This window comes from Triticum aestivum, chromosome 7B (assembly GCF_018294505.1).
Source record: "Triticum aestivum cultivar Chinese Spring chromosome 7B, IWGSC CS RefSeq v2.1, whole genome shotgun sequence".
Lineage (NCBI taxonomy): Eukaryota > Viridiplantae > Streptophyta > Magnoliopsida > Poales > Poaceae > Triticum > Triticum aestivum.
In genome coordinates, this window is record NC_057813.1 from 552,398,956 (window position 1) to 552,471,044 (window position 72,089).

Genomic DNA, 72,089 nt, shown 5'->3' on the forward strand with positions numbered 1-72,089 from the left:
CCACCAGTGCGGGGGGGCAGGGAAGAGATCCGTCGACATAGCCGAGCAGATAGTGGCTCCCCAAGAGCGGAAGAACCTGCGCATGCCAGAAGATGTAGTTGTCGGCGGAGAGCTTGATGGTGATGAGATGACCGAAGTGAAACGGCGGCGGTGATGACAGTCCCATCGAGGAGGCTGCCTGGGGTGCAAGCACCATGGAGGCAGCCGGAGGCACCGGAGTCGGTGCGGGGGTAGGCAGCACCGCGGCCGGGGCGGACGCCGCAAACCCCGCCATCGGGGCGGTGTCGGGCGCTGCCGGCAGAAGCGGCAGGGCAACGCCCGCAGGATCGGTGGCGGACGGCGGCGCCGCGGTGTAGACCGCGAGGTCGTGCCCGAGCGAGGGCACCAGCGGTGTCGAGTAGACAGAGCCAATGCTCCGGGTCCCGAGCGGGGCCGGGAGGGCGACGGCGTCCAACGGGAGGTTCAGTAGAGCCGCAAGGGAGGCCGGGAGGAGTCCCGCGGCGGTGAAACCAGTCGTGGCGGCGCTCGACATGGCGGCGGGGCGATCGGTGGCGCGGCGGCGAAAGCGGCGGCGGCGGCGGTGCGGGTATTAGGGTTTTGAGTGGAAGCGATCGCAACCTAGAGTGATACCATGTAAGACAATAAGTTTTGGGGGAACCAGCACAACCCTCTAGGGATGGCTTATCTCATATATATAATGGGTGTGTTACAATAGGTACAATATACGTACACAAATACAGAAGCTATACATAGTCTAACACTTGTTGACGCGCGGCCTCCTCGGCTGCAGCTCGCTGGCTGCTTGCTGCTCTGTTCACCGGCTTGCACGCACGCAAATCAGCAGAAGAACACACGGGAGCACACACACATGCATAGCAACTTGTGGGAGTTCATGGCCGGCCTGCAGCCCTGCACGACCCCTCCACCCGGAAAAATCCAAGTTCCCGCGCGGCCCTGCATTCTCCGATCAACAAAGGAAAGCAGAGAGCGCATGCTTGCTTGCTTCGTGGGCGCCCACACATAGATGACGTCCTCCAGCGGGAGCGGGAGCACGGGCAACGGCGGCGGCCATGGCGGCTGTGTCGGGCATGGAGGAGATGCGGGCGCTCATGGATCAGCACCGGACCAAGCGGATGCTCTCCAACCGGGAGTCGGCGCGCCGCTCGCGGATGCACAAGCAGAACCACCTCGATGACTTCGCCGCGCAGGCGATGCACCTCCGCCGCGAGAACGTGCCCGAGCGCGCCACCCCATGGCTTCGTCGCCGGCATGGGGCGCGCACCTTGGCCTCGTCCTCGAGCAGGGCAGGACTGCCGGGTGCGGGGAGGGCTGCGGCACAGGAGCTCAGGGCGGCGGCGCGGAAGCTCGGGGCAATTCAAGGAAGGACTTCCACTAGATGTTCGATTGAATGAGCGGACGGGCAACCCAACCAACAAAAAATAGGCAAAACGCGCGTCCGTTTAAATATGCGTGTTGAAGTTACTCTAACCGTTTATTCTTACTCATGTTCTCCCTACGCGCCCTCCCACCATGCGCAAATGTGGAAAAGAAACAACATGGCCCAACGTCTCCTGTTTTGCAGCGCCGCGCCAACCTCCGCTCTAGACACGCAGTATCAAAATAGGTGTTGTGTCCATAATTGTATGCTCCGTTGCAATGCATGTGGTCTTTCGTTTCTCCCGTTGCAACTTGCAAGTGCGGTGGTGAGCCGGACTGGTCCACCGGCTCCACGCGCGGTAAGGAACCAGTCAGCCAAACCCTCTTGCTGCTGTGCCAAGAACGAACTGCGCATGGATCTGCCCTTTTGGAGAATTGTTTGCCTCTGGGTCTTTAGATGCAAGCATGAAAAACCTCCTGCAGCCAACTCAACTTTGCATGCAAGTCTCCCATCACCTTCATGCTTCCCTGCTTCTCTTCTACTCCCTCCGTCCCAAAATTCTTGTCTTAGAGTTTTGGGACGGAGAGAGTCGTAGAAAAAATAATGAAAATATGGGATGCGCGGAAGAAGAGATATGCATAACACGTACCATCTAGACTTGGTTACAATTAGCTGTAACTTTTCTTTATGTTATTTCAAAAAAGTTTTGCAGCTCAGCTAAGACTGTTAAATTTTGGAACCTTGCAGACACTCCTGGCGTGTGGTGGCAGAGGCGATCTGGCGTGTGCTGGTGTTGGGCCATTTTGTTGCACGTGAGAACGAAATGCAGTTTTTCCATTAGTTTTTCTTTTGAGGATTTTTTTAGTTAGAATTTGGTGTAATGTTTTGTTCTTTGTTCAGAATTTCAAGGTATGTATGAATTTCAATCAAGAATACTTTTAGGGATTGAATCTAGATGATTTGCTCTAACGACTACTTTAAAACTATGTGATAACTTCATGCTTGCCCAGTGTACGGCTCGGCGCCTTCACGCCTTGAAGCAGCCGGCGGTGATGATGAAATTAGACATATTGAAAGCCTTTGACACGGTGCAGTGGACCTTTCTTCTCGAAGTTCTTCAGTGCATGGGTTCTGGCGCACGGTGGCTATCACGGATTGTAGGGCTCCTCTCTACTTCGACTACCCGTATCATGGTAAATGGGGTGCCTGGGGCCCCGATTTACAATTGTTGCGGTCTTCACCAGGGTGGACCGTTATCTCGCCAATGCTATTCATTCTCATTATGGAGCCATTGCAACGCCTCTTCAAGATGGCCTCAGAGTTCGGCATACTCACCCCGTTGGCGCGGATAGGATTTGAGCACCGCATGTCAATTTTTGCAGATGACGTGATCGTCTTTCTCAAGCTGGTGGACCTCGAGCTGACAACTACAGTAAGGATCTTGGAGATGTATGGGGTGGTGTCTGGCCTACGTGTTAGTATGCAGAAAACCTCGGCTACGCCAATACGGTGCTCGGAGGAACAGGTGGCGATAGTTGAGGGTATATTGGGATGCCGTATTGGGTCCTTTCCATGCAAGTATGAAGTATCTAGGCCTTCCCCTATGTCTGAAGAAACCCTCTGCGCCACAACTAAGTGGATTGGTGGAGCAATTGGCTTGCCTCTTGCCCACCTGGAAGGCAGCGACCTTGCCAAATAGTGGGAGACTAGTGTTGGTTCTTTTGGTGCTTTGTTCGATCCCTCTTCATGCGATGCTTGCTTTGGGCCTCCCCATGAAGACGATAGCGGCTATGAACAAAATAATCAGAGGTGTTCTTTGGTGCGGCAAAGCTCAAGCTAATGGAGGGCACTGCTCTGTGGCTTGGAAGGAAGTATGCATGCCACGTTGGGCAGGAGGCTTAGGGATTCTGTGTCTCAGGTGGCTCAATGTTGCTATGCAAGCTCGTTGGGCTTGGTTATATCGGGTGGATAAGGACCGACCTTGGGCGGAGTTTAAGTTTGCTCTTCCTAAGGAATCTCTAGCGATAGTTGCAGCAGCTACCAAGGTGACAGTAGGAAATGGGAAGGAGATCCTCTTTTGGGAAGATCGTTGGCTACAAGGGCTGCGGATACAGGAGTTTGCACCCAGAATCTACGAGAGGGTCTCTCAGTGAGCTAAGGCCACACGTACGGTCCATGAGGCCATCTCGCTCGGTTCCTTGGACACGAGACATTAGCCCTGATATGGCATATGAAGCTCTGATGGATTATTTGGAGGTGTGGCAGCGACTGCAAGGGGTTCAGCTACAGGACCATGTCCCCGACTCCATATCTTGGGCGTGCAAACCGAACGGCCAGTTCTCGGTTCGATCCGTCTACACTGCATTGTTCGCTGGCAGGGAGGTGGCACCGGCGGCAGATTTCTGTTGGAGATCTCGGGCCCCTCTGAAGTGCCGCTTCTTCACCTGGTTGGTTATGATAAACAGATGTTGGACTTCGTACTGGCTTGCCAGGCGTGGTCTCCAGCACCAGGATGCATGCCCGTTCTGCGACCAAGAGGAGGAAACCATTGACCACCACCTACTGACATGTGTGTTTGCTAGAACAGTGTGGAGGACTCTGTGCTCAACCTTAGGAAAACTGCAGTGGTCCCCTACGACTCAAGACACCCTGAAGGGGTGGTGTGTGGCGACAACAACAGGAGTGCACAAGCCGAAGGAGTTGAAGGCGCTCCTTACCCTCGGGCTATGGGAGCTTTGGAAGCATAGGAATGTAATTGTCTTTGACAACGCTTCTCCATTGCTGGAGGTGGTAGTCAGGCGTGTCGTCGCGAAGGGTCAAGCTTGGCAGCAGGTGAGTTTGTTAAAGGGCGAAGTAGATAGCATGCTTGAATTGCTGCTAGGGTGGGCGGGCAGTGAGTAATACTGTACCTCATGTTCTGGCGGTGGAGTGGTGGGTTGTATGCGTTGTTGATGTTGTTGTAGCGTTTAACTCTCTGTAACATCAAAGGTGGTTGGGATTCTCTCCCCCCTTCTTCTATACAAGATGATACGCACACTCGTGCGTATTCTAGAAAAAAAGTATGTGATAACGAAAATAGTAAGCTTCGTAGCTGAAAAACAGCGAGACAGCAACGGCGCAACAGAGTCCCCTCCCCTCCCCGCGTCGCTCCCGTGTGCCAACCGGGGGGGGGGGGGGGGACCCTAGCCACCGGCTTCGGGCCTCCCCTCGTCCCTTCCCTCCCTCGCCGCCGCCGGACCACGCTGTCGGGCAAAGCCCGCCGGCGCTGGTGGCGGCGGGGCTCTTCTTCTTCCCGCTCGGAGGCTGTTGGCGCGGGGTGACGACGCTCGACGGTGCTTCGCGCTGGTGAGGGGTGCGGAGGCGCAGTGGCGGGCCCTGGCGGCGGGGTAGCGAGGGCTTGGTGGCGGCGCTGTGGACTTCATGGGGCGGCTCGCGCTCGTGGCTGCGGTGGCGGCCAGGTCTGGGCTCGGCCAGCTCTAGCGGTTCGGCGGGCGCAGGCGGCGCGCGCGGCCTCGCTGACGGGCGCGGGAGCTTCTACCGCTGCATGCGGCGCGGTGGTCGGGCTCACAATGGGTGTGCGTGCTGGTGTTGCGTGTTGGCTGAGCTCCAATCGAGCCTCCCCTGTTCCGTCCCCTGGACGACGGCGAGTGGCACGGGATGTCTGTCCAGTGAGCGCTCTTGGCTGCGGGTGAGGGGTGGCGTCGTGCTCCTTGTCGATGGCTGGGCAGGCTGTCGTTGGTGACCTCACGTCGAGCTGCGTCGGCCGCCACGGTGAGGCGACGCGAGGGTGTATCCGGTGGGGAGTTCTCAGGAGGGATGGGAGGCCCGAATGTCGGGCCACCCGTCGCCGGTGCGGCCGTGCACCGGTCCGTACGTGTCCGCTCCTCCCCCCCTTTCCTCGGTCGCGTGCCCTCTCACGATGGCGAGGTTCTGGCGATGCTCAAGGCAGTACCGCTGCTGGCTGCTCCATCGGCGGGTGCTGCGAGTCAGGCCATAGCCAAGGCCTTTGGGCGTTCACTGAGTTGCTTGGATGCAGGGCGGTGGCCCTGGCGGCGGGAGACGCGCTGTTCGTGGGCGGAGCGCGCATCTTGGTGCGGTCGGGCAGCCATGGTCACGCGCGTGGCATGGTTGGTGATGTTTGGCGTGGCATGGTGGTTTGGCGGAGGGTTAACACCAAAGTGCATAACTTGCACGGTCTTCTCCGGCCGACGGTGGCGGTGGCCACGGGTGTCGTTTCCTTCATGAAGTCTCCGTCGTGGTGTTGTCTTCTCTTCACGCTGCTCCGGGTGAAAACTTGATCCTCGGGGTCGGGTGTCACATCCCTAGCTTCTGGTGTTGCCTGGTGTTTGCATCATGTTTAAATTTTTGAAACTTGAACTGAGGAAATTTGGAAGCCTCAAAACCCTAAATAAAAGAAGGGCAAAAACCCTAAAATCTCATTCATTGTTCCAAAATGCTCTCCTTAGATGTTTAATATTTTTGGCAAGGGTTTTTGATCCAAACCAAAAATAATGAACATTTTAAAAGGATTCATGTTTGGGACTTTGAATTTAAATCATTAGCTATTTGAATTTGAATTATATTCATATAATTAGAATATAATTTCAAATACCCCTGAAATATTTTATGAGCTTTTGGAAAAGTCCATCTAGCAAAACAAAAATATTCAGAGGAGTTTTTGGCATTGTTTGAATTATTTTTAAATTCAAAACAGTGGCAAAACAAATTTAAAAAAAAATAGAAAACAGAACAGAAATATAAAACAGAGCATCTTACCTGGCGCTTACCTGGTGGCCCAACAGGACCGGCCCAGCTAGGCCCAGCCCACCTCCTCCTCACTCCTACTGTCTTCAACCTCCTGCCAGTGGGCAGGAGGGCGTGTGCCCGCGGCGCGCCAGCACGCGCACGGCCACCGACGGCCACCTCCTGCTTGCCGCTTCACCCTGGACTTTTCTGGCATCGCGACGCACCCCCCCGGGCCCCTCTCGCTCTCCCTCGCCCTCATCCTCTCCCCTGGACCCCTCTCTCTCGCCACCGAACACGCCCATCGCCGCCGTTCGCCGTTGCCGCGACCACCGCCGTTCCGACGATGCCCCAAGCTGCTCCCGAGCTCCTGCACCTCATCGCCAACCCCCTCACCGAGCCACGTGACCGGAAGAGACCCGAAGCGCCGCCCCGACGCTTTTCCCCTCCTCGGCCGCCGGAGATCGGCCTCGCCACCCCGCTCAGCTCCGACCTTCCCCGAGCCCGCTTCGAAGCCTACTGGAACCGCTGTGAGCTCCTGATCATCCTCCCCTTCTCCGTTTGCTCCCTAGTATGCCGTAGCCGCCGTGCCTTTCTCACCCGACAGCGCCGCCGCCAAAGCTCGCCGGCGATGACGCTCCGGTGACCATTCGGTCCCGGGCATGCGTCCAACGTTCTCGCCGCACCGCGTAGACGCCGTAGGTGTTAACCCCGCATCGCCAAGACCGCTGTGGCCTCGACCCCGAGCTCGCCCGAGCTCCGGCCGCCGCTTCTGTGCTCGCCGTCATCATCTCCGGCGACTCCGAGGCCTTCCGATCGCTCAGCTAGACGCGGTCGAGCGCGGGCTACCCCCTGGTGGCCTTCGCGCATCCATCCGTCGCCCGCAGCTCAAGTCCGGCGAGTTGCCGCCGCAGTTTAGGTCGTCGCCGGCGAAACTCCGGCGGGAGCTGACGTGGCTCCGTCATTAGGAGCTAACCCAGCTAGTTAAACAACCTACAGCCACTGACAGTGGGCCCCACCCCTGGTCAAACCCCAGTCAGCGCTGGGTTTGACCGGGATTAGTTCCTGTGTCACTGACGTGTGGACCCCGCACATCAGGTTTGACCTCGACCTGGCCGTTGACTCGCTGACATCATGCTGGCGTCAGGCTGTCGCAATTAATTCTTTCTGGATTTAAAATAATTCAGAAAATCCAGAAAATATCCCAAACTTCAAAAAAATCATAGAAATTCAACCGTAACTCCAAATTAAATAAATTATATATGAAAAATTATCAGAAAAATCCAATCTATCCATCTGTACCATTTTCATGCATGTTAGAACAACTTATAGCTGCTGTTTAGCACAATTCAGTTAAATGGCATTTAAATAACCACATGTGGAGTTTGAATTTGAATCTTGGATTCAAACCAACTTCATTTAACCTGTTGCTAGTTGCATTAGCCCAAAACACACTCATATTGCCATGTCATAGCATGCATCATATTGTGCATTGCATTGATCGTGTTTCTTCTGTGTTTGCCGATGTTGTTCCCCCTCGGTAGACGCTGTACCGATGATGTGATCGTTGATACTGATGAAGACTCAATGTTATCTTCAGAAGTGCCAGGCAAGCAAAACCCCCTTGTTCATTCCGATACAATCCTACTCTCTCGCTCCTGCTCTCTTTTACTGCATTAGGACAACAATGATTCAACTGTTACTTGGTGTGGTAGCTGAACCCCTTTATCCTTTGCATGACCTGTCATTGCCACAGTAAATAGATGAAACCCACTAGCATGAGTAGGAGTTGTTTGAGCCCTGTTGTGCCTACTCATTCTTGCTTGTTTGTCATGCCTGCTACTGCTTAGAGTTGAGTCAGGTCTGATTCATCGGGAATGAATCAGAGGTGTATGAACATGTCCTACTGTGTGTGAGCTAAGTGTGTGAACACGATTTGGTAAAAGATATCGGTGAGAGGCCATGTAGGAGTACATGGTGGGTTGTCTCATTGAAGCTGTCCTTAGGAACTGAGTTCTGTGTTTGTGATCCATGATTCAGCTACTACCATGCATTGGGCCCTGAAATATGACCCCGCTCGACTTCTTATTCACCCTAGTCCTTTGTCTAGGAGTTGCAAGTAGTTTCTGGTGTTTGTAGCTTACTGGAGGCCATGGACAGCGCTGACCGTAGGGGTGGGCTGTGATGCGGTAGGTACGTGGCACGGTGTACCGGATACCCGTTAGGTATCTCGGGAACCCTGCACACATCGTTTGGGGCTGTGAGCGAAACTCCGGCCGGATCTCCTCATGGATGGAACCCGAATAGGCGATAAACCTGGACTAGAGACTTGAGTGTTTAGGTAGGTCGTGGTCTACACCCACGTCGGCGTTCGCTTGAAGTCTGCCGAGCACATGTCGTGTGCAGACGCTAAGTGGTGGAAACATGTATGAAGAGGTACACCCCTGCAGGGTTAACATCATCTATTCGAATAGCCGTGTCCGTGGTAAAGGACTTCTGGGTTGCTTATATCAGTTCATAGACAAGTGAAAGTGGATACTCTAAAATACGCAAGATAAGCGTGAGTGCTATGGATGGCGTTCTCGTAGGGAGACTGGAGCGGATCCATAGTGGTGTATTGATATGGTGAATATGTGGACTCGTGTGCGCCATCTCAAAAGAGTTACTTGCAGTCGTAGTTCAGGATAGCCACCGTGTCAAAGCTGGCTTGCTGCAGTTAAACCCCACCACCCCCTTTGTTGATAATGATGCATATGTAGATAGTTCTGATGTAAGTCTTGCTAGGTACATTTGTACTCACGTTTGCCTATTTTATGTTTTTGCAGAGAGACTTCGGTCTCGCTAGTAGTTCCACGTGGACTTCGACGTTTAGCTTGTTACCTCAGCTACGATCTTGTGCCTCGGCAGGATTTGGTGGATAGTCAGGCTCCTCAGCCTTTTTCATTTATAGATGTCTGTACTCAGACATGATAGCCTCCGCTTGTGTTTTGACTTGTATGCTCTGAATGTTGGGTCGTAGGACCCATGTTTGTAATATCTCGCTCCTCGGAGCCTAATGAATAAATACTTGATGTCGTAGAGTCATGTTGTGATGCCATGTTGTATTTGCACATATCGGGCATACTGTGTGTATGTTATTGAAATGCTTGGTATGTGTGGGATCTGACTATCTAGTTGTTTATCGTTAGTAGCCCCTCTTACCTGGAAATGTCTCCTAGTGTTTCCACCGAGCCATGGTAGCTTGCTACTGCTCCGGAACACTTAGGCTGGCCGGCATGTGTCCTTCTTCGTTCCTGTGTCTGTCCCCTCGGGGAAATGTCACGCGATGAATACCGGAGTCCTGTTAGCCCGCTACAGCCCGGTTCACCGGAGTCCTGCTAGCCCAGTGCTACAGCCTGGATTCACTCGCTGATGACCGACACGTTTGATGCTGGGTCATGGATGCCTGTCCCTGTAAGTCTGTGCCACTTTGGGTTTACGACTAGCCATGTCAGCCCGGGCTCCTTATCATATGGATGCTAGCGACACTGTCATATACGTGTGCCAAAAGGCGCAAACGATCCCGGGCAAAGGTAAGGCGACACCCATGGGGATACCGTGCGTGAGGCCGCAAAGTGATATGAGGTGTTACATGCTAGATCGATGTGGCATTGAGTCGGGGTCCTGACAGATTTGGTATCAGAGCTTGACTGCCTGTAGGATTACCAAGCCAAACTGGTCGAAGTTGAGTCTAGAAATTCTTTAGTTATATAAGGGAATTGATTGTGGGATGGAACGTAAGGCTCTTTTTACTCCTTATACCGTATGCCCTTCCGATCTGAGTCATCTTATCTTCCTACGGGGTTAAGGAACTAGGTTTTTTTTTCTTTCTATCAGGATCACGTGTTACTAATCCGTAGACCTATAGAATTGTTGGACTTAAGCCTCGTTTCAGTTCCTATTACTTCCGTATGTTAATTGTTGATCTCGAAACCTTGATATTGTGTTTCTGAGTGGTCATGTCACCATTTTTGTGAATGTCTCAAATCTTTTCTGAGCATTTACAGCCGTTATGCTGTCCGAGTCATTCCAGGTTTCTAAATAGTCTGATGCATTTGCAAATCCTTTCCCTCTGGTTTTGATGTTCCCTTGGGCCAAGTTAATCACACTAATTGCTGAGTTGAGGTATTCTTTTACCTCGACATATATGTTGGAATTATCATTATGACCCTAGGTGTCCTAGGGGATCATCTAGTAATCTAGCCATGATTTGTGTCCCAGTGTGGTGATTCTGGCCATCATTCTCGTAAGCATCCCGTGATGCCACTTAGTTAGTAGGCATTTCACTTCTGGGTTTTGAACCCGAGATTCACCCTACTTACTTCATGTTGATAGTGTTTGCTAGTCCCTTTAGGATACTAGTAACCTTTGCGATAGTCCTTGAAGTCCGTGGTATCTTCTTCTTCCAAATACCATGAACTACTTATGGCAGAAGTTCCTCGTTGAACTGAACGATTACAACCAGAGTGCTCTTGATGGGTTCTCCATTATATATTGTGGCTCTGCCAGTTCTACCTTTCTGCATGGGTTATCCGGAAGAAATATGTTGAACTTTGTTCGACATACTAATCTATGCATCCACAACTCAGAAAATTATATGTTCCTTTGAGTTGTTCGCTTTAGTTGTCTTCCGACCCTCGTCTATCAATTGATAGTCAAGAATATGCGTGCGTTCATTCATCGATGCCTATTACTCTTGTGGTCCGTCAAGCCATTCTATTCGGAATGACTTGGAGAAACAAACTCCAGTACCTTGTCCATATCCAGGATTGGGTCAAGTAGTTGTATCTCACAGATCAAAATGCCAACCTAGCTTTTGTTCTGTTCTACCCTGAAGTATTACCTACTTTATGTCAGGAATGTCATGAGGGTTGCACCTTCTCTTATGGATTCTTGATGTAGTGATACTTCTCACCATCGTTATTCATTTCTCGGTCCCCGTGTTGTTGCAACCGGAACGCCGACAAGTGAATCGTGATGTGTGAAATCAATACTCCTAGCAATGCTATTGCTTGGTAGTTAAAGGATAATAATTTCATTCCTAGCGTGTTGGTTTTGAATCATCCTTCTAAGACTGATCGTGCTACCTAGTCCTTATTTCGGTGCACCCTTCGATTGATGAGTTAGGATCTTGTCAAGTCCTCACTCATTTGATCATATCGTCTTGCCCTCAAAAGCGAGATTGTTCTCGAGCTTAGTAACATATCGGTGGTTTGTAATTTTCCGAATATCTTCTCGGAAGTATTATCAGGTTGTCCCCTGACTGTTATGTTGAGCTCGTGATCAAGTTGGTTCTTGTGAACCACCTTCTCTTCAAGAATCCGTGTTGGATACCCTGAGCTAGTTGGATAAGCTAAACAACAACTTGGAGAGTTGGAAGATAAAAGCTTGTCCGACTTAATTCATGTTAAGGGATATCTTTTTGTGTGTGTGTGTTGAAGAAAGATGGTGTTTTCATCCATTGACCCTCGTGATCAGTTAATGGATCTATCATTTTATCCAACCTTTGATTTGAGTATGGGATATCATCAAATCAGACCAGAACCAACGATATTCGTAATGTTATCTTACTCGTGGTTGATCCCTCGAGCATACACCATTATATTTTTTGGGTCTGGCCAATGCTATCACTTGTTCACATAGTCATGGAATTCCATCTCCATGGGAACCTGGATGAATTGTTGTTGAGCCCATTGACAACATCCTTATCTTCTTCATGATCTGTGTTGAACATCCATCTGGTATTGGAAACTTTTATAAGCGTTATCTTCATGACCCGTTCATGAAGCATATGTTTGGACGAAAGAAGTGAGTCCCTCTAATTCATGTGCATTTGATGCAAGTTGCCGCCATGAGTTTGAGAAGTCTTATTTTACCTCCTCCGGAATCATCCCAAGTCAGTCATGCACGTGCAAAGTATTCTGTGGTCTGTTAGACTGATCATCTTCGTTCCATATGAACTCCGTAGCACATCAAGCCACTGATTGATTTGTTCAAGGAGAAGAAGCTCCTTCCTAAGAGTATACCTTATGCAAGGACTTCGATATCCTCGATGATGGTTCCCCACCGGAACTCGGTAGTGTTTTATTGTAAGACTACCATGTGATCTTGCTTGTCTGGGACAACGTGTTCACATGTTTGTAGCAGAACCAGCTCATGTTTTGGAGCTTACTATCGTAATTCATTCCCCGAGAATCTCGCAACGTCATCTCGTCGATTTATGTTGCAAACTTTCATTTTTCTTCCTAGCCTCGATGAGTCTGGAATATCCTGACACCAACCAGATCTGAATCTCAGGCAGATATGATGGTTTGGAACATTTTCCAAGAACTATAATATTGGTCCCTCGGAAACCGGTAAAGTGGATGTCGTGGCCAACACACCCCGCCGGGAGACCTAATATTGTAGTATCTTGATTGAAGAAGTTGGCCACCTCCCCATAAGGATTTCATAGGATTTACCTCCGTAACTGTTCCTTATGGATTCTATTGCTCTTGAAGTCCGACCTTTTACTTGATGTTCTAGTTATCAAACCATATCTATGAATGGGATACACTAGCACGTCAAGGAGAACATTAGAAGCGGAGTGCTAAATGTCTCTCGGTCGATCATCTAGATTTTGATCCCTTGGCCTCCCTAAGGTGAAATCTGAGACGGTGTTATCTTCCTTTGCATCTGCATCCTCCATCACCATTTATCATGGTAGTAAGTTGTGTTGCCAGGACCCTTGACACGGATGTTGATAAAACCTTGATGATTGTGGAAATGCTCAAGTTCTTGAGAGCACGCACAAGCGCTAGGTGTTATCATCGACACTAACTGGGATGCTCTCAGTTTCCTCGGCAATGCTATGACTTTTTCAAACAGTGAATTCACTCTCTATTGTTGGGTTCTTCCCCAGTTACCAGAATCATTCCCAGCATTTGCATTTTGTTCCCAGCTTGCACCGCCAATGTGCCATTCTACCTTGGGTCCCTTCCATTTCCGGTGGTAAGCAAATTCATCCATTACGTTGTCTTCAACAAGGTAATCCACATCATCCAAGTCCGAGTATGCCATTCTACCGAACCCCTCCAAACGATCGCTTGAGAATTGCCTTAGGCTGATATAGAGAGTCTCAATGATCTCTATATCAAAGGTAATTCTTTTTGCCACTTAAGGTAATAATCTACGAATCACCCTCCTCCAGGATGTTTCGTCGTGGTATCATGGCAGCTCAACTCCTCATTACGTTGACAACCGATCACCACATTCTTAAGTCTGGAATTGTTGTCTACTTAGCGAGCCCTCGTCATCTGTCACACTCCATTTCTTCAGATGTATGCTTCGTGTCTCAGCTCAAGAGATGTTGCTATGACTCACTTTGTGAGCTGATCCTAAGTTGATTGATCTTCGAGAAGATCGATTCTTCCGGAGTTGTCCTTCTCCTCTTGCTGTCATGCTAGTTGGAGTTCTCAGAGCAAGACGACGGGACAAAGATGGTGATCGAATCAACGCTTTTATGAAGTGCACCCTGGATCGTGAAGATTATACTAGTTTGCGTTTCCCCTTCATCTTACCCTACGCTTGAATCTCGAGACGAGATTCTTGTTTAGTGGGGGGTGAGTTGTCACATCCCTAGCTTCTGGTGCTGCCTGGTGTTTGCATCATGTTTAAATTTTTGAAGCTTGAACTGAGGAAATTTGGAAGCCTCAAAACCCTAAATAAGAGAAGGGCAAAAACCCTAAAATCTCATTCATTGTTCCAAAATGCTCTCCTTTGATGTTTAATATTTTTGGCAAGGGTTTTTGATCCAAACCAAAAATAATGAACATTTGAAAAGGATTTATTTTTGGGACTTTAAATTTAAATCATTAGCTATTTGAATTTGAATTATATTCATATAATTAGAATATAATTTCAAATACCCCTGAAATATTTTATGAGCTTTTGGAAAAGTCCATCTAGCAAAACAAAAATATTCAAAGGAGTTTTTGGCATTGTTTGAATTATTTTTAAATTCAAAACAGTGGCAAAACAAATTTAAAAAAAAATAGAAAACAGAACAGAAATATAAAACAGAGCATCTTACCTGGCGCTTACCTGGTGGCCCAACAGAACCGGCCCAGCTAGGCCCAGCCCACCTCCTCCTCACTCCTACTGTCTTCAACCTCCTGCCAGTGGGCAAGAGGGCGTGTGCCCGCGGCGCGCCAGCACGCGCACGGCCACCGACGGCCACCTCCTGCTTGCCGCTTCGCCCTGGACTTTTCTGGCATCGCCACGCACCCCCCCGGGCCCCTCTCGCTCTCCCTCGCCCTCATCCTCTCCCCTGGACCCCTCTCTCTCGCCACCGAACACGCCCATCGCCGCCGTTCGCCGTTGCCGCAACCACCGCCGTTCCGACGATGCCCCGAGCTGCTCCCGAGCTCCTGCACCTCGTCGCCAACCCCCTCACTGAGCCACGTGACCGGAAGAGACCCGAAGCGCCGCCCCGACGCTTTTCCCCTCCTCGGCCGCCGGAGATCGGCCTCGCCGCCCCGCTCAGCTCCGACCTTCCCCGAGCCCGCTTCGAAGCCTACTGGAACCGCTGTGAGCTCCTGATCATCCTCCCCTTCTCCGTTTTCTCCCTAGTATGCCGTAGCCGCGGTGCCTTTCTCACCCGACAGCGCCGCCGCCAAAGCTCGCCGGCGATGACGCTCCGGTGACCATTCGGTCTCGGGCATGCGTCCAACGTTCTCGCCGCACCGCATAGACGCCGTAGGTGTTAACCCCGCATCGCCAAGACCGCTGTGGCCTCGACCCCGAGCTCGCCCGAGCTCCGGCCGCCGCTTCTGTGCTCGCCGTCATCATCTTCGGCGACTCCGAGGCCTTCCGATCGCTCAGCTAGACGCGGTCGAGCGCGGGCTACCCCCTGGTGGCCTTCGCGCATCCATCCGTCGCCCGCAGCTCAAGTCCGGCGAGTTGCCGCCGCAGTTTAGGTCGTCGCCGGCGAAACTCCGGCGGGAGCTGACGTGGCTCCGTCATTAGGAGCTAACCCAGCTAGTTAAACAACCTACAGCCACTGACAGTGGGCCCCACCCCTGGTCAAACCCCAGTCAGTGCTGGGTTTGACCGGGATTAGTTCCTGTGTCACTAACGTGTGGACCCCGCACGTCAGGTTTGACCTCGACCTGGCCGTTGACTCGCTGACATCATGCTGGCGTCAGGCTGACGCAATTAATTCTTTCTGGATTTAAAATAATTCAGAAAATCCAGAAAATATACCAAACTTCAAAAAAATCATAGAAATTCAACCGTAACTCCAAATTAAATAAATTATATATGAAAAATTATCAGAAAAATCCAATCTATCCATCTGTACCATTTTCATGCATGTTAGAACAACTTATAGCTGCTGTTTAGCACAATTCAATTAAATGGCATTTAAATAACCACATGTGGAGTTTGAATTTGAATCTTGGATTCAAACAAACTTCATTTAACCTGTTGCTAGTTGCATTAGCCCAAAACACACTCATATTGCCATGTCATAGCATGCATCATATTGTGCATTGCATTGATCGTGTTTCTTCTGTGTTTGCCGGTGTTGTTCCCCCTCGGTAGACGCTGTACCGATGATGTGATCGTTGACACTGATGAAGACTCAATGTTATCTTCAGAAGTGCCAGGCAAGCAAAACCCCCTTGTTCATTCCGATACAATCCTACTCTCTCGCTCCTGCTCTCTTTTACTGCATTAGGACAACAACGATTCAACTGTTACTTGCTGCGGTAGATGAACCCCTTTATCCTTTGCATGACCTGTCATTGCCACAGTAAATAGATGAAACCCACTAGCATGAGTAGGAGTTGTTTGAGCCCTGTTGTGCCTACTCATTCTTGCTTGTTTGTCATGCCTGCTACTGCTTAGAGTTGAGTCAGGTCTGATTCATCGGGAATGAATCAGGGGTGTATGAACATGTCCTACTGTGTGTGAGCTAAGTGTGTGAACACGATTTGGTAAAAGGTATCGGTGAGAGGCCATGTAGGAGTACATGGTGGGTTGTCTCATTGAAGCTGTCCTTAGGAACTGAGTTCTGTGTTTGTGATCCATGATTCAGCTACTACCATGCATTGGGCCCTGAAATATGACTCCGCTCGACTTCTTATTCACCCTAGTCCTTTGTCTAGGAGTTGCAAGTAGTTTCTGGTGTTTGTAGCTTACTGGAGGCCATGGACAGCGCTGACCGTAGGGGTGGGCTGTGATGCGGTAGGTACGTGGCACGGTGTACCGGATACCCGTTAGGTATCTCGGGAACCCTGCACACATCGTTTGGGGCCGTGAGCGAAACTCCGGCCGGATCTCCTCATGGATGGAACCCGAATAGGCGATAAACCTGGAGTAGAGACTTGAGTGTTTAGGTAGGTCGTGGTCTACACCCACGTCGGCTTTCGCTTGAAGTCTGCCGAGCACATGTCGTGTGCAGACGCTAAGTGGTGGAAACATGTATGAAGAGGTACACCCCTGCAGGGTTAACATCATCTATTCGAATAGCCGTGTCCGCGGTAAAGGACTTCTGGGTTGCTTATATCAGTTCATAGACAAGTGAAAGTGGATACTCTAAAATACGCAAGATAAGCGTGAGTGCTATGGATGGCGTTCTCGTAGGGAGACGGGAGCGGATCCATAGTGGTGTGTTGATATGGTGAATATGTGGACTCGTGTGCGCCATCTCAAAAGAGTTACTTGCAGTCGTAGTTCAGGATAGCCACCGTGTCAAAGATGGCTTGCTGCAGTTAAACCCCACCACCCCCTTTGTTGATAATGATGCATATGTAGATAGTTCTGATGTAAGTCTTGCTGGGTACATTTGTACTCACGTTTGCCTATTTTATGTTTTTGCAGAGAGACTTCGGTCTCGCTAGTAGTTCCACGTGGACTTCGACGTTTAGCTTGTTACCTCAGCTACGATCTTGTGCCTCGGCAGGATTTGGTGGATAGTCAGGCTCCTCAGCCTTTTTCATTTATAGATGTCTGTACTCAGACATGATAGCCTCCGCTTGTGTTTTGACTTGTATGCTCTGAATGTTGGGTCGTAGGACCCATGTTTGTAATATCTCGCTCCTCGGAGCCTAATGAATAAATACTTGATGTCGTAGAGTCATGTTGTGATGCCATGTTGTATTTGCACATATCGGGCATACTGTGTGTATGTTATTGAAATGCTTGGTATGTGTGGGATCTGACTATCTAGTTGTTTATCCTTAATAGCCCTTCTTACCGGGAAATGTCTCCTAGTGTTTCCACCGAGCCATGGTAGCTTGCTACTGCTCCGGAACACTTAGGCTGGCCGGCATGTGTCCTTCTTCGTTCCTGTGTCTGTCCCCTCGGGGAAATGTCACGCGATGAATACCGGAGTCCTGTTAGCCCGCTACAGCCCGGTTCACCGGAGTCCTGCTAGCCCAGTGCTACAGCCTGGATTCACTCACTGATGACCGACACGTTTGATGCTGGGTCATGGATGCCTGTCCCTGTAAGTCTGTGCCCGGGCTCCTTATCATATGAATGCTAGCGACACTGTCATATACGTGTGCCAAAAGACGCAAACGATCCCGGGCAAAGGTAAGGCGACACCCGTGGAGATACCGTGCGTGAGGCCGCAAAGTGATATGAGGTGTTACATGCTAGATCGATGTGGCATTGAGTCGGGGTCCTGACATCGGGCAGTGGCGATTATTGGTGTTGTGCCCTTTGACGGTGTCCTGGACTAGGGGGTACTCACCACGTCGTCTCCCGATCAGTTGGATTGGGCCGAGGATCCCCATGGCCGTATACTCATGGGCCAGTCCGGACAGTTACGCATACAAGGAAGATTCCAGAAGACTTGGCGATCAAGACAAGGACTCCTCCCCCACCGGCGTATTCGGCTAGGACTCTTGTTATCCTAGGCCTCTGGTGCATTATATAAACCGAGGCCAGGCTAGTCGATAGAGATATATACAACAATAATCATACCATAGGCTAGCTTCTAGGGTTTAGCCTCTCTGATCTCGTGGTAGATCAACTCTTGTAATACCCACATCATCAATATCAATCAAGCAGGACGTAGGGTTTTACCTCCATCAAGAGGGTCCGAACTTGGGTAAACATTGTGTCCCTTGCCTCCTGTTACCATTGATCCTAAGACGCACTGCTTGGGACCCCCTACCCGAGATCCGCCGATTTTGACACCAACATTGGTGCTTTGATTGAGAGTTCCGCTGTGTGATCAGCGAAAGGATCAATGGCTCGACTGCAGGTCAACTGCGACGTCGGCTTCTTCGTCACCAGCTCGACTGGTCCCCTTGGCTTGACCGAGGACTGCGCCCTACCTCCGATCGTCATGTTCGGATGAAGGCCTTCATTAAAACCAACTCCGATCTCTATCGAGATCATGGAGGAGTCATCCATGGAGCTCGAGGGCTCAACGTTAACATTGCCCTCAGGCGACCGTGCTGTTTTTCTGGACAGCAAACTTGTATCCGCAGCCACTGCCTCCTCGAGTGTCGCTTAAACAATTACTTCGGTGGAATTATGCGGAATTAAGTCTACAACAACCCTGCAAAAATTTCGTCGAGTTCCGATGGAGGAATCTCCGGCAATCTCCGATATACTAGAGCCCTGTTGAATCTAGAGGAGAATCCGGACGAGTTTAGGGCGTGGTATCCAGCATCTAGCTCGGATGTCCTTTGGAGGATCCAACCATTGATTTGCTGCGGAATTCCCATATCTACCACCTGCCAAAAATTCAGCTCGATCCGATCGTCCAAACTCCGGAAAACTTCCGATAAGTGCATCACTTTTTGGATCTGTTTTCTGCGCGAGAACGAATCCGACCCGAATTCATCTTCTTTATGAACGGGATCTCGGACATCCTTTTTGAAGGAAGTTTTCGTATGGGGTGTTGTGTTTTATTCTCACACACATCCCAGTAGTATTAAAAGTATTCTTGCAATACGAACTTCACCGTCGCGCCGGTGTCAAACCAGCCCGACAACATCACTCCACGACGGTCGACCTACATTAGACATGTCGTCGCTTTGTTGAGCCGAGCTCAATTTCTTCGGATCATCATCTCGGCCAGCCGAACAATAGTTCGGCATCGTGAAGGATAAATCGTCACCAACATCGCCGCCCCACGGATTACACGGAGCGGGCACACCTGCATCGCCACATTGTCACTTCATCAAGCCGGCATCGACCACGTCACAACCTGCATCACTGGACCGAGGGCTTCATCATCTCTTCATCAACCTACTCCGGAGACTTCGACGTCGCTGGCCGACTAGCTCCGTCACGTTAGCTGGACCGAGGGCTTTGCCTCGGCGAGCCAACATTTGCCAGCATTGCCATGCCGTTGCTTTATCACCCATCAGGCGATAGGTGTGCGGATCGAGTCCCAATTTTGGAAATCACCTTTCTTCGGATTGCTACAACAAATAAGCCAGGTGCTATTAATCCTAGTATTTTTTTGCTTGCTTGGGTTCATTTTTCCCAACGAATTATTACTCTGGTTTGTCCATCATATGCACGCAGGTCTATCAAACGGTGGCCGCATTAACGATGGTCGCATGGTGGTTCGGTCAGTTTCGGTACATAGTCCGGCGAACGCCGCATCCGGAACTCGAACCGACCTGTGAATTCAGGCCTTGCCATACCTTTACCGCATCACGCCGCCGCCCTACATCGACATTGACTTCGGCGCCATGCCATATTTCTTTTATTACTCACTCTGCATAAATTATTTGTGTTGCAACGAATATTTTTTTATTACTATTATCTCCGGTTTGCACTATTTTTTGTGCACAGGAAAATGATCCAGCCAGACTATATCCTTTGGCGTCACCTCGGCTGGACGGGGGGCTTCGTCAACACTTCATTACCCCATGCCAGGGACTTCGGCATCATCCTGCCGTCCTGCATTGACCGTGCTATGTCACCACTTCGAAGTGCCGAGGTCTTTGCTCCGCCACCTCGGTACCGGCTTGGGGGATGGAACCTTGTCCCGCATCAAGCTCGGACCGCGTCATCAATACCGAACACATTAACTAGCTAAGTGCCTTCATGCTCAAACTTTTAAATTTTTAACTTGTGTTCGGCTCGACCAAGCATTATACTTTTTTGGAAAAAAGTTGCTTGTAAAAATTTCCTTGTCCAAACTTTGTTTGTGACGCGCAAATTCAAATACCCCGTTTACTTGGGGGCTTCCTTCATGAAGCTTTTTCCTCTTGCATATGGTTATACTTGTACGGCTTCGTTCCTTGTTCGTGTATTACGCCACAATATGCACCATATTGACTTAAGCGATTTGCAAGCTGGGTTGCCTGGCTCCTATGCTTACCCCTACGTTCCCGATTGTTCGGCTAGGGAGTAAAGGGATCACCTCTGCGATTGTCACGATCGGGTCAACCGAGCCGGACCTCAGACTGGGTGAAGCCGAAAGCTAGCGCTCTTATTGTTTTCAATCATGGTCGGCACACAACGGAACTCATGAGTACAAAAAATCTATTGCACAAGTCTCATAATAACAATGAGCACCGAAGAAAGGTATCGGTGGGGGTACTATTTTCTTCGGAGATGCTTCTTACTCTTCGCAGTAATATAGCATAAGTTCCCTGAGCGCGCTTTGTCTGTTACAGCCTTATGGCCTGATTGCCTGGTTATTGGAAACACCGTCGATATTCTCGACAGATGGAGTACATAACACTTTTCGGTCCTTGACCGAAGAGGGAGAAGCCGATGGTCGGTTAAGACGCGTTTAAAGTTCGGTTGAACATAGATATGATATAAGTACTTCGGTACATGTAATCATTCTTTTACCCAAGTCACTTGGGAGCTCTTAAATTTATATGAGCCGTTTTATGATAAGTGTTTTTCTTCTTAGTCATTGCAAAGTTTTTATTATTATTTATCACTCCTTTTTTCAACACAAGTGTGCGGTCACTAGCGGGGAGCCTAATTTCTCTCTCAAAGCCGCTAGAGTTTAGTTTGCTAAACTGGCCTAGTAAGAAGTACTCCGCCTTCACGATAGGAGGTTGAAGCCGTAGGCTGACCCGCTTGAAGTTTTGAGATAGGATGTGTCATGTTAAAGCACGGCAGAAGCACCTTTTTTTTTCTAAAGTCCAATTTTCGAATTGGCGCCAAACACTTGATCTAGTTCGGACATTAACCTTTTTGAATAAGTTTTTTGGCTTTTCGAGACCATGGCACTTTTAAACTATTTGTGTGTTTTCAGCACAAGTCTCGCAGTGCAACGCTGGACACCTTTAGAGATTCGGAAAAAACATTCTCGGATATTGCTATATATGCATCGGTTTCGAATTGTGTCTTCGGTCAATAGTTGGGTTGCCCGGCTCCTGCGCTTGCCTCCTATGTTCCGCTTTGTTCGGCTAGGTGTGCAAAGGGAGAACCACTGCGATTGTGCTTCCAGCTCACATGGTTAAGCACCTCAGTGGAGAAAGCCGAAAACTGACTGTCACAATAAGCGTAAACTGGTCGGCGATCCGATGACGGTGTTAAACAACGGGCCATTCATAACAATGGCCGAAGTGTTTACGGCTTGACCTCGACTGTCGCCGAACACTACCGGGGGCTATTAACTGGCCTCCCAAACTAAATCCTCGATATTTTGCTCTTAAATTGGAGCTGAGGTTTCATGATCATGCTTAGCATGACAACCCAAAGAAAGAAACAGATAGCGGGACTATTTTCTTTGGAAGACATTTCTTCTGTTAAACAGTAATATAACATGTCTCTCCGCGTATCTTTGTTTATAAAACCGTATGGCCAGATTGCCTTATTCGTTGTAAATCTTTGCCCTCATAAAGGCTTTATAAAATAAGGACAAACACTCCTCGGCTATTGGCCGAGGAGGTGGAAGCCGATGGTCGGTCAACAAAGTTTTGTACAATGCGGATCCGAGCATTAATGACGTAAAGTACTTGGATACATAGAGTCATTACACATAATTTGTGATTTTACTATGGATATCGATCCTTAATTCGGCCTCCCATGCCCGCATTAAGGCTCGGGTGCTACTGGGCTTCGGGCTTATTATTTACAAATATTAAAGGGGCACATCGATCCCCTGATCTGGTGTTGCCACCCGACCAGTGTCTCGGGGGCTACTGCATTGCCTGTTCTATGCAGAAAATTTTAAGTGCAATACAGTTTCCGAGGAGATTTTGATCCTCAGGTTGGTCGGCCGCACCCAACCTGAGTCTCGAGGACTGAGCACACCGCTTTTTGTGTCCCGAAGTATTCTGCCGAGCTAGGACTTGATCCTCAGACCAATTTTGCAAATCAACATGAGTCTCAGCGGCTACGGGGATCAGCGGTCTTATGTCATCCTTCATGTGCATCTTGGGTTTTAGACCGATACCCACCTTGAGGGCTACTGGCACCAATCAAAAATATTGACAAAAATCGGCCCACATTCGGGGTGGTGCACCACCTCAGAAGCAATCCGGCGTAAATCTCGGGCGCTAGTGGCTGGCTCCATAGAGGGCACTTCCGGCATTAAGCTCGGCTAAACTCCTTCAAACTTCTTTGAACCAAGGTGATTTACGACACCTCGGATACATAGTCCGGCGTTGGAGCTCGGATACCGTCTGGCGTTGGAGCTCGGATAGATAGTCCGGCGTTAGAGCTGGGAAGCAGTCTGGCATTGGTGCTCGGATGCAAAACATACCTCGAATGCAGTCCGGCGTTGGAGCTCGGAGGCAAGAGGACGTTGCCGCCAGGGAACAACTTCAAACCCGAGGTGTGGCATAAAAATAACAAGGCATTGATAAAGGCCAGAAACTTAAAGGGTCTCCTCGGATACCCGACGTGTAAACTCGTCGAATGCATCTCGGCGATCCTCAAGATCGAAGATGAGAAGATTTGTTGAACCAGTTTTCAAGACCGACGACCGAAGATGAAGAACAGTTCGGAAGAATCAAGGAGCGTCCCCAACTTGAAGGCCGGTTCAGGGGGCTACTGACGGTGTCCTGGACTAGGGGGTACTCACCACATCGTCTCCGATCAGTTGGATTGGGCCGAGGATCCCCATGGCCGTATACTCATGGGCCAGTCCGGACAGTTGCCGCATACAAGGAAGATTCCACAAGACTTGGCGATCAAGACAAGGACTCCTCCCCCACCGGCGTATTCGGCTAGGACTCTTGTTATCCTAGGCCTTTGGTGCATTATATAAACCGAGGCCAGGCTAGTCGATAGAGATATATACAACAACAATCATACCATAGGCTAGCTTCTAGGGTTTAGCCTCTCTGATCTCGTAGTAGATCAACTCTTGTAATACCCACATCATCAATATCAATCAAGCAGGACGTAGGGTTTTACCTCCATCAAGAGGGCCCGAATCTGGGTAAACATTGTGTCCCTTGCCTCCTGTTACCATTGATCCTAAGACGCACTGCTTGGGACCCCCTACCCGAGATCCGCCAGTTTTGACACCGACACCCTTCTTGAAGGCACCTCCTTGGAGTCCATGCTTCGTCACTGTCCCGCTTCACTTCTCGGTGGCTAGGTCTCGGGAGGTCCTCGTCGGCCCCAAGTAGTTCCTTTTGGCTCGTCTGTAGTATGCTTGGCGGTCGATTGGGTAGTCTTGCGGTGCATCGGCACCCTTGTATCTTGCCTTGGTTGTGTGTGTTGTGTGGGGTAGTGGTGTGTTGTATCCGGATTTGTATCTCTGGTGGTTGCTTTTTATATAAAGTGGGGCAAAAGACTTTTTCGGTAACTATGTGATGAAGATGTCCGACTGTTTGTCCACTGCCTTGAAGATGGGGAGACATGGACCATCAAATTTATGTGCATACTGCTGTATTTATGTTTGGACCCTAGCTATTTTGAATTTATTTGATGGTTATTTGAACCATGTTTCTTACAACAGCAGATTAATAAAGAGGCATGCATCCCGATGGTGCTGTCTGATGTTTTTTTTTTTGAAACCAGGCAAAAGATTTGCCATTTTCATTAAATAAGAGAGGAGGTTCAGACATACGTCGCAACGCGACCAAAAGAAAAGACTACTCTCACAACATAAGACTACTCAAATGCTTGGCCCCAGCCAAAAGTCCACATGTGGGCCTCCTCTTTAATTCTCGTGACGATAATTGTGGTTTTATGTCGGTTTTCTTGGATCAATGAAGATAACCTATATCTTTCTTAGGCTAGTTATAGTGGGAGTAACATAAGTAGTAACATAGATGCCACATAAGCAAAAAAGATGACGTGTCATGTAATTAAAGAGGAGAGAGACAAATAGAGTAACATAATATGTTACCATCACATAGCGGTTTCCAATACAAAATGAGTCTACAAAGCAATAAATGAAGATATGCATGTTACTACACCTATGACACTTCCCACTATAAAGGTGGTAACATGGACTAGTAACATATGTATGTTACTAGTGTAAGTTACTCCCCACTATGACTAGCCTTACCCTTTTTTGTGAGATGTGTAGAAGGAGCCCATTGGCACAATATGTGTTGTTCGATCACCTTCTATGGCACCAATAGTGATTACTGCGAAGGGATGGGGCTAATCATTGTAAAACTAGATGACACCCCGCGCATTGCTGCGGAAATTCAAGCCAAGAAATTTAGATAGAAAACACTAATAGTTTATAGACAATTATGAGATAACTTCTTAAGTGGGGAACACACTTAAGTAAAGCTTCTGGCCGACTGATTACTTTGATGTTGCCTACGCTGTCTTTTGCGTTTCTGGTTTTGCACAATCCTGAGTGGTTCACTCCACGTCGTCGAAATCGGCTCCATGGCAGCCATCGCGAGTATAGCGCCAGTTGCCGCAGCGTGCCACGAGAAAGGTCCTCGCAGATGGGATCTTGGTGGCCAAGGAGATCAAATGGATGGGAAGGAAGGGAAGGGGAAGGAAATTTATTTATTTCAGGGAGAAGGAGGAGAGTTGAGAACAGGTGAGAATCTAGGAGATGGAGAGAGAGGGATTGTTTTCCATAAACAACGCCTGGTATAGTTTAACTCCCCGATTAAGTGCAGCAATTGACGTGATACTCTACTTCAATTGCCGTGGGGCGTGCATGCATATGTATTGGTTGGATGGTCCTGGTTTCCGGCTCTATGGAGTTCTCTCCCTTTAATTCTCCAGTCAGCTGATTTATTTCTTTTCTTTTGACACGGAAGCTGATATTTTTCCTCCAGCGGCGGACATATAGGAGGGAGATATGGATGGAGCCAAGGAAAAAAACTATTGCTGTCCCTTCGTGACCTGCTGGCTTAATAAATTCGGATGAATAGAGCGCTAACTATTTGTGAAAATTATTTTAGAACATAAATGATGACATGGATGCATGGCTGCATTATGCATGTCGATTGGTTGGTGTTTGGGTCTGAGCGCTGATGTGGCATGCATGTTGATGTGGACAGTCCGCATGTAGAGAGAACTGATAGAAGTGGGGAGCAACTTCTTATAGTAGGATTCAGCCATTTCTGTGATTTAAAGTGAGTGATTTTGTTCTTGGCATCATCAATTACTCGAGATTTTGTGTATTTGTAGGATCACATGATTAACTATTTTAGAATGATCCTAAGTTATATACATGAACTTGGGTATATAACCTGGATAGAAGTAAATCGGTAGCACTAATTTTGATGATGAGGAAAATAAAATAGACACCAGTTAGTAGCATGGGTACTAAGAGTAGGCCTTGGCATCTTCCTCTCCCTCCTAATTGATGCAGGGCTTCGCGACTCAGTTTCTCGACCCGACCAATACTGATTCATAATAACTGATCTTTGCCCAATTGCAATGCATGGGCACATGTGCTTCTGGATTATATAGAAGCTAACTACCCTACTACAAGTCCTAGTCGGTAATTGTTTTGTATACGGTTCGTACATGGCCCACATATCGTGGTTGATTCAAACATACGTACAGATTCCCGTGTTCCCATCAATAAGCAATACACCTATAGCACCAACTACCACCATATAGTTATTTAATATTGGTTCTCCATGAAACAACCATAGATACCTTATATATACCTTCTCCCTTCTTGTGCTTTTTATCAGAGTCAAAATACAAACGTCTAGCTATGATGTAAGTGCCGATAAAATAGCACTGTGCTCGCCATATGAAGTTTTTGGGCAATGCAAAAATGTTTGAATGAGCATGAGGGGTATTGGGAATTTGATATCTTGGTCGATGGAGTTTCGTAGTCGTGCTTCTACTATGAAGGTGAAGTGTGACCATTGTCCTACCATATGCACATAAAGAGAATGTGGTTGTGCGCTAGACGAGACCAATCCATGATCAGCGGAAGCTGAATCTGGATGGGCCTTTTTGCTACCCTTCATACTAGGACGGATGTAGGTTTCTCTTCCGACAATTAGAATGCACGGTTAGAGGCCCTTAATCAATGCATCCAACAAACTTCAAGCTTAAGTGGAAGCTAGTCCTTCATACTCCGCAACAGCAATGTAGGGCATTTCCAGCTTAGTTTGTTTGGGATTAAAGAGCACAACTGTTTTTCAATGCTTGAAGCTCAAGAGTACAAAGCAACAAACACAAAGAACACAACACAAATATGGCTTGAAAGTAGTGATGCAAATCGGCAACCCATAGAGTACCATCTAACCCTCATATCTAACTCAATCAAATAAAGTAGTTTTCCAAAATAGCGGGTGCCTGTGTAGGCGGAGCGACAACTTCACTGCGTCCGCCCGGAGTTGGCTTTTTGTTCGCCTCTCCGGCGTGAATGACAGGCAGGCTGACGAACGATTAGCCCGTTTGAACGCCGGTTGCTCTAAACCGGCATTAATCGGGGCGTGAGCATTTGTAAAATTGGGAACTGAAGATTTATTATTTAACCAAATTTCATGCATTCCCAAAGTCATTACATAGTAATAACTGATTACATATACTATAGCACTAAAATTATATAGCACTAAAATTAAATGACTTTGGGAATGTGACGCCGCTTAATCTTGCTTAATTCCCAAAGTCATTACATAGTAATAACTGATTACATAGTAATGACTCAGAGAAGGCAAGATTCTATAGCACTAAAATTAAGCGGCGTCACATCCTCGTAGGAGGAGGAGATACCACCGCGGCGGCGCGTTGACTCATCATCGATTGCTGGAACATGTTGAGATATTTGCCTGCTGTCAGTGAGTGGCCACTGGCCACAGCCACTTGTGGGCACATGGGCGGAATACCGGCTGACTCCTCCACGTGAAGCTCTAAAAGCATCTCCAGCCGTTCGGCCCTCCAGGGCGCAGAAAAACCGCGGCCTAGGGGCGAGCCGACGCTAGTTCGGCCCCTGGGGCCGGCCTAGCTCCTAGTCACGCCCCGAGCCCCCCCCCCTGCCACGGCAAAATTCAAACATAGTCGTTCCCGCGCCCAAAATAGACGCCACAATCCGGCGATCAAGCGGCCTAGATCGTTCGGCATACAAAAAAGCAGGAAAGGACGGAAGCGCGCATCAGGTGGCGAGGTCGGCCTCCGGCGTCGCCGGAGTCGGCGTGCGCGGGCTTGACGGGGCCTCTGTGCTTGGCGGCGTGGCTTCTGTGCTGCGGCAGTCTCGGCGACATCAGCGGTCAGGCTTGGCGGCAGTGGCGGCATGTGCGTGGGCGTCGTGGGCGTGGGCGTGGGCTGCGTCGCCGAGGGAAGCTGGTCCAGGATGAGGCCAACATGCGCCCTGTACCAATGCCTTGACCGCCTCGTCGGTGCTCTGGAGCATGTCCGCCCCGCCCAGCAGGAAAGCCAGGTCGGTGTTTCTCTTCTTTGCGGCGACGTTGGTCTGGAGTAGGTCCAGCTTGACGGCGCTGGTCGACATCAACGCCAACCAATGCACCTCGGTCTTCTCTTCACGAAGGGCGGCCCGGACCTGTGCGTCGGCGAGGCAGTGCTGGATGGACTCCTGTACACGAGCTGTGGCCGCGCCGGCGTGTTTCCCCTTCTTGGCACCTTTGTTGCCATCCGGCCGCCCATCTGACGCGCCCGGAGCCGGTGCGTCAGGCTTGTAGGTCTCCTTGGCCTTCTCAAGGGTGCGCCGGACTTCCGCCCACTTTTCGCACTTGTCGATGCGCTTGTAGACGTGGAGGTACTTGAACTCGGCGTCGTTGTTGCCCTGCCGATACAGGCCGAACATGCGCAGCAACTGCGCGGGGACGAACAAACAGTTGGCCTGTGAACGGCGAAAAGAGGCGGGAGACCGGCGTGGCATACCTGATCCTCAATGCTGGCGCCGCTCTCCGGGCGACCGGCGACCTCCTCGACGGTCCCATGCCATTTGTTGCACGCCCCCTGGATACGCCCCCAATGGTTCGCCATCGTCTTCGCCCCGCGCTGCATGTAGACGCCTTTGAAGTAGGGGTCGACGAGCTTGCGCTCGTCGAACTCGGCCTTGATGCGCGCCCAGTATGTCTTGATGCTCTGGTTCGCGCCGGTGGTCGGGTCGAGGCAGACGACTTTCCATGCTTCGGCGAGGCATTCCTCTTCTTTGGACGCCCACTTGATGCGCGGCTCTGGCCTGGCCGGCGCCTTCTTCTTCCTGCGCCCCCTCGCTGGCTCCTCCTCCTCCTCGTCGTCCTCCTCGTCCTTCTCGTCCTGCTCCTCCTGTTCCTCGTCGCCGTAGACGTTTCTGAGCTCGCCGTCCATGCCGCTGCTGAGATCCACTGTCTCGTCCGCGGTGAACCCGTGAGACGCGGCGGCCGCGGCCGAACCTTCCGCGATGATCTCGTCCATGTCGGCCTTGGTCTCATCGACGCCGCCGAGGTGAGAGAAGGGCAGCGTGCAACGGCAAAGAGGGGGCGTCAGGGAGGACGCGTACGCGGGCGGCGAGTAGTTGTATGGAGGGTACTGCACAACGGCGAAGGTGGGCGAGGGCGTGCGTTGGGCCGGGTGGCCATGGGGGAAGGGGACGTTTGGGTTGAACCCACCATGTGCGTCCCCGTCGACGTAGCCCGGCGACCCCCAGGGCGCGTACTGCGCGTGGTTGCCGGGGGGATTCACCATCCCCGCGCGAGCCGCCTCGGCCTCGGCCTGGTCAGCGGCAGCGGCGCCTGCAGCCACGCGTGCCGCGTTGTCGCGAGCCTTCTTGGCGAGGGCCCTGTTCCGCCGGTCGGCGGAGACGGCCTCCCGTCGCTATACTTCCACCCTCCAATCGGTGTTTGACATGTCCGGTGGCTTGGACGGCAGCGCCCTCGGCTTCCTCTGCTTTGGCTGGGCGACAAAGACGGTAGCGGTTGCTGCGGCGCGGGGGACGGCGTACTTCTTTGGCGGTGATTGGCCCCGACGCATTGGGTATGACTCCTAGGTCGGTGATGAACTCCTTCATCCAGATTACTTCATGCGCTGCCTCCGAGGCTGCCATGTACTCCGCTTCACATGTAGATCCTGCCACGACGCTCTGCTTGCAACTGCACCAGCTTACTGCCTCTCCATTCAAAATATACACGTATCCGGTTTGTGACTTAGAGTCATCCAGATCTGTGTCGAAGCTAGCGTCGACGTAACCCTTTGCGACGAGCCCTTCGTCACCTCCATAAACGAGAAACATATCCTTAGTCCTTTTCAGGTACTTCAGGATTTTCTTGACCACTGTCCAGTGTTCCATGCCGGGATTACTTTGGTACCTTCCTACCAAACTTACGACAAGGTTTACATCAGGTCTGGTACACAGCATGGCATACATGATAGACCCTATGGTTGAGGCATAGGGGACGACACTCATCTTTTCTTTATCTTCTGTCGTGGTCGGACATTGAGCCGAGCTCAATTTCACACCTTGCAATACAGGCAAGAACCCCTTCTTGGACTGATCCATATTGAACTTCTTCAATATCTTATCAAGGTATGTGCTTTGTGAAAGACCTATGAGGCGTCTCGATCTATCTCTATAGATCTTGATGCATAATATGTAAGCAGCTTCTCCAAGGTCCTTCATTGAAAAACACGTATTCAAGTAGGCCTTAATGTTGTCCAAAAGTTCTATATATATCATTTCCCATCAAAAGTATGTCATCCACATATAATATGAGAAATGCTACAGAGCTCCCACTCACTTTCTTGTAAATGCAGGCTTCTCCATAAGTCTGCATAAACCCAAACGCTTTGATCATCTCATCAAAGTGAATGTTCCAACTCCGAGATGCTTGCATCAGCCCATAAATGGATCGCTGGAGCTTGCATACCTTGTTAGCATTCTCAGGATCGACAAAACCTTCCGGCTGCATCATATACAGTTCTTCCTTAAGATAGCCGTTAAGGAATGCTGTTTTGACGTCCATTTGCCATATCTCATAATCATAGTATGCGGCAATTGCTAACATGGTTCGGACGGACTTCAGCTTTGCTACGGGTGAGAAAGTCTCATCGTAGTCAACCCCTTGAATTTGCCGATAACCCTTAGCGACAAGTCGAGCTTTATAGATGGTGACATTACCATCCGCGTCCATCTTTTTCTTAAAGATCCATTTATTTTCTATTGCTTGTCGATCATAGGGCAAGTCTGTCAAAGACCATAATTTGTTTTCATACATGGATCCTATCTCAGATTGCATGGCTTCAAGCCATTTGTTGGAATCTGGGACCGTCATCGCTTCTTCATAGTTCGAAGGTTCACCGTTGTCTAACAACATGATTTCCAAGACAGGGTTGCCATACCACTCTCGTGTGGAACGTGTCCTTGTGGACCTACGAAGTTCAGTAGCAACTTGATCCGAAGTACCTTGATCATCATCATTAATTTTCTCTCTAGTCGGTGTAGGTACCACAGGAACATCTTCCTGAGCTGCACTACTTTCTGGTTCAAGAGGTAGTACTTCATCGAGTTCTACTTTCCTCCCACTTACTTCTTTCAAGAGAAACTCTTTCTCCAGAAAGGACCCGTTCTTGGCAACAAAGATCTTGCCTTTGGATCTAAGGTAGAATGTATACCCAATGGTTTCCTTATGGTATCCTATGAAGACGCATTTTTCCGACTTGGGTTCGAGCTTTTCAGGTTGAAGTTTCTTGACATAAGCATCGCATCCCCAAACTTTTAGAAACGACAGCTTAGGTTTCTTCCCAAGCCATAATTCATACGGTGTCGTCTCAACGGATTTAGACGGTGCCCTATTTAAAGTGAATGTAGCTTTCTCTAGAGCGTATCCCCAAAATGATAGCGGTAAATCGGTGAGTGACATCATAGATCGCACCATATCCAATAGAGTGCAATTACGACGTTCGGACACACCGTTACGCTGAGGTGTTCCAGGCGGCGTGAGTTGTGAAACGATTCCACATTTCCTTAAGTGCATACCAAATTCGCGACTTAAATATTCTCCTCCATGATCTGATCGTAAGAACTTTATTTTTCGGTCACGTTGATTCTCTACCTCATTCTGAAATTCCTTGAACTTTTCAAAGGTCTCAGACTTGTGTTTCATCAAGTAGACATACCCATATCTACTTAAGTCATCAGTGAGAGTGAGAACATAACGATAGCCTCCGCGAGCCTCAACGCTCATTGGACCGCACACATCAGTATGTATGATTTCCAATAAGTTGGTTGCTCGCTCCATTGTTCCGGAGAACGGAGTCTTGGTCATTTTGCCCATGAGGCATGGTTCGCATGTGTCAAATGATTCATAATCGAGAGACTCTAAAAGTCCATCAGCATGGAGCTTCTTCATGCGCTTGACACCAATGTGACCAAGGCGGCAGTGCCACAAGTATGTGGGACTATCGTTATCAACCTTACATCTTTTGATATTCACACTATGAATATGTGTAACATCACGTTCGAGATTCATTAAGAATAAACCATTGACCAGCGGGGCATGACAATAAAACATATCTATCATATAAATAGAACAACCATTATTCTCGGATTTAAATGAGTAGCCATCTCGTATTAAACGAGATCCAGAAGCAATGTTCATGCTCAAAGCTGGCACTAAATAACAATTATTGAGGTTTAAAACTAATCTTGAAGGTAATGTAGAGGTAGCGTGCCGACGGCGATCACATCGACCTTGGAACCATTCCCGACGCGCATCGTCACCTCGTCCTTCGTCAGTCTCCGCTTATTTCGCAACTCCTGCTTTGAGTTACAAATATGAGCAACCGCACTGGTATCAAATACCTAGGAGCTACTACGAGTACTGGTAAGGTACACATCAATTACATGTATATCACATATACCTTTAGTGTTGCCGGCCTTCTTGTCCGCTAAGTATTTGGGGCAGTTCCGCTTCCAGTGTCCCTTTCCCTTGCAATAAAAGCACTCAGTCTCAGGTTTGGGTCCATTCTTTGGCTTATTCCTGGCAACTGGTTTACCGGGCGCGGCAACTCCCTTGCCGTCCTTTTTGAAGTTCTTCTTACCCTTGCCTTTCTTGAAACTAGTGGTTTTATTGACCATCAACACTTGATGCTCCTTTTTGATTTCTACCTCCGCTGATTTCAGCATTGAAAATACTTCAGGAATAGTTTTCACCATCCCCTGCATATTGTAGTTCATCACAAAGCTCTTGTAGCTAGGTGGGAGCGACTGAAGGATTCTGTCAATGACCGCCTCGTCCGGGAGGTTAATGTCCAGCTGGGACAAGCGGTTGTGCAACCCAGACATTTTGAGTATGTGCTCACTGACAGAACTATTTTCCTCCATCTTACAACCGTAGAACTTGTCGGAGACTTCATATCTCTCGACCCGGGCATGAGCTTGGAAAACCATTTTCAGCTCCTCGAACATCTCATATCCTCCGTGTTGCTCAAAACGCTTTTGGAGCCCCGGTTCTAAGCTGTAAAGCATGTCGCACTGAACGAGGGAGTAATCATCAGCACGTGACTGCCAAGCGTTCATAATGTCTTGGTTCTCTGGGATGGGTGCTTCACCTAGCGGTCCTTCTAGGACATATGCTTTCTTGGCAGCTATGAGGATGATCCTCAGGTTCCGGACCCAGTCCGAATAGTTGCTGCCATCATCTTTCAGCTTGGTTTTCTCTAGGAACGCGTTGAAGTTGAGGTTGACATGAGCATTGGCCATTTGATCTACAAGACATTTTCGCAAAGGTTTTTAGAATAAGTTCATGATAATTAAGTTCATCTAATCATATTATTTAATGAACTCACACTCAGATTAGACATCCCTCTAGTCATCTAAGTGATACATGATCCGAGTCAACTAGGCCATGTCCGATCATCACGTGAGACAGACTAGTCATCATCGGTGAACATCTCCATGTTGATCGTATCTTCCATACGACTCATGTTCGACCTTTCGGTCTCTTGTGTTCCAAGGCCATGTCTGTACATGCTAGGCTCGTCAAGTTAACCTAAGTGTTTTGCATGTGTAAATCTGTCTTACACCCATTGTATGTGTACGTTGGAATCTATCACACCCGATCATCACGTGGTTCTTCGAAACAACGAACTTTCGCAATGGCGCACAGTTAGGGGGAACACTTTCTTGAAATTATTATGAGGGATCATCTTATTTACTACCGTTGTTCTAAGCAAATAAGATGCAAAAACATGATAAACATCACATGCAATGAAATAGTGACATGATATGGCCAATATCATATAGCTCCTTTGATCTCCATCTTTGGGGCGCCATGATCATCTTCGTCACCGGCATGACACCATGATCTCCATCATCATGATCTCCATCATCGTGTCTCCATGAAGTTGCTCGCCAACTATTACTTCTACTACTATGGCTAACGGTTTAGCAATAAAGTAAAGTAATTACATGGCGTTTAATCATTGACACGCATGTCATACAATAATTAAGACAACTCCTATGGCTCCTGCCGGTTGTCATACTCATCGACATGCAAGTTGTGATTCCTATTACAAGAACATGATCTCATACATCACATATATATAATTCATCACAACTTTTGGCCATATCACATCACAAGGCATATGCTGCAAAAATAAGTTAGACGTCCTCTAATTGTTGTTGCATGTTTTTACGTGGCTGCAATAGTGTTCTAGCAAGAACGTTTCTTACCTACGTGAAAGCCACAACGTGATATGCCAATTTCTATTTACCCTTCGTAAGGACCCTTTTCATCAAATTGGATCCGACTAAAGTGGGAGAGACAGACACCCGCTAGCCACCTTATGCAACTAGTGCATGTCAGTCGGTGGAACCTGTCTCACGTAAGCGTACATATAAGGTCGGCCCGGGCCGCTTCATCCCACGATGCCGCCGAAACAAGATAAGACTAGTAGTGGCAAGAAAATTAACAACATCTATGCCCACAACAAATTTGTGTTCTACTCATGCAAAGAAACTACGCATAGACCTAGCTCATGATGCCACTGTTGGGGAACGTTGCAGAAAATAAAAAATTTCTACGCTTCACCAAGATCAATCTATGGAGTCATCTAGCAACGAGAGAGAGGAGTGCATCTACATACCCTTGTAGATCGTGAGCGGAAGTGTTCAAGAGAACGCAGTTGAGGGAGTCGTACTCGTCGTGATCCAAATCACCGGAGATCCTAGTGCCGAACGGACGGCACCTCCGCGTTCAACACACGTACGGTTGGGAAGACGTCTCCTCCTTCTTGATCTAGCAAGGGGGAGGGAGAGGTTGATGGAGATCCAGCAGCACAACGGCATGGTGGTGGAAGTAGCGGTGATCTCGGCAGGGCTTCGCCAAGCTCAGCGAGAGGGAGAGGTGGTGCGGAGGGAGAGGGAGGCGCCAGGAGTAGGGGTGTGCAGCCCTCCCTCCCCCCCTCTTTATAAAGGGACCCTGGGGGGGCGCCGGCCCCCTAGAGATTGGATCTCAAGGGGGGGCGGCGGCCAAGGGGGTGGCTTGCCCCCCAAGCCAAGTGGGGCGCCCCCACCCCTAGGGTTTCCAACCCTAGGCGCAGGGGGAGGCCCAAGGGGAGCACACCAGCCCACCAGGGGCTGGTTCCCTTCCCCACTTCAGCCCATGGGGCCCTTCGGGATAGGTGGCCCCACCCGGTGGACCCCCGGGACCCTTCCGGTGGTCCCGGTACAATACCGGTGACCCCCGAAACTTTCCCGATGGCCGAAACTGGACTTCCTATATTCAATTCTTTACCTCCGGACCATTCCGGAACTCCTCGTGACGTCCGGGATCTCATCCGGGGACTCCAAACAACTTTTGGGTTACCGCATACTAATATCTCTACAAGCCTAGCGTCACCGAATCTTAAGTGTGTAGACCCTACGGGTTTGGGAGACATGCAGACATGACCGAGACGACTCTCCGGTAATAACCAACAGTGGGATCTGGATACCCATGTTGGCTCCCACATGCTCCTCGATGATCTCATCGGATGAACCATGATGTCGAGGATTCAAGTAATCCTGTATACAATTCCCTTTGTCAATCGATACGTTACTTGCCCGAGATTCGATCGTCGGTATCCCAATACCTCGTTCAATCTCGTTATCGGCAAGTCACTTTACGCGTACCGTAATGCATGATCCCGTGACCAAACACTTGGTCACATTGAGCTCATTATGATGATGCATTACCGAGTGGGCCCAGAGATACCTCTCCGTCATACGGAGTGACAAATCCCAGTCTCGATCCGTGTCAACCCAACAGATACTTTCAGGGATACCTGTAGTATACCTTTATAGTCACCCAGTTACGTTGTGACGTTTGGTACACCCAAAGCACTCCTACGGTATCCGGGAGTTACACGATCTCATGTTTTAAGGAAATGATACTTGACATTGGAAAATCTCTAGCAAACGAACTACACGATCTTGTGCTATGCTTAGGATTGGGTCTTGTCCATCACATCATTCTCCTAATGATGTGATCCCGTTATCAACGACATCCAATGTCCATAGTCAGGAAACCATGACTATCTATTGATCAATGAGCTAGTCAACTAGAGGCTTACTAGGGACATGTCGTGGTCTATTTATTCACACATGTATTACGATTTCCGGATAACACAATTATAGCATGAATAATAGACAATTATCATGAACAAGGAAATATAATAATAATCATTTTATTATTACCTCTAGGGCATATTTCCAACAGTAAGGCCACAAAGGACCAGCGCACTAGAGCAGCAACCATCGCCGATGAAGAGAGTTTGTTGATCAGAAAGATCGAACCTCTAACTACACGAACGAACACAAACAAAAACTAGATCCAAATAGATCCACCGAAGACCGGTAGCAACCGAATCCCACGAGATGCAAATCAGACACACCTCCACACATACTTCGACGATGCTATTCGCACCATCGGGACGAGGATAGGACGTGGGAGACATAATTCCTACCGAGGAACATCGTCACTGTCACACAACCCCAACCAAGACGTTGAACCTAACAAAAACCAGAACGGATCCCTGCCACTAGTGGGGATCAAGATCCGCCTCACCTCCATGGCCATCGGAGGTGGGGCGGATCGGCGGCGGCACCGGCAGGAGGAGGAAGGAGACTTTTCTCAAGGACGAAATACGTATCAGGGGTGGAGAACGGTTTTTCCTAGCTGGGGCTACACGGTACCCCTTATCGCAGCCTTCCAATCGTGCCTATGTTTCATTGAGATATGTGCACACAGCTATTGGCGTCAGATGCTTAATCCTTAATCATCTGCATGTGAGGGAACTGTTCATGACATGACGTCGTATGTGCTTCTGACTCTCTTGTTCTTCCCGTGCATGCAACTCTTCTCTCTCTCTCTCTCTCTTCCATTATTCTCTCTTTCCTGCTACTCTCTCTTCCCTTACTTTTTTATGATGCTGAGGAGAGAGAGAGAGAGTATGCTTGTGCATGCATGTAACATGCTTGGGTGCACCTTGTTGAAGAAGGCATGTCACAGTCGCACATAGAAAGATGGAAGCAACTTATCAGAGTGACACAAAAGGTCATTCTTGCATCTTAATTACAACACGCAAATAAGAGTATTCAGCCTGGTTTACCTAAAGCGGTGCTTGGCAGACGGGCCGCGGTGACCTTCCTTCGCGTGCCGGAGTCTCCATCGATGTCGCTGGAGGCTGGCTACTGCTGCTGGGGGCTGTGGCCGGTGCTCGCGGTGAGCGGAAGCAGGGCGGCGGTCTCGGAGCTTGGGCGACGCGGCGGGGCTGGCTACGAGCAGTTGCGTGGTGAATCGAGGGATTCGGCGCTCTGTTCCGGAGTTGGCAGAGGATGCACCTTGGTCGGGCGCGGGGGCGGCTTGGCCGCGAGGGGAGTGGCTCGTATGTGTGCGCGCTGCGCGGATCTGAGGTGGCGAGGACGGCAATGGTGGAGCTGACGGGACACGAGAGCTCCTATAGGGCGCTTCAGGTGCCCGAACCTCTCCCTGGCGCTCGCTACGGCGCCCAGTTGGGCCGGCCCATGAATCGCGCTCAGCAGCGAACAAAAATCCTCGCGAAAAAACGAAAAAAGATATCTCCAGGTCTCGAACACACAACCTCACCAGCCACTCAGACCTATCATGTAGGTGGTGATTACTAACAGCGGCAAAGGCGTAATAACTAATGTCGCCGCGCTATTCTATTTCATAGATTTTTTTTGGAAAAAGATTGTGACATTGAAATAGTTCATGGATTTTGAAACATTGTTCTTCATTTTGGAAGAAAATTACACTAACCTGAAAAAAGTTCATTGGTTTTCAAAAAAGGTTCATCAAATTTGAAAAACTTTATTTGTTTTGAAAAACGTTCATCAAAATTGAAAAAAAGTTAATGGATTTTCATTTAATGTTCATCAAATTTGAAAATAGTTCATAGAAATTTAAAAAAATTAATAATTTTTCAAGAAAAGTTCATCGGATTTGGAAAAAAGTTCATCGGATTTGAAAAAATTTCATCAAATTTGAAAAAAGTCCATCGAATTTGGATAATAGTTCATTGAGTTTGGAAAAGAGTTCATCGAATTTGGAAAAAGTTCATCGGATTTGAAAAAATTTCATCGTATTTGGAAAATAGTTCATCGAATTTCAAAAAAGTTCATCAGATTTGGAAAAAAGTTCATCAGATTCAAAAAAGTTCATCGAATTTGGAAAAGAGTTCATCGAATTTGAAAAAAAGTTCATCGATTTTTAAGAAAAAAGTTCACAAATTTCAAGCAACAACATCAAACTAGGAAGAACAAAAAAAAGGAAAAACAAAAAAAGGAAAAAAAGAAATAGGAAAAAGGAAAAAGGAAAAGAGGAAAGAATAGATAAGAAATAGAGGAAAATGATGGTAGTTCACATATCAGAAATAGAGGAAAACCCCGGTTTGGGAAGCTTCCCAAAACTGGAGGATCCCTGCAGCTGAAGAGAGCAATTAGAGGAAAAAAACAAGCCACCAATCACGTGTGGTTCTGTGGTGTTGTGGTTACCGTCGTTGGAGATGAAGACAGTGATCGCGACTTCGTCTCCGGGCAGCCCGAACTTTTTTTGAACCTTTTTCCAGAATAGAACAGAACGTACATGGGCCGGCCCAGCTCGCCAGCGAGGGGGGGGGGGCGCCTACAGCGCCCGTTCGCAAACGGGCGCATTAGCGCCAAATAGGAAATCCCGGAGCTGACGTCAATCTGGCGTCGCGAGGATCCTGGGATGGAGCCACTGTGTCATGACCCGGCCCTATATAATAGTGCATGGTTGCCACTTGGACCAAGGTGGGCTGATGGGCTGGTCTATGGCCCAATGCACTGAACTACTACTACATAAGGAAGAGAGTCACCAACAAGGAGGGGATCGCATAGAATAGATCAGGCTGGCTTCTTCTTCTTCCTCGGCTCGCTCCTCCCCCTCGTGACCAGACGAGCTCCTCCCTCCTCCTTTATGCTGCTGCTTCCTACCCCATATTCTGTGCTCCTCTCATCCTAAACTCTATCTACTTCCTCAATATCCAGCGAGATTTGTATCATGTATCCATATACTTTGTGTTAAGAGAGCTAGGTTCGTGACAATTGGTATTCAGAGCCATCGTTCGTCAAATTCTTCCGGCCTTGATCCGTAATTCCAACGAGAGGTTGGCGGTGGAACTCGTTCTGTTGTTGTAATACTGATCTGAGGTCAGGTTGATTGGAAGGTTCTACAAATTTATTCCTACTCACTAGGTGTTTGACGAAATGCCAAACAACCAGGAGGCAGCCATGAGCAGCACCCTTTGTGTTACTGTGACCCATGTGCTCTACCCGGTGACTGAGGAGGTATTGCACCAAGTCTTTGAGGTGTATGGTCATCAGGTGGTGGAGATGCGTCTGTTCCAGGGAGATACTATGGTGGAGGCATATGTCCATTTTTGATCGGCGAATCAAGCTCGCGATGCCCTGAATGGACGGGCCATCTATGATGGTTGTTGTTTCCTTGACATTGACCGAGCCTCGTCAGCTTGTAGCACTGCAACAGTGCCCGAGATCGACAACAAGGTGTCATATATGTCAAGCAGCGCAACCATGTGCCATGACAAGGCTGCGCTCGCCCCAAGCAACAAGCTCAATGTCGCTCCCAACGCTGACCTCACAAAAGGCAGTGAGCCACAATGTGGTGCCTACCCCTGACAGCATACTCGAGGGTACTTCCATGGTCGATGCCTCTGCTTTGACTGCTTCAGCACTCACCGATGACCCACAAGTATAGGGGATCTATCGTAGTCCTTTCGATATGTAAGAGTGTCGAACCCAACGAGCAGCAGAAGGAAATGACAAGCGGTTTTCAGTAAGGTATTCTTTGCAAGCGCTGAAATTGTAGGTAACAGATAGTTTTGTGATAAGATAATTTGTAACGGGTAACAAGCAATGAAAGTAAATAAGGTGCAGCAAGGTGGCCCAATCCTTTTTGTAGTAAAGGACAAGCCTGGACACGTTCTTATAATGAGAAAAGCGCTCCCGAGGACACATGGGAATTATCGTCAAGCTAGTTTTCATCACGCTCATATGATTCGCGTTTGTTACTTTGATAATTTGATATGTGGGTGGACCGGTGCTTGGGTGCTGTCCTTCCTTGGACAAGCATCCTACTTATGATTAACCCCTATTGCAAGCATCCGCAACTACAAAAGAAGTATTAAGGTAAACCTAACCATAGCATGAAACAAATGGATCCAAATCAGCCCCATAAACTAGGGTTTAAGCTTCTGTCACTCTAGCAACCCATCATCTACTTATTACTTCCCAATGCCTTCCTCTAGGCCCAAATAATGGTAAAGTGTCATGTAGTCGACGTTCACATAACACCACTAGAGGAGAGACAATATACATCTCATCAAAATATCGAACGAATACCAAATTCACATGACTACTAATAGCAAGGCTTCACCCATGTCCTCAGGAACAAACGTAACTACTCACAAAGCATATTCATGTTCATAATCAGAGGGGTATTAATATGCATTAAGGATCTGAACATATGATCTTCCACCAAATAAACCAATTAGCATCAACTACGAGGAGTAATCAATACTACTAGCAACCCACAAGTACCAATCTGAGGTTTTGGTATAGAGATTGGATACAAGAGATGAACTAGGGTTTGAGAGGAGATGGTGCTGGTGAAGATGTTGATGGAGATTGACCCCCTCTCGATGAGAGGATCGTTGGTGATGACGATCGTGATGATTTCCCCCTCCCGGAGGAAAGTTTCCCCAGCCGAACAGCTCCGCCAGAGCCCTAGATTGGTTCCGCCAAGGTTCCGCCTCGTGGCAGCGGAGTTTCGTCCCGTAAGCTTGCTTATGATTTTTTCCAGGGTAAGAGACTTCATATAGCAGAAGATGGGAACCGGAGGACCACAAGGGGTCCCACGAGGCAGGGGGCGCGCCCAGTAGGGGTGGGCGCGCCCCCCTCCCTCGTGGACAGGGTGTGGGCCCCCTCTGGTACTTCTTTCTCTCAATAATTCTTATTAATTCCAAAAATGACTTTCATGGAGCTTCAGGACTTTTGGAGCTGTGTAGAATAGGTTTCCAATATTTGCTCCTTTTCCAGCCCTCTTCATGTTAAACCTTGTAAAATAAGAGAGAATAGCCATAGGTATTGTGACATAATGTGTAATAACAGCCCATAATACAATAAATATCGATATAAAAGCATGATGAAAAATGGACGTATCAACTCCCCCAAGCTTAGGCCACGCTTGTCCTCAAGCGGAAGCTAAAATCGAAAAATATGTCCACATGTTTAGAGACAGAGGTGTCGATAAAAATAAAATACGGACATGAGGGCATCATGATCATTCTTATAACAACATTAAGAAAGATGACATGATGTAGAGGGATAAACTCATGCAATATGATATAAAAAAGGTTGGAGATACGTTGGAGACAATCAAAAATTATAGATACGTTGGAGACGTATCAGCTGACAACAACAAAATCACAACCAAGCAATGTACTCAGTACATAAGAAACCATTATATTCTCATTTGTTAGTTGCTGCCCAATCCCCTTATAGATGTTTGCTTGAAAAGAAGGCCAAGAGGATATCCCAGGCATGTCACGAAGGATAATATGCTCACCTGGATCCCACGGCATCTTAAGAACTCTGTCAGTTGCACTGATCATATTCCTACCATTGTACAACCAAGTATCACCAACTTCCCATGCCACTATTCTCCCCAAAGCATCAACGAGTAGCATGTTGTATTGTTGGAAATCGATGAGAGTACCACAAGTACAAACCTTGGAGGACCAATGGGTAGTGGCTGCAGGTATAATATCATGATTATCTAACCCATCAGGCAACACACGTACCTCAGTTGTAATAGGTGGGTTTGCTACCAAAACTGGGAATCTTGACTGAAGCTTACTTCCAGGATCAAAAGGCATGTCATTACCCACTTGAAGTTCATAGTTATTAGCTAGATGGCTTCTTCTCTCTCTTTGAATCTCAATACAAAGTTCTCCTTGATCTTCTTGGAGATCTATTCGATGTAACTCTTTTTGCGGTGTGTTTGTCGAGATCCGATGAATTGTGGGTTTATGATCAAGTTTATCTATGAGAAATATTTGAATCTCCTCTGAATTCTTTTATGGGTGATTAAGTTATCTTTGCAAGTCTCTTCGAATTATCAGTTTTGTTTGGCCTACTAGATTGATCTTTCTTGCAATGGGAGAAGTGCTTAGCTTTGGGTTCAATCTTGCGGTGTCCTTTCCCAGTGACAGCAGGGGCAGCAAGGCACGTATTGTATTGTTGCCATCGAGGATAAAAAGATGGGGTTTATATCATATTGCATGAGTTTATCCCTCTACATCATGTCATCTTTCTTAAGCTTTCAATCTACTTTTATTTGCATCTTTAGTTTTTCTATCTATATCATAAAATACCAAAAATATATTTATCTTATCATATTATCTCTATCAGATCTCACTTTTGCAAGTAGCCTTGAAGGGATTGACAACCCCTTTATTGCGTTGGTTGCGAGTTCTTGTTTGTTTGTGTAGGTGCGTGGGACTTTTGAGGAGCCTCCTACTGGATTGACACCTTGGTTCTCAAAAACTGAGGGAAATACTTACGCTACTATTGCTGCATCACCCTTTCCTCTTCAAGGAAAACCAATGCAAGCTCAAGACATAGCAAGAAGGATTTCTGACGCCGTTGCTGGGGAGGTCTTTGCTCAAGTCAAGACATACCAAGTACCCATCAAAAGCTCATCTCCCTCACATTACATTATTTTCCATTTGCCTCTCGTTTTCCTCTCCCCCACTTCACCCTTGCCATTTTATTCGCCCTTCTTCCGTTCGATCTTATGTTACCATGTGCCTTCTTTTTGCTTGCATCTTCGCTTGCTAAAAGTTTATGGATCCCCATCCACTTGCTAATCTTTTTAAGAGACCCAATTATGATGAACCTATTGCTAGTGAGAGTGCACTAGATTATCTTTATGAGGTTTTGCTTGAAATTTGTGAATCTGAAAATTGTGATGAAGAAATTTATGAAGAGATTCACGATAGCTCCTTTAATAAAAAGCATGATTGCAATGATGTTACTATAAATTCTCTTGATGTCAATTGTGCTAATAATATTCAAAACCCTAAGCTTGGGGGTGCTAGTTTTGCTATGTCTACTACTTGTTGCAATGATCATGATTGGGGTGATTCTTCTTATGATCTTGAAAATTTATTTAAGCCCCATGATGAATATGAGATTGATAATAATGTTTGCAATAATATTGAAAGTGAGTATGTAAGAGTGTCAACTTTAGATCCCACATATTTGGAGAATGTTCAATCTTATGAAGTTTTTGATACAAGTGGGTTTGGAGAGGTCATAACTTTAGTTAATGTTAATCCCACTATTTTGGAAGAGTGTCAACTTTGCATACATGTGGATCGTGTTAAGAATATGTTTTGTGATAGCTATATTGTTGAATTTTCTTATGATCCTACATGTAACTATTATTAGAGAGGAAAATATGGTTGTAGAAATTTTCATGTTATTAAATTACCTCTCGTTATGTTGAGATTGCTACTGTTTCTTTCTTCTTCCTTGCATATGCTAGATCTTGCTTGTCTTGCTAATTTGTTTTCCTATAAATGCTTATGCATAGGAAGTATGTTGGACTTAGATGTGAATATTCATATGCTACATGATGCTCTCTTCATGTTTCAATTACTATCTTTTATGTGAGCATCATTGAATTTATCAATGCCTAGCTAGGGGCGTTAAGCGATAGCGCTTGTTGGGAGGCAACCCAATTTTATTTTATTTTATTGCCTTTTGCTTCTGTCTAGTAATAAATATTTCATCTAACTTATGTTTAGATGTGTTTTTATGTTTTAATTAGTGTTTGCGCCAAGTAGAACCTATAGGATAACCTATAGGGATAGTTAATTTGATTCTGCTGAAAAACAGAAACTTTGTGTGCACGAAAATAATTTTAGTAATTCACAGAAACGTGATTTTGCGTTGATTCTTTATGCTGTAGATCAATAGACAAATTTCCCAGGACTTCCTATTTTTGTAGTATTTTTATAGTTCCAGAAGTATTCTAGAGTTACAGATTTCTGCAGACTGTTCTGTTTTTGACAGATTTTGTTTGTCGTGTGTTGTTTGCTTATTTTGATGCATCTATGTCTAGTATGTAGGGGTATGAACCATAGAGAACTTGGAATACAGTAGGTTTAACACCAAAATAAATAAATAATAAGTTCATTGCAGTACCTTATGTGGTGGTTTTTCTTTCTTGCACTAACGGAGCTTATGAGATTTCCTGTTGAGTTTTGTGTTGTGAAGTTTTCAAGTTTTGGGTAAAGATTTGATGGATTATGGAATAAGGAGTGTCTAGAGCCTAAGCTTGGGGATGCCCAAGGCACCCCAAGATATTCAAGAATAGACAAAAACCTAAGCTTGGGGATGCCCCGGAAGGCATCCCCTCTTTTGTCTTTGTCTATCGGTAACTTTACTTGGAGCTATATTTTTATTCGCTACATGATATGTGTTTTTCTTGGAGTGTATTGTATGATATTAGTCTTTGCTTTTTAGTTTACCACAACCATCCTTGATGTACACACCTTTTGGGAGAAACCCACTTGATTGGAATTTATTAGAATACTCTATGAGCTTCACTTATATCTTTTGAGCTAGATAGTTTTTGCTCTAGTGCTTCACTTATATCTTTTAGAGCACGGCGGTGGCTTAATTTTGTAGAAATTGTTAATCTCTCATGCTTCACTTATATTATTTTGAGAGTCTCTTAGAACAGCATGGTATTTGCTATGGTTATAAAATTGGTCCTAGAATGATGGGCATCCAAGTTGGGTATAATAAAAACTATCATAGGAAGTGAATTGGATGCTATGATCAATTTGATACTTGATAATTGTTTTGAGATATGGAGGTAGTGATATTAGAGTCATGCTAGTTGGGTGATTATGAATTTAAAGAATACTTGTGTTGAAGCTAGCAAGTCCCGTAGCATGCACGTATGGTAAAAGTTGTGTAACAAATTTAAAACATGAGGTGTTCTTAGATTGTGCATCCTTATGAGTGGCGGTCGGGGACGAGCGATGGTCTTTTCCTACCAATCTATCCCCCTAGGAGCATGCGCGTAGTGAATTGGTTTTTGATGACTTGTAGATTTTTGCAATAAGTATATGAGTTCTTTATGACTAATGTTGAGTCCATGGATTATACGCACTCTCACCCTTCCATTATTGCTAGCCTCTCCGGTACCGTGCATTGCACTTTCTTACCTTGAGAGTTGGTGCAAACTTCGCCGGTGCATCCAAACCCCGTGATACGATACGCTCTATCACACATAAACCTACTTATATCTTTCTCAAAACAGCCACCATACCTACCTATTATGGCATTTCCATAGCCATTCCGAGATATATTGCCATGCAACTTTTCCACCGTTCCATTCATCACCATGACACACATCATCATTGTCATATTGCCTTGCATGATCATGTAGTTGACATTGTATTTGTGGCAAAGCCACCATGCATAATTTTTCATACATGTCACTCTTGATTCATTGCCCATCCCGGTACACCGCCGGAGGCATTCATATAGAGTCATATCTTGTTCTAGTTTTGAGTTGTAATTCATGAGTTGTAAATAAATAAAAGTGTGATGATCATCATTATTAGAGCATTGTCCCCAAATAAAAAAAAGAAAGAAAAAAGAAAGGCCAAAAAGAAAAAAAAGAAAGGCCAAAGAAAAAAAGAGAAAGGACAAAAAATAGAGAAAGGCCAAAAGAAAAAAAGAAAAAAAAAGAAAAATTTAAAAAGGGGCAATGTTACTATCCTTTTCCAGACTTGTGCTTCAAAGTAGCACCATGTTCTTCATATAGACATATACTAGTGGGAATTTTCCATTATAGAACTTGGCTTGTATATTCCTACGATGGGCTTCCTCAAAATGCCCTAGGTCTTCGTGAGCAAGCAAGTTGGATGCACACCCACTAGTTTCTTTTGTTGAGCTTTCATACATTTATAGCTCTAGTGCATCTGTTGCATGGCAATCCCTACTCCTCATGTTGACATCAATTGATGGGCATCTCCATAGCCCGTTGATTATCCTCGTCAATGTGAGACTTTCTCCTTTTTTGTCTTCTCCAAACAACCTCCATCATCATATTCTATTCCACCCATAGTGTTATATCCATGGCTCATGCTCATGTATTGCGTGAAATATGAAAAAGTTTGAGATTATTTAAATATGAAACAATTGCTTGGCTTGTCATCGGGAGTGTGCAAGATGGGAGCATTTTTGTGTGACGAAAATGAAGCATAGCCTAACTATATGATTTTGTAGGGATGAACTTTCTTTAGCCATGTTATTTTGAGAAGACATGATTGCTTTGATTAGTATGCTTGAAGTATTACTATTTCTTATGTCAATATGAACTTTTATTTTGAATCATTTGGATCTGAACATTCATGCCACAATAAAGAAAATTACATTGAGAATTATGCTAGGTAGCATTCCACATCAAAAATTCTGTTTTTATCATTTACCTACTCGAGGACGAGCAGGAATTAACCTTGGGGATGCTTGATACATCTCCAACGCATCTATAATTTTTGATTGTTCCATGCTATTATATTACCCGTTTTGGATGTTTATGGGCTTTATTTACACTTTTATATCATTTTTGGTACTAACCTACTAACCGGAGGCCCAGCCCGAATTGTTGTTTTTTTTTGCCTATTTCAGTGTTTCGAAGAAAAGGAATATCAAACGGAGTCCAAACGGAATGAAACCTTCGGGAGCGTGATTTTTGGAACAAACGTGATCCAGAGGACTTGGAGTGGAAGTCAAGAAACAAGGGAGGCGGCCACGAGGGTGCCCACCTATAGGGGGCGCGCCCCCATCCTCGTGGGCCCCTCGGGCGTCCACCGACCTACTTCTTCCTCCTATATATACCCATGTACCCCGAAAACATCAGAAGCGACCACGAAAAACTATTTCCACTGCCGTAACCTTCTGTATCCGCGAGATCCCATCTTGGACCCTTTGTCGGTGCTCCGCCGGAGGGGGAATCGATCACGGAGGGCCTCTACATCATCTCCAAGGCCTCTTTGATGAGTTGTGAGTAGTTTACCATAGACCTTCGGGTCCATAGTTATTAGCTAGATGGCTTCTTCTCTATCTTTGAATCTCAATACAAAGTTCTCCTTGATCTTCTTGGAGATCTATTCGATGTAACTCTTTTTGCGGTGTGCTTGTCGAGATCCGATGAATTGTGGGTTTATGATCAAGTTTATCTATGAGAAATATTTGAATCTCCTCTGAATTCTTTTATGTGCGATTAAGTTATCTTTGCAAGTCTCTTCGAATTATCAGTTTGGTTTGGCCTACTAGATTGATCTTTCTTGCAATGGGAGAAGTGCTTAGCTTTGGGTTCAATCTTGCGGTGTCCTTTCCCAATGACAGCAGGGGCAGCAAGGCACATATTGTATTGTTGCCATCAAGGATAAAAAGATGGGGTTTTATATCATATTGCATGAGTTTATCCCTCTACATCATGTCATCTTTCTTAATGCGTTACTCTGTTCTTTATGAACTTAATACTCTAGATGCATGCTGGATAGCAGTCGATGTGTGGAGTAATAGTAGTAGATGCAGGCAGGAGTCGGTCTACTTGTCACGGACGTGATGCCTATATACATGATCGTGCCTAGATAATTTCATAATTATTCACTTTTCTATCAATTGCTCGACAGTAATTTGTTCACCCACCGTAATACTTATGCTATCTTGAGAGTAGCCACTAGTGAAACCTATGGCCCCCGGGTCTATCTCTTATCATATAAGCTTTCAATCTACTTTTATTTGCATCTTTATTTTTTTCTATCTACATCATAAAATACCAAAAATATATTTATCTTATCATATTATCTCTATCAGATCTCACTTTTGCAAGTGGCCTTGAAGGGATTGACAACCCCTTTATTGCGTTGGTTGCGAGTTCTTGTTTGTTTGTGTTGGTGCATGGGACTTTTGAGGAGCTTCCTACTGGATTGATATCTTGGTTCTCAAAAACTGAGGGAAATACTTACGCTACTATTTTTTCACTACATAGCCTCCTCCATACGCTCGTTGACGATGACCATTCTTTTACTTGATTCAGTGGCATTGGGTGGTGATCACATGGGCAGTCTGGTCAGTTTATCTATCATTATCGCCATGCCTTGGGACCCAGGTGTTCACAACCTGCGGATTGATGAGGTGGCACGATCTGAGTTTGTGGAACAACAGATCAATGGTCATTCCACCAATTGTTCTGTTAGTACAACTGAATCAATACTCTCATTGATGGAACATTTTGCGAAAGGGAAAACTAGTTGCAATTTTGGGTGCTTGTTGCCGCACATTCTACTGCCATTGCAGCGAGCACGGTGGGTGGTTCTATATCATAGGAATTTTGCCAACGGCCAACAACTGCACTATGGCACAAGCGAATTGGTGTGGTGTCTGGTCAGTTTGTCCATTACCACAACATGGGATCCAGGTACTTCCAACCAGCTACTAAGAAAAGGCATACTACCTCAGTTGGCACACCAGGAACATGGACAAGTATTGTTTCCTTATGGTAATTTTGCTCATGACCAATGCACTTGGGCGCTATACTTGGATCGCCTTTCCCATGCTAGAAGTTTTTGCAGAATTGCCAACAACCATTTGATCCAATTTTTCGAGGTGAAAATGATGAGCAGATTGACAGTAGAAGATACCCTGTTTGGCAACTTTTCCATGTTTTGGGTGCATTGTGTAATTCTGCTAGTGGGTTTCAACCAAAGAAATGGGACCTTAAAGGATATACCTCTTTTAGCCAAGCGGAAGTTGTTTGAAGATCAAAGCATATTACACCGCTACGGTTTAGTTATCACTGTAGATTTGTTTAAGGGACAGACCAAACAACTTTGGAATCCTAGAGCATTCTCTCCTTTTCCTAGCATGTTCCCTACAAAAAATGGGAAAGAAGCAAAGATAGCATGCGGGCTGCCATTTAGATGCTATAGTAGTGGAGTGCCTCCGATGTGCTATGGGCCATTATCTATGCACCGACTTGTTACTTGCAAAGCACAGTTGCAGAATGGTTCTATTGCCACTGACATTCTACCGTGGATACAAGATATGGCAAGGCTATCGGCTGAAACTACATCTCGCATGATATTTCTTTCTTCAACTGGGACTTATACAATTGGCATGATTTTTGAACAAGCTAGTGAGATGCGTTGCAGGTCATCGTTTCTTCACTTGGCTATGCACATAGTGAGCGTTCAGTTGGCAAAACCGGGAGATCAAGTTGGTTGTATGGACAATTTATGTCTCACCTGGCCGTGGGATCCTGGTGCAAGCAACTTAGGCAAGCACATATCAACAAGCTTCACGAACTATCGACAGAGGTTCGTTATGGGATCTTGGTCGCTCTTTGCATCGACCGGCTTGGGGACAAGCCGGTTTTAAGGAGGAGAGAATGTCATGACCTGACCCTATATGATAGTGCATGGGCCGCCACTTGGACCTGTTGGGGAACGTAGTAATTTCAAAAAAATTCCTACGCACATGCAAGATCATGGTGATGCATAGCAATGAGAGGGGAGAGTGTTGTCCACGTACCCTCGTAGACCAAAAGCGGAAGCGTTAGCACAACACGGTTGATGTAGTCGTACGTCTTCACGATCTGACCAATCAAGTACTGAACGTATGTGCGGCACCTCCGAGTTCAGCACACGTTCAGCTCGATGACGTCACACGAACTCCGATCCAGTAGAGCTCTGCGGGAGAGTTCCATCAGCACGACGGCGTGATGACAGTGTTAATGATGCTACCAAGGTGGAATCTAGTGGAGGGGGGCACCTCACACGGCTAAGAGATCAAGAGATCAATTGTTGTGTCTAGGGGTGCCCCCTGCCCCTGTATATAAAGGAACAAGGGGGAGAGGGCGGCCGGCCAGGAGGAGGCGCGCCAGGGAGGAGTCCTACTCCCACCGGGAGTAGGACTCCCTCTTTTCCTAGTTGGAGTAGGAAGGGGGAAGGAAGGGAGAGAGGAGAGGAAGAAAAGGGGGGGGGCGCCGCCCTCCCCCTCCTTGACCTATTCAGACTAGAGGGGGAGGGGGCGCACGACCTGCCCTGGCCGCCCCTCCTCTTCTCCACTAGGGCCCATTAGGCCCATTAAACCCCCCGGGGGGTTCCGGTAACCCCCCGGTACTCCGGTATATGTCTGAAACCTCCTGAAACACTTCCAGTGTCTGAACATAGTCATCCAATATATCGATCTTTACATATCGACCATTTCGAGACTCCTCGTCATGTCCGTGATCATATCCAGGACTCCAAACTACCTTTGGTACATCAAAACACAAAAACTCATAATACCGATCGTCACCGAACTTTAAGCGTGCGGACCCTACGGGTTCGAGAAGTATGTAGACATGACAGAGACACGTCTCCGGTCAATAACCAATAGCGGAACCTGGATGCTCATATTGGCTGCTACATATTCTACGAAGAACTTTATCGGTCAAACCGCATAACAACATACGTTGTTCCCTTTGTCATCGGTATGTTACTTGCCCGAGATTCGATCGTCGATATCTCAATACCTAGTTCAATCTCGTTACCGGCAAGTCTCTTTACTCGTTATGTAATGCATCATCCCATAACTAACTCATTAGCTACATTGCTTGCAAGGCTTATATTGATGTGCATTACCGAGAGCGCCCAGAGATACCTCTCCGATAATCGGAGTGACAAATCCTAATCTCGAAATACATCAACTCAACAAGCACCTTCGGAGACACCCGTAGAGCACCTTTATAATCACCCAGTTACGTTGTGACGTTTGGTAGCACACAAAGTGTTCCTCCGATAAGCGGGAGTTACATAATCTCATAGTCATAGGAACATGTATAAGTCATGAAGAAAGCAATAGCAACATACTAAATGATCAAGTGCTAAGCTAACGGAATGGGTCAAGTCAATCTCATCTTTCTTCTAATGATGTGATCCCATTGATCAAATGATAACTCATATCTATGGTTAGGAAACTCAACCATCTTTGATCAATGAGCTAATCAAGTAGAGGCATACTAATGACACTATATTTGTCTATATATTCACACATGTATTATGTTTCTGGTTAATACAATTCTAGCATGAATAATAAACATTTATAATGATATGAGGAAATAAATAATAACTTTATTATTGCCTCTAGGGCATATTTCCTTCAGTCTCCCACTTGCACTAGAGTCAATAATCTAGATTACACAGTAATGATTCTAACACCCATGGAGCCTTGGTGCTGATCATGTTTTCTCGTGGAAGAGGCTTAGTCAACGGGTCTACAACATTTAGATCCGTATGTATCTAGCAAATCTCTATGTCTCCCACCTGGACTTGGTCCCGAATGGAATTGAAGCGTCTCTTGATGTGCTTGGTTCTCTTGTGAAATCTGGATTCCTTTGCCAAGGCAATTGCACCAGTATTGTCACAAAAGATTTTCATTGGACCCGTTGCACTAGGTATGAAACCTAGATTGGATATGAACTCCTTCATCCAGGCTCCTTCATTTGCTGCTTCCGAAGCAGCTATGTACTCCGCTTCACATGTAGATCCCACCATGACGCTTTGTTTAGAACTGCACCAACTAACAGCTCCACCGTTCAATATAAACACGTATCCGGTTTGCGATTTAGAATCGACCGGATCAGTGTCAAAGCTTGCATCGATGTAACATGATGACACACAAGTATAGGGGATCTATCGTAGTCCTTTCGATAAGTAAGAGTGTCGAACCCAACGAGGAGCAATGGAAATGACAAGCGGTTTTCAGTAAGGTATTCTCTGCAAGCACTGAAATTGTAGGTAACAGATAGTTTTGTGATAAGATAATTTGTAACGGGTAACAAGCAATGAAAGTAAATAAGGTGCAGCAAGGTGTCCCAATCCTTTTTGTAGCAAAGGATAAGCCTGGACAATTTCTTATAATGAGAAAAGCGCTCCCGAGGACACATGGGAATTATCGTCAACTAGCTTTCATCACGCTCATATGATTCGCGTTCGGTACTTTGATAATTTCATATGTGGGTGGACCGGTGCTTGGGTACTGCCCTTTCTTGGACAAGCATCCCACTTATGATTAACCCCTATTGCAAGCATCCGCAACTACAAAATAAGTATTAAGGTAAACCTAACCATAGCATGAAATTAGTGGATCCAAATCAGCCCCTTACGAAGCAACGCATAAACTAGGGTTTAAGCTTCTGTCACTCTAGCAACCCATCATCTACTTATTACTTCCCAATGCCTTCCTCTAGGCCCAAATAATGGTGAAGTTTCATGTATTCGACGTTCACGTAACACCACTAGAGGAGAGACAACATACATCTCATCAAAATATCGAACGAATACCAAATTCACATGACTACTAATAGCAAGACTTCACCCATGTCCTCAGAAACAAATGTAACTACTCACAAAGCATATTCATGTTCATGATCAGAGGAGTATTAATATGCATTAAGGATCTGAACATATGATCCTCCACCAAGTAAACCAATTAGCATCAACTACCAGGAGTAATCAACACTACTAGCAACCCACAGGTACCAATTTGTGGTTTTGATACAAGATTGGATACAAGAGATGAACTAGGGTTTTGAGAGGAGATGGTGCTGGTGAAGATGTTGATGGAGATTGACCCCCTCCCGATGAGAGGATCGTTGGTGATGATTTCCCCCTCCCGGAGGGAAGTTTCCCCGGCAGAACAGCTCCGCCAGAGCCCTAGATTGGTTTCGCCAAGGTTCCGCCTCGTGGCGGCGGAGTTTCGTCCCGTAAGCTTGCTTTTAATTTTTTCAGGGTAAAAGCCTTCATATAGCAGAAGATGGGCACCGGAGGGCCACCAAGGTGCCCAGGAGACAGGGGAAACACATACTCAACTATCATATAGTCTTCTACAATTGCTAACACTCATGCAATACTTATGGTTATGGAGGTTCAATCGGACACTGAGAAAGATAGGGGCTTATTGTGTTGCCTCCCAACGTATTCACCTTTGGGTGATGTCAACAATAGTAGCTCATGCTAACTTACATCCAATTGGATATATGTATCAGGATCTTTCCAACACGAGGTGCTTGCCAAAGGATAAAATGGAAAAGGGAAAGGTGAAGATCACCTTGACTCTTGCATAAAGTAAAAGACATAAAGTAAAAGATAGGCCCTTCGCAGAGGGAAGCAAAGGTTTTCATGTGCTTTTAGGATTGGATGCACAAAATCTTAATATGAAAGAACGTCACTTTATATTGCCACTTGTGATATGGACCTTTATTATGCAGTCCGTCACTTTTATTACTTCCATATCACACGATCGTATGAAGCTTATTTTCTCTGCACTAATAAGTCATACATATTTAGAGAGCAATTTTTATTGCTTGCAACATGACAACTTACTTGAAGGATCTTACTCAATCCATAGGTAGGTATGGTGGACTCTCATGGCAAAAACTGGGTTTAAGGATATTTGAAAGCACAACTAGTATCTCTACTTGGTTCAAGGAATTTTTGGCTAGCATGAGGGGGAAAGGCAAGCTCAACATGTTCAGAAGATCTATGAAAATATACTTTAACTGAGATGTGAGAAAACATAATCCATTACGTTGTCTTCCTTGTCCAACATCAACTCTTTAGCATGTCATACTTAATGAGTGCTCATAATCATAAAAGATGTCCAAGATAGTATATTTATATGTGAAAACCTCTCTTTCCTTATTACTTCCTATTAATTGCAACAGTGACCAAAACTACGTTTGTCAACTCTCAACAACTTTTATGCCTCATACTCTTTATATGTGAAGTCATTACTATCCATAAGATTATTATGAACTTCTTTTATTCTTTTTGTTCTTTCTATTTTCTCAAGATCATAGCAAGATAGCAAAGACCTTGACTCAACACTAATCTTTATTATAGATAGCTCACGGACTCGATTACATAAAGAGATCACAAAGCAAAACTCAGAACTACTTCATACCAAAAATTTATTCTACTAGATCAAGATACTACTAAAAGGATCGAACTAAGAAAAACGGTAAAGATAGGAGTGTGATGGTGATACGTTACCAAGGCACCTCTCCCAAGCTTGGCAGTTGCGAAGGGGAGTGCCCATACCCATGTAATTATGTCCTTGGAGGTGGTGAAGGAGTTGTTGATGATGTAGGCTTGTCGTCCATCTTCCAAGGCATCGGCTCACCATCATAGAAGGATGATCGAGTCTCCGGGATCCTCAAATCTGCAGCCAAACTCATCCTCTTGAATCTATATTCATACTCATAGTTTGGTTTTGCAGGTCATAGATCTGGGATTGGAGGTGCTCGATTTTCTCTTGAAGCTTTAAGATGGTCTCCCCAATGATCTTGGCATCCAGCTTGTGGTTGTTGGTGAACTCTGCGATCATCATCTGGTTGGCGTTGAGTCCTCGCTCCACCATCCCTTGGCACTTGAAAACTTGTTGCTCCATGGCTTCGAGCTTTGTCTCCATGCTTCCAGTACGCCTTGGTCCCTCAACATTGCGGATGTGCAGCACCCCCTCACGCATCTCAATGGTTTGAGGGTGTTGCAGTACCTCCGCAAGATACGGGTTGATAACCCTCTCAAAAAACTTGTCCTTGGGAGCGCTTGGAGACGTCATGGTGCTCTAGATCTGTCAGAAAAATAGCTTGAAACGAAAACAGAGGATTTTTGCGTGATACGGTGGTCAAAGCCTTCGGGAGATTATATAATGAATTTTTACCGACCAAAAGAAGTAACATGCAAGAAAACGGAGTCCGGGAGGCACACGAGGTGCCCACGAGACAGGGGCGTGCCCAGTAGGGGTGGGCGCACCCTCCACCCTCGTGGAGGCCTCGTGTCCTTCCCGGATTACTTCTTGCTTTCTAAAATTCTTAAATATTCCAAAACGGAGAAAAATTGCCATTAGAATTGTTTTGTAGTCGGTTTACTTACCGTACCACATACTTATTCCTTTTCAGAGTCTAAAACATTCTGGAAAGTGTCCCTTATGTATTCATCTGGGGTTACGGTTTCAATAATATTGGTTTCAGTATTGATAGGATTACCTGAGATATAATGTTTGATTCTTTGACCGTTCACCACCCTCGGACTTGTGCCTTCGAGGTTGTTGATTTTTATGGCACCGGAACGATAGACCTCCTCAATAACGTAAGGACCTTCCCACTTAGAGAGAAGTTTTCCTGCAAAAAATCTTAAATGAGAGTTGAATAGCAACACATAATCACCTACGTTAAATTCTCGCTTTTGTATTCTTTTGTCATGCCATCTTTTAACTTTTTCTTTGAATAGCTTGGCATTCTCGTAGGCCTGGGTTCTCCATTCATCAAGTGAGCTAATATAAAATAACTTCTTCTCACCGGAAAGTTTGAAGTCATAGTTGAGCTCTTTAATAGCCCAATATGCTTTATGTTCAAGTTCAAGAGGTAAGTGACATGCTTTTCCATAAACCATCTTATACAGAGACATACCCATAGGGTTTTTATATGCAGTTCTATAGGCCCATAATCCATCATCAGGTTTCTTGGTCAATTCTTTCTAGATCTATTCACAGTATTTTGCAAAATCAATTTGAGCTCTCTATTGCTCAACTCTACTTGACCACTAGACTGCGGGTGATAAGGAGATGCAATTCTATGATTAACATCATACTTAGCAAGCATCTTACGGAAAGCACCGTGAATAAAAGTTGAACCACCATCAGTCATAAGATATCTAGGGACTCCAAACCTCGGAAAAATAACTTATTTAAGCATCTTAATAGAGGTGTTATGATCAGCACTACTAGTTGGAATAGCTTCTACCCACTTAGTAACGTAATCAACAGCAACTAGAATATGTGTGTAACCATTAGAGGTAGGAAAAGATCCCATATAATCAAAGCCCCAAACATCAAATGGTTCAACAACAAGAGAATAATTCATAGGCATTTCTTAACGTCTACTAGTATTACCAATTCTTTGACATTCATCACAAGACAAGACAAACTTACGAGCATCTTTGAAGAGAGTAGGCCAATAAAAACCGGATTGCAATACCTTATGTGCAGTTCTATCTCCAGCGTGGTGTCCTCCATATGGTTCAGAGTGACACTTGCGTAGGACCTGTTCTTGTTCATGCTCAGGTACACAACGTCTAATAACACCATCTACTCCTTCTTTGTAAAGGTGTGGGTCATCCCAGAAGTAATGTCTTAAATCATAAAATAACTTTTTCTTTTGCTGGTATGTGAAGCTAGCTGGTATAAATTTAGCAACGATGTAATTAGCATAATCAGCATACCATGGAGTAGTACGAGAAGCATTAATGACCGCTAATTTTTCATCAGGAAAGCTATCATCAATAGGTAGTGGGTCATCAAGAACATTCTCTAACCTAGACAAGTTGTCTGCAACGGGGTTCTCTGCTCCCTTTCTATCAATAACATGCAAATCAAATTTTTGGAGCAAGAGAACCCATCTAATAAGTCTAGGCTTAACATCTTTCTTTTCCATAAGATATTTAATAGCAGCATGATCAGTGTGAATAGTAACTTTAGAATCAACAATATAAGGTCTGAACTTATCACATGCAAATACAACTGCTAAGAACTCTTTTTCAATAGTAGCATAATTTATTTGGGCAGTATCAAGAGTTTTACTAGCATACTGGATAACATCTAATTTCTTATCAACTCTTTGCCCTAGAACAACACCTACAGCATAATCGCTAGCATCACACATAATTTCAAAGGGTAAATTCCGATCAGGTGGCTGAACAATAGGTGCAGTGATCAAAGCTTTCTTAAGTATTTCAAACACTTCTACACAATCATCATCAAAGACAAAAGTAATACCTTTTTGCAATAAATTAGTCAGAGGCCTAGAGATTTTAGAAAAGTCCTTAATGAACCTCCTATAAAAACCGGCATGACCAAGGAAACTTCTTATACCTTTAATGTCCTTGGGACATGGCATCTTTTCAGTAGCATCAACTTTAGCTTTGTCGACTTCGATACCTCTCTCAGAAATCTTATGCCCCAAGACAATGCCTTCATTCACCATAAAGTGGCACTTTTCTCAATTCAAGATGAGACTAGTGTCTTCACATCTCTGCAAAACTCGATCAAGGTCGCTCAAGCAATCATCAAAAGAGGATCCATAAACGGTGAATTCATCCATGAATACCTCACAAATCTTTTCACAAAAGTCAGAGAATATAGCCATCATGCATCTTTGAAAGGTAGCAGGTGCATTACAAAAACCAAAAGGCATACGTTTATAAGCAAAAGTATCGAAAGGGCAAGTAAAAGTAGTTTTTGATTGATCCTCCGCTGACATAGGTATTTGAGAGAAACCATAATAACCATCTAGAAAGAAGGAATGTGTGTGTTTGGATAGTCCTTCTAGCATTTGATCAATAAAAGGCAAAGGGTAATGATCTTTCTTAGTAGCTTTATTTAATTTACGGAAATCAATTACCATCCTATAACCTGTAATAATTCTTTGCGGGATCAATTCATCTTTATCATTAGGAACGACAGTAATACCTCCCTTTTTAGGAACGCAATGGACAAGACTTACCCAATCACTATCAGCAACGGGATAAATTATACCTGCCTCAAGGATCTTTAGTATCTCCTTTCTTACAACTTCTTTCATTTTAGGATTTAACCATCGTTGAGGATCTCTAACTGGTTTGGCATCTTTCTCCAACTTAATTTTGTGTTGACATAGAGTGGGACTAATGCCCTTAAGATCATCCAAAGTATATCCAATAGCAGCATGGTGCTTCTTCAGAGTTTTCAATAATCTTTCCTCTTCCTGCTCTGAAAGGTTAGCACTAATAATAACAGGATATATCTTCTTTTCATCAAGATAAGCATATTTAAGATTATTAGGTAATGGTTTGAGCTCAAACACAGAATCACCCTTGGGTGGAGGGGGATCCCCTAAGATTTCAACAGGTAAGTTGTGTTTCAGAATAGGACCCTGTTGAAGGAATACTTCATCTATTTCCCTTCTTTCATTCATAAATAGATCATTTTCATGGTCGATCAAATATTGTTCTAACGGATCAGTAGGAGGCACGGCAATAGAAGCAAGACCAATAATCTCATCCTTACTAGGTGATTATTTATCACGGGGTTGTCTACGAAACTTAGCAAAATTAAACTCATGAGACATATGCCCTAAGCCAATTGTAATAATATACTTTTCACAATCAATCCTAGCATTAACAGTATTCAAGAAGGGTCTACCAAATATAATAGGACAAAAGTCATCTTGTGGGGAACCAAGAACAAGAAAATCAGCAGGATATTTAACTTTCCCACACAAGACTTCAACATCTCTAACAATCCCAGCTGGTGAAATAGTATCTCTATTGGCAAGCTTAATAGTAACATCAATACCTTCCCACTCAGCGGGTGCGATATCATGCATAATTTCTTTATATAAGGAAATAGGTATTGCACTAGCACTAGCACCCATATCACATAAGCCATGATAACAATGATCTCCTATTTTAACAGAAATAACAGGCATGCCTACAGTAGGTCTATGTATCTTAGCATCGGGTCTAGCAATATTAGCAGTTTCACCACAGAAGTAAATAACATGCCCATCTATATTATCATCCAAGAGATCTTTAACCATAGCAATACTAGGTTCAACTTTGATTTGCTCAGGGGGTGTGTAAGTTCTAGTATTACTCTTACGAACAACAGTTGAAGCTTTAGCATGATCCTTTATCCTAACAGGAAAAGGTGGTTTCTCAACATAAGTAGTAGGGACAATAGGATCATTATAAGTGATAGTCTTTTCTTCAACTGTAATAGGTGCAACTACCTTTACTTCAGTGGGAGGATTATATTTAAACCACTTCTCCTTAGGGAGATCAACGTGAGTAGCAAAAGATTCACAAAAAGCAGCTACTATCTCAGAGTCAAGTCCATATTTAGCGCTAAATCCACGAAAAGCATCGGTATCCATAAAAGATTTAACACAATCAAACTTAGGTGTTATACCTGACTCCTTACCATCGTCGGAACCCCAATCTTCAGAGTTGCGTTTAATTCTTTCCAATAAATCCCACTTGAATTCAGTAGTCTTCAGCATATAAGAACCAGCACAGGAAGTATCAAGCATGGTGCGATCATTGAGAGAAAGCCGAGCATAAAATTTTTGAATAATCATTTCTCTTGAGAGCTGATGATTGGGGCATGAATGTAACATTAACTTAAGCCTCCCCAAGCTTGAGCGATGCTTTCTCCTTTGCGAGGCCAGAAATTATATGTGTAACTACGATCACGATGAACAAGATGCATAGGATAGAACATCTGGTGAAATTCCAACTTCAATCGTTTATAGTTCACATAACACCATGATACGTTCATTTTGCATCATTTTTTTATGTGATGATACGAGATCTTGGAACTATAAACGATTGAAGTTGGAATTTCACTAGAAGTTCTATCCTATGCATCTTATTCATCGTGATCGTAATTACATATATAATTTCTGGCCTCGCGAAGGAGAAAGCATCGCTCAAGCTTGGGGGAGGCTTAAGTCAATGTTATATTCATGCCCCAATCATGAGCTCTCAAGAGATATGATTATTCAAAAAAATTATGCTCGGCTTTCTCTCAATGATCGCACCATGCTTGATACTTCCTGTCCTGGTTCTTATATGCTGAAGACTACTGAATTCAAGTGGGATTTATAGGAAAGAATTGAACGCAACTCTGAAGATTGGGGTTCCAACGATGGTAAGGAGACAGGTATGACACCTAAGTTTGATTGTGTTAAATCTTTTATGGATACCGATGCTTTTCGTGGATTTAGCGCTAAATATGGACTTGACTCTGAGATAGTAGCTGCTTTTTGTGAATCTTTTGCTAATCACATTGATCTCCCTAAGGAGAAGTGGTTTAAATATAATCCTCCCACAGAAATAAAGGTAGTTGCACCTATTACAGTTGAAGAAAAGACTATCACTTATAATGATCCTATTGTTCCTACTACTTATGTTGAGAAACCACCTTTCCCTATTAGAATAAAGGATCATGCTAAAACTTCAATTGTTGTTCGTAAGAGTAATACTAGAACTTATACACCCCCTGAGCAAATCAAAGTTGAACCTAGTACTGCTATTGTTAAAGATCTCTTGGATGATAATTTAGATGGGCATGTTATTTATTTCTGTGGTGAAACTGCTAATATTGCTAGACCCGATGCTAAGATACATAGACCTGTTGTAGGCATGCCTGTTATTTCTGTTAAAATAGGAGATCATTGTTATAATTGCTTATGTGATATGGGCGCTAGTGCTAGTGCAACACCCTTTGACTTATATAATGAAATTATGCATGATATTGCACCCGCTGAAATGGAAGATATTGATGTTACTATTAAGCTTGCCAATAGGATACTATTAACCCATCTGGGATTGTTAGAGATGTTGAAGTCTTGTGTGGGAAAGTTAAATATCCTGCTGATTTTCTTGTTCTTGGTTCCCCACAAGATGACTTTTGTCCCATTATATTTGGTAGACCCTTCTTGAACACTGTTAATGCTAGGATTGATTGTGAAAAGGATATTGTTACAATTGGCTTGGGGGATATGTCTCATGAGTTTAATTTTGCTAAGTTTCATAGACAACCCCGTGATAAAGATTCACCTAGTAAGGATGAGATTATTGGTCTTGCTTCTATTGCCGTGCCTCCTACTGATCCGTTAGAACAATATTTGCTAGAACATGAAAATGATATGCTTATGGTTGAAAGATGGGAAATAGATAAAGTATTCCTTCAACAGGGTCCTATTCTGAAACACAACTTACCTATTGAAATCCTAGGGGATCCCCCTCCACCCAAGGGTGATCCCATGTTTGAGCTCAAACCTTTACCTAATAATCTTAAATATGCTTATCTTGATGAAAAGAAGATATATCCTGTTATTATTAGTGCTAACTTTTCAGAGCAGGAAGAGGAAAGATTATTGAAAACTCTGAAGAAGCATCGTGCTGCTATTGGATATACTCTGGATGATCTTAAGGGCATTAGTCCCACCCTATGCCAACAAAAAATTAAAGTGGAGAAAGAAGCCAAACCAGTTAGAGATCCTCAACGACAGTTAAATCCTAAAATGAAAGAAGTGGTAAGAAAGGAGATACTTAAGCTCCTTGTGGCAGGTATAATTTATCCCGTTGCTGATAGTGATTGGGTAAGTCTTGTCCATTGTGTTCCTAAGAAGGGGGGTATTATTGTTGTTCCTAATGACAGAGATGAATTGATCCTGCAAAGAATTATTACAGGTTATAGGATGGTAATTGATTTCCGTAAATTAAATAAAGCTACTAAGAAAGATCATTACCCTTTACCTTTTATTGATCAAATGTTAGAAAGACTATCCAAACATACACATTTCTGCTTTCTAGATGGTTATTCTGGTTTCTCTCAAATACCTGTGTCAGCAGAGGATCAATCAAAAATTACTTTTACTTGCCCTTTTGGTACTTTTGCTTATAGACGTATGCATTTTGGTTTATGTAATGCACATGCTACCTTTCAAAGATGCATGACGGCTATATTCTCTGACTTTTGTGAAAAGATTGGTCAGGTATTCATGGATGACTTCTCCGTTTATGGATCCTCTTTTGATGATTGCTTGAGCAACCTTGATCGAGTTTTACAGAGATGCAAAGATACTAGTCTCGTCTTGAATTGGGAAAAGTGCCACTTTATGGTTAATGAAGGCATTGTCTTGGGGCATAAGATTTTTGAGAGAGGTATCGAAGTTGATAAAGCTAAAGTTGATGCTATTGAAAAGATGCCATGTCCCAAGGACATTAAAGGTGTAAGAAGTTTCCTTGGTCATGCCGGTTTTTCTAGGAGGTTCATTAAGGACTTTTCTAAAATCTCTAGGCCTCTGACTAATTTATTGCAAAAAGATATTCCTTTTGTCTTTGATGATGATTGTGTAGAAGCATTTGAAATACTTAAGAAAGCTTTGATCACTGCACCTATTGTTCAACCACCTGATTGGAATTTACCATTTGAAATTATGTGTGATGCTAGTGATTATGTTGTAGGTGCTATTCTAGGGCAAAGAGTTGATAAGAAATTGAATTTTATCCAGTACGCTAGTAGAACTCTTGACACCGCCCAAAGAAATTAGGCTACTACTGAAAAAGAGTTCTTAGCAGTTGTATTTGCATGTGATAAGTTTAGACCTTACATTGTTGATTCTAAAGTTACTATTCACACTGATCATGCTGCTATTAAATATCTTATGGAAAAGAAAGATGCTAAGCCTAGACTTATTACATGGGTTCTCTTGCTCTAAGAATTTGATTTGCATATCATTGATAGAAAGGGAGCTGAGAACCCCGTTGCAGACAACTTGTCTAGGTTAGAGAATGTTCTTGATGACCCACTGCCTATTGATGATAGCTTTCCTGATGAACAATTAGCAGTCATTAATGCTTCTCGTACTGCTCCATGGTATGCTGATTATGCTAATTACATTGTTGCAAAATTTATACCACCTAGCTTCACATACCAGCAAAAGAAAAAGTTCTTTTATGATTTAAGACATTACTTTTGGGATGACCCACACCTTTATAAAGAAGGAGTATAGATGGTGTTATTAGACGTTGTGTACCTGAGCATGAACAGGAATAGATCCTACGCAAGTGTCACTCCGAACCATATGGAGGACACCACGCTGGAGATAGAACTGCACATAAGGTATTGCAATCCGGTTTTTATTGGCCTACTCTCTTCAAAGATGCTCGTAAGTTTGTCTTGTCTTGTGATGAATGTCAAAGAATTGGTAATATTAGTAGACATCAAGAAATGCCTATGAATTATTCTCTTGTTATTGAACCATTTGATGTTTGGGGCTTTGATTATATGGGACCTTTTCCTACCTGTAATTGTTACACACATATTTTAGTTGCTGTTGACTGCGTTACTAAGTGGGTAGAAGCTATTCCAGCTAGTTGTGCTGATCATAACACCTCTATTAAGATGCTTAAGGAAGTTATTTTTCCGAGGTTTGGAGTCCCTTGATATTTTATGATTGATGGTGGTTCACATTTTATTGATGGTGCTTTCCGTAAGATGCTTGCTAAGTATGATGTTAATCATAGAATTGCATCTCCTTATCACCCACAGTCTAGTGGTCAAGTAGAGTTGAGAAATAGAGAGCTCAAATTAATTTTGCAAAAGACTGTGAATAGATCTAGAAAGAATTGGTCCAAGAAACTTGATGATGCATTATGGGCTTATAGAACTGCATACAAAAATCCTATGGGTATGTCTCTGTATAAAATGGTTTATGGAAAAACTCTTCATTTACCTCTTGAACTTGAACATAAGGCATATTGGGCTATTAAAAGCTCAACTATGACTTCAAACTTGCCGGTGAGAAGAGGTTATTTGATATTAGCTCACTTGATGAATGGAGAACCCAAGCCTGTGAGAATGCCAAATTGTTCAAAGAAAAAGTTAAAAGATGGCATGATAAAAGGATACAAAAGCGTGAGTTTAACGTAGGTGATTATGTGTTGTTATTCAACTCTCGTTTAAGATTTTTTATAGGAAAACTTCTCTCTAAGTGGGAAGGTCCTTACGTTATCGAGGAGGTCTATCGTTCCGGTGCCATAAAAATGAACAACTTCGAAGGCACAAGTCCGAGGGTGGTGAACGATCAAAGAATCAAACATTATATCTCAGGCAATCCTATCAATGTTGAAACTAATATTATTGAGATCGTAACCTTGGAGGAATACATAAGAGACACTTTCCAGAACGTTTCAGACTCCGAAAAGGAATAGGTATGTGGTGCGGTAAGTAAACCGACTCCAAAACAATTCTAATGGAAATTTTCCTCTGTTTTGGAATATTTAAGAATTTTTGAAAGCAAGAAGTAATCCGGGAAGGACACAAGGCCTCCACGAGGGTGGAGGGCGCGCCCCCTGTCTCATGGGCACCTCCTGTGCCTCCCGAACTCCGTTTTCTTGCATGTTACGTACTTTGGTCGGTAAAAATTCATTATATAATCTCCCGAAGGTTTTGACCGCCGTATCACGCAAATATCCTTTGTTTTTGTTTCGAGCTGTTTCTGTCGCAGATTCAGAGCAAGATGTCTTCTCAAGAGTCGGTTGGGAAGAGTTGGGTGTCTCACCCAATGCTAGGTCCTGGAACAAAAGCGATGCTTATCACTTTGGACCATCAACGGAGGATGAGATGGAAGCCGACTTAAAAAGGATAGATGCCATGGAGGAGGATCAAGAAGTTACCTCTTGCTTCCAAGCAGGATTCATGATGGGGGAACTACAGAGCTCAGCTATTCCAAACTCGGTCATCCCTTCCAATGTTAAACTTATTTCTTATGAAAATATGAAAAAGAGCGTTACTTGTTCTCCAGAAGCTATGCAGCATCCTTGGGTAAAAGGATCTTTAGCCGTCACAGGCAAGCTCCGCAAGGAAAATATGGACCTCAAACAACAAGTAAATAAGCTCGAGGAGGAAAATCGTATCCTGAGGGGCATCATCACCAAGAAGATCATAACACCAACTCTGAAGAAGGAGACATAATCGCATGGGTATGGGCACTCCCCTTGGCAACTGCCAAGCTTGGGGGGGGTGCCCCGGTATCGTATCACCATCACACTCCTATCTCTACCGTTTTTATTAGTTCGATCCTTTTAGTAATATCTTGATCTAGTAGATTGAAGTTTTGGTATAAAGTGGTTTGGAGTTTTGTTTTGTGATCTCTCTATGTAATCGAGTCCATTAGCTATCTATAATAAAGATTAGTGTTGAGTCAAGGGCTTTGCTGTCTTGCTATGATCTTGAGAAAGTAGAAAGAATAAAAAGAATAAAAGAAGTTCATATTGATCTTATGGATAGTAATGACTTCACATATAAAGAGTACGAGGCATAAAAGTTGTTGAGAGTTGACAAACGTACTTTTGGTCATCGTTGTAATTAATAGGAAGTAATGAGGAAAGAGAGGTTTTCACATATAAATTGTGATGCCCGAATAATCAAACTACAGTAATTCTCTGCTAATGATGCCACATCACTTCGATTATTGGTGCTAATTCCACGTTAGTTCGAAACCGATTCAAAGTCAAAATTCAAAATAAAATCAAACAGTAAAAGTTCTCAAATGTCAAAAATAAAATGTTCAATGGGTTGAAAATACTCACTAGATAATTATCATGCCTTAACCAACATTTTCGGAGATGTTTAAAATGGCCCTAGATATGAAAACAGTACCAAAACATCCCCATTTAAGTCATTTCCTTTTTAATTAAAGTACAAACAATTTCAAACCACTCCCAAACTTTTTATGGTAGTGAGGTATATTGCATACTAAATATTGAGACCAGCTACACATTTTACAAACATGGATTATTGTTAAAGTGCAACACAAAGTAAAATCGAAAACAAAACAAAAACAAACAAAAGGAAACAAAATAAACAAAAGCCCCCCTTCCCCTTGGCCAACTAGGCCAAGGCCCAGCCGGCCGGCCCAACCGGCCCCTCAGTCCCCATAACACCCCCACCGACGGGAAACCCTATCCCATCGCACCCATGCCCCCCACGTCCCTCCTCCCCTCTCCCCCGATCCAGATCTGGATAGGGGAAGAAACCCCCCTCGACGTCGTTCCCCATCGCGCCCGACTCCTTGCCGCGTCAGAGCCCCACCTCACCGACGGTGCTCGCGCCCGAGGAACCACTGCCTACCGACATCGCCTCGATCTGGATCGGGGCTCAACACTACCCGTGCCACTGCCGACGTCGCCATTGCCACCGTGGATCCCGCCCCCGTCGCTCGAGGCCGTCGCCGGAGGCCACCTCGCCGGACTGCCTCCCCGTCTCCGCCATCGTTGCCATCGTCTCCGACTTCCTCCTCAACCCCTGCTGCCCGAACCCCTACACCGCACCGTGAGCTGCCCCCTATTCCCCTCTGTCCCCGCGGTCACCGCGCCCGGCTACCACTTCGCCCGCGCCCAAGCACGTCGTCGTCGTGCCTGCTGTCCCGCACCTGCGCGAACCCGAGCTCGCCTGCGGCCCCGACGGCCCCCGCTGCAGCTCTCTGCATCCCATGCCTCTGCTCTGCACGTCGCTCGCCCGCGCGTGCGTGGCCTCGCCTCATCGGCAATGCAGCTTCACCGGCCCGCGACCCCTGACCACCAGTCGCGCCGGCCCCCTTCCTCCCCCATTGGCCGCGTCGGGCGCCGGCACCCACGCGCCCGCTCCGGCCCCATTCCGGCCTTGCCTCGTTACCGAGCAGGGCTGCGGCTTCGCCCGCACCCGCCTGCCCGTATGCCCGTTAAGGCCCTGTGCCTATGACCAATGGGCCCGACCCTAGAACGTTAACAAAAAAAAAGAATTAAAAGAATTAAAATAATATTAATAATATTAATAATTAATTAACTTAATTAATTAGTGAATTAATTAAGTTAATTAACCATGTTTAATTTGTCCAATTAACTAGTTAGTTTAATTGAACCGTAATTAGTTTAGTTAAATCCTAATTAACCTAAACAGAGTATGACAGGTGGGTCCCACTGGATCCACACGTCAGTTTGACCAGTCAACACCTCTGTTGACTGCTGACGTCATGCTGACGTCATGATGATGACGTCAGCATGCACTATTCTAGATAATGTTGAATTAAATTAATTAAACAAATTCTAAAAATGCTTAAATCTTTTAAAAATTAATATAAAATAAACCGTAGCCCAGATGAAAATACTTTGTACATGAAAGTTGCTCAGAACGATGAGACGAATCCGAATGCGTAGCCCGTTCATCTGCCACACATTCCTAGCATAGCGAACCTGCAATATTTTACCTCTCGTTCACCTGTTCGAAAACGCGAGACACCGGGGATACTTTCCCGGATGTTTCCCCCCTTCGTCGGTATCACCTACTACCGCGTTAGGGCACACCTAACACCGCGTATTGCCATGTTACACTTTGTGATGCTTTGATTGCTCTGTTATTTATTGTGTTCCCCCTCCGTTACTTCTTTCCGGTAGACCCCGAGATTGTCGGCGACCCCCAGTTCGACTACGGAGTTGACGACCCCTCCTTCTTGCCAGAGCAACTAGGCAAGCCACCCCTGATCATCAAATACCGCCTATTCTTCTCTCTACTACTTGCATTAGAGTAGTGTAGCATGTTATTGTTCGGTTACTCCTATTTTGTTGCATAGCCTGTCATTGTTGCTACATTCATTGATACCTTACCCGCGATCCTAAATGCTTAGTATAGGATGCTTGTTTATCATCATTGGCCCTACATTCTTGTCAGTCTGCCTTGCTATACTATCGGGCCATGATCACTAGGGAGGTGATCACGGGTATATACTATACATACATATACTTTACATATGGTGACTAAAGTCGGGTCAGCTCGTTGAGTACCCGCAGCTGATTCCGATGTGGGGGCTGGAAGGACATGTGGCTCCATCCTGGTAGAGGTGGGCCTGGGTTCCCGATGGCCCCCGACTGTTACTTTGTGGCAGAGCGACAGGGCAGGTTGAGACCACCTAAGAGAGAGGTGGGACTGGCCCTGGTCGGCGTTCGTGGTTACTTCATAATAACACGCTTAACGAGATCTTGGTATTTGATCTGAGTCTGGCCACTGGCCTATACGCACTAACCAACTACGCGGGAACAGTTATGGGCACTCGACGTCGTGGTATCAGCCAAAGCCTTCTAGACGTCAGCGACTGAGCGGCGCGCGCCGGATTGGACTGGAAGGCCTGCTCTTGTATTAGGGAGGCTAGGTCTGCTTCCGGCCGCCCACGCAACATGTAGTTGTGCAATGGGAGATGGGCCCAGACCCCTACGCCATAGGAGTTAGACCGGCGTGCTGACCTCTCTGTTAGGCCTAGGTGGGGCTGCGACGTGTTGATCTTCCGAGGTCGGGCGACCCAGAAAAGTGTGTCTGGTCAAAGGGGATCGAGCGTGTTGGGTTATGTGGTGCACCCCTGCAGGGAAGTTTATCTATTCGAATAGTCGTGTCCCTCGGTAAAAGGATGTCCCAGAGTTGTACCTTGACCTTATGACATGTAGAACTGGATACATAATAAAACACACCCAGACAAGTTCCAGAGACATCCCGGTGATCGCTTTCCCACAGGGCGACGAGGGGAGGATCGCCAGGTAGGATTATGCTATGCGATGCTACTTGGAGGACTTCAATCTACTCTCTTCTACATGCTGCAAGACGGAGGCAGCTAGAAGCGTAGTCTTCGACAGGATTAGCTATCCCCCTCTTATTCTGGCATTCTATAGTTCAGTCCACTGATATGGCCCTTTACACATATACCCATGCATATGTAGTGTAGCTCCTTGGTTGCGAGTACTTTGGATGAGTACTCGCATTTGCTTTTCTCCCTCTTTTCCCCCTTTCCTTTCTTTCTGGTTGCCGCAACTAGACGTTGGAGCCCAGGATTCAGACGGCACCGTCGATGAAGACTCCTACTACACCGGAGGTGCCTACTACTACGTGCAGGCCGCTGATGACGACCAGGAGTAGTTAGGAGGATCCCAGGCAGGAGGCCTGCGCCTCTTTCGATCTATATCCCAGTTTGTGCTAGCCATCTTATGGCAAACTTGTTTAACATATGTCTGTACTCAGATATTGTTGCTTCCGCTGACTCGTCTATGATCGAGCACTTGTATTCGAGCCCTCGAGGCCCCTGGCTTGTATTATGATGCTTGTATGACTTATTTTATTTTTAGAGTTGTGTTGTGATATCTTCCCGTGAGTCCCTGATCTTGATCGTACAAGTTTGCGTGTATGATTAGTGTATGATTGAATCGGGGGCGTCAAAAGTTGGTATCAGAGCCGACTGCCTGTAGGAATCCCCCTTCCACACTCCTTGGCCGAAGTCGAGTCTAGTCATTACAAATCTTTTACTAACTTGGCTGTGCGGCCCATGGGCTCACGTCGCCATTGGGTGGTATTAGGATCTTTTATTCCTCATCTATACTCCAGGATTCCGATCTCTCTTCTATTTGGGTTAAATGATTTTACCAATGCTAACTCTAGGTTCTCGTAATTACTTCCTCCCGGAGAGCCCCTCACTCCAGATGATTGCTTGGTGCACCGAAGGATTCCGAAGATACTCTTCGATGTTCTCTCACTACTTTATGCTCACCACTTGTTGCTATTCCCTACCACTGTTATATTATTATGGATAACTACGTGCACTTTTCCTTTCAATCCCATTGATCTTGTATTACAAGATACCCAGAAAATTCTCTCTATTGTTCTGAGAATATTTTGTGCCTACTGCCTTGAAGTTCATTACCCACATGAACACCCCTACGGATAATTCCTTGCACTTATCGAGTATCCGTTCCTGCCCAGTTGATTCATGTATTTCAAAAAAGTCTTCGAAATACCATTCGGTCTTCCAAAAATCCTCAACCGCCTTTTGCTTTTGAAATTCTTGCTTGCTTCCATTATGGTTAATCCCATAAGTGTAATAATCTTATTGGCATCCTTTGTCGCTATCATTTTGAGTCCATTGATTCAATAAGTTGCGAATGTTTACAATCATCAATCGAATCTTAGGATTATCCTTCTGGCTCAGATGTCATTTGGATATGAGCTGGTTCTTGACAAATCAATGCCTGGATCGTTTGTGCTTCTAAGTCTATTGGAATTATTCTTATTCGATCAGAACGGTTGCTTCTGATCCCTTGATTTTGAAATCATAATTCCTTTGCATCTGAGCTTTGAATTAGTCAGTTGTTTCTATAATCTAATCTCCTTGCATTCCTTCTTCCTCTAGTTGAGTACCGATGCTCACATCAGATCCCTTGAGGACCACCGGATCCTTTGTTGAATTTTATCCGACAATGTCCTTCATACTCAATCACTTTGGAAGTTCTTCTCTATGATGTCATGTCAATGATAAATCCTATCATCTGATTTGGCCAACCATGCTCTGCTTTCGAGCTGGTGATATTTACTCTTGAAACTTGTGGTATATGTTCCTAAGAGGCCTCGATGGGTTGAACCTATGCCTTTTCTAATACGTGTGAACCCGGAAACTACTACAGGTCATACTCTACCAGTGTTATATCAGATAAAATTTCAACACTACAACTTCGTCGAAGGCGAGAAGTGAATGGAAGGTTATGCATTATAGAAGTGGGAGTCGACCTTGAACTTTGTGTTCATGCCCATGGACCTTATGTAGATCTTATCATTGAAGCTTCTCTTAAATTAATTATTCCCTTGGTATAAGTACATCTTATATTTGGGATCTGGCCTTTTGCAATCGTGGTTCCGACCATGATCTCCTTGAAATACCATTTCTCGTGCATGTTTAAGCACTTATTTTCTTTAGAGCAATACCCTAGTCCAAGCTCAACTTTGGACTGTCATCGAGTATTACCTCCCGGTATCTCAAGATTATCTTGGAACGGCATAACTCCTTATGAGTTCTTCATCAAGTACTACATTCTCACTGATTACAATTTTTCATGGGCTCTGAGTTATTAAACACTCAAAGACACCGATAACTGAACCGAGTCCGCACTACGGTTCAACAACTCTTAGTAATCTTCTTTAAGTACGAGTTTGTACCCGATCACGCCATTCCTAGCTTGTTTGGCTGTATCGTTATCATGCTAAATTTTTATTGTGCTACATGGTCCTTCTTCCCGGAGCACAATATTGACGATGAGCTAATCTTACGTTGATCTCCCTCGTGATATCATTTCTCCTTGAACAACAAACTTGATTTCGAGTTTGTGTCGTACTCATGGTTCCAATAACCTTTCGCTTCATCATTCCTTTGACTGGATGTCATCGCCGATCAGTTACATCTTCATGAAATTTCTCGACAAATGTAACATGATCATCATCAACATTCTGAGTTCTTCTAGGATATCAATTGAGTTCATGATGAGAAATATCATCCTTGCCCTCGATGATCTGTGTTAACATTGACCACTTTATTGCCTGCCCACCAACACAAGTTTGTTCGTGTCTGGTGTTATACCTTGAGTTCCTTGATATCCAGCATGTATTCTTCTTTACCTTGGAGGATTACCATCTTTTATGACAAGAATGTCGTGAGGATTACTCCACCTCTTAAGAATTCTTGATGTAGTAATACTTCTCGCCATCTCCGTTCATATCTTGGTCCGGTGTTGTTTCTAACCGGATTACCAACCATTGAACTATGAGGTGTGAATTCAAAACTTCTAGTAACCCTATTGCATTGAAGTTAATGGTCGACATTTCATTCTTAGACCATTGTTTATCGAATCACCATTCTAACATCGGTCATGCTACATAAGCCCATATTTCGAGTGCACCTTTCAACTGATGTTTAATTGGGTATGTTTTCCTCGAGCATATCTCATTATATCATTTGATCTGACAAATGTTATCTCCTTGTTCACATAACTGTGGAAATCTATCCTTTGAAATTCTCGATGAATTGTTGATGTGTCCATCAGCCACCTCCTCATCCTCTCCTTGGTTTACTGATGAACTCTTGCTTCGGAACTCGCTTCCATAGTTCATTTGCCGAAAATCTTGCAATGTCATTTTGTTGATTTGTGTTGCACCTTTTCTTCTCGGACATCCTGAGTCTGAGGTATCATGACACCAATCGGATCTGAATCTCGGTCAGATATGATGGTTGGGACAACTTTCCAGGAGTTATGATGTTGGACCTTTGATGACCCATTAATATGATGTCATGCCTAGCACACCTGGTCGGAGGCCCTATTGTTATAGATTCCTTTTCTGCAAGGTTATCCATTCTTCCATGAGGAGATTGTAAGACTTATTCTACAAGTTGTTCCTGATGGATCCTTCCTTTATCCAAAGTCTGACCTTTGCTTGAAGACCATGTCAATGCTATCTCGAAGCATGTCTGTGGTAATCTGATTTTCAATAAGAGCATTTGATGCACAATGCTAAATTTTCTTTATCATTTATACTAACACC